At 43.6% G+C, this 72,089-nt stretch overlaps 2 protein-coding genes across 4 annotated transcripts; one reads left to right on the forward strand and one right to left on the reverse strand.

Moving 5' to 3' along the window:
- The first annotated feature begins 3,250 nt into the window (after positions 1 to 3,250).
- Positions 3,251 to 11,168, forward strand: EGY2 (ethylene-dependent gravitropism-deficient and yellow-green-like 2). The gene is made up of 12 exons (XM_087332464.1): positions 3,251 to 3,422; positions 5,338 to 5,443; positions 5,960 to 6,022; positions 6,100 to 6,147; positions 6,242 to 6,346; positions 7,081 to 7,155; positions 7,234 to 7,339; positions 7,445 to 7,538; positions 8,943 to 9,096; positions 9,668 to 9,875; positions 9,970 to 10,130; positions 10,783 to 11,168. Exons 1-12 carry the CDS (start codon positions 3,307 to 3,309, stop codon positions 11,008 to 11,010), a joined length of 1,464 nt encoding a protein of 487 aa, XP_087188590.1. The 5' UTR covers positions 3,251 to 3,306; the 3' UTR covers positions 11,011 to 11,168.
- A 2,566-nt stretch (positions 11,169 to 13,734) lies between these two features.
- On the reverse strand, positions 13,735 to 17,990 carry LOC147853773 (zinc finger CCCH domain-containing protein 53-like). Of its 3 annotated transcripts, none has more exons than XM_087332266.1 (8): positions 16,554 to 17,988; positions 16,168 to 16,344; positions 15,557 to 15,729; positions 15,176 to 15,382; positions 14,881 to 14,983; positions 14,659 to 14,770; positions 14,416 to 14,514; positions 13,735 to 14,180 (listed from the first exon to the last, which is right to left on the reverse strand). In XM_087332266.1, exons 1-7 carry the CDS (start codon positions 17,951 to 17,953, stop codon positions 14,452 to 14,454), a joined length of 2,235 nt encoding a protein of 744 aa, XP_087188392.1. In that variant the 5' UTR covers positions 17,954 to 17,988; the 3' UTR covers positions 13,735 to 14,180; positions 14,416 to 14,451. The 3 variants fall into 3 exon arrangements, with proteins under 3 accessions (XP_087188392.1, XP_087188391.1, XP_087188393.1); XM_087332265.1 differs by having other exon boundaries at positions 14,659 to 14,773; positions 16,554 to 17,987; XM_087332267.1 differs by lacking the exons at positions 13,735 to 14,180; positions 14,416 to 14,514 and having other exon boundaries at positions 14,659 to 14,805; positions 16,554 to 17,990.
- Between the last annotated feature and the right edge of the window lie 54,099 nt (positions 17,991 to 72,089).

Genomic DNA, 72,089 nt, shown 5'->3' on the forward strand with positions numbered 1-72,089 from the left:
ACATTTCAACAAGAAATGAATGACATTTTTCGAGAACAACTTGGAAAATTTGTTCTCGACATGTTCAAGCCCATCTTTCCTCGTTTGATTCTTCCTTGCCTTTAGAGAACCTCACTACAGAACTCACACACATCCTTCACTCAGCCGCCACTAGTAGCTTCCCATACACGAAAGACTCCAATCATAGTAGAATAGGGTCTATGCCACAAAACAAGTGGTATGACGAGGATTGTAGAGAGTTGTATAGACAACTTAAAGTATCGCGACTCAGTGGTACTATCTCCTTAGTACAGGCTCGCAAAGAGATGCGCAAGATGACACGTCGTAAAAGACGAGCTTGGGAAGCATCCCAATATTGGGAACTCTACCATATGCTCATGAGTAGGGATTGTGCCCTTGCATGGAAGAGACTACGGGAACCGAGACCACAAACACCCATCGAGGATCCCAATATTTGGCACACATATACCGAGAGACTCTACCATGTCCCGAACCAACCACCCATTCCAATGCCCTCCACACCTCGACCTACCATGGGGACACTTTTCACGACCTCTAGGGTCACGAAGGTCATAAAAAAATTACAACATAGGAAATCCATGGACCACACAGGATTGCGAGCCGAGCACATCATATATGCTCGAGAGTGCCTAGCTCCCCTTCTCACTCTAATCTTCAACCGCGCCCTCGCCGAGGGTTTTCCACCACAATGGGCCATGAACACTGTGGCCCCTATACATAAAGGAGGGGACCCAATGGACCCAAATACATATAGGACCATTATGATAGGTCATACGCTTGCTAAACTATATGGTGCAGTAATGGAAGCGGAGCTCAGTGATTATATGGAAACATTAAGTCTTCGAGCACCTGAGCAGGCTGGCTTTAGACGAGCCTTCTCCACTATTGACCACATCTTTACACTTAGGTGCTTAATTGACCAAACAAAGGCTCGTAAGAAGAAACTATATTGTTGCTTTGTGGACTTTCGCAAAGCCTTTGATACAGTTCCTAGGGAGAGGTTGTTTGATAGACTTAAGAGCTTGGAGATACCAAATGACATGATTTGGGCCATTTATGCCCTATATGAGCAAGTCTATGGGCGCGTAAGATGCCCAGGTGGCCTATCCGATTGTTTCACTAGCACCATTGGTGTAAAACAGGGTTGCCCCCTATCACCGACTCTTTTTGGGATCTACATTGATGAGATCACTGATTTTATTGCTCGTAAGGGAGGCAAAGGAGTGGCTATTGGGGATACGCAAGTTAGTCTCTTACTCTACGCAGACGACATTGTCTTGCTCTCGGAGTCGGAACACGACCTACAAAAGCATCTTAATGCCCTAGATGACTTTTGTACACAACGAGGACTGGTAGTGAATCTAGCGAAAACTAAAGTCCTTATCTTTCATACATCGTCCAGAGTTAGGAGTAAATGTCACCTCATCCTCTCTCATAAACTAGTTGAGGTGGTGGGATCTTATGTATACTTGGGAGTCACTTTTAGTGCTCGCTCAGGTAAATTCTCGATGACCCAGGCAGCCAAAGATAGGCTAACGAGAGGATATGCATCCCTCTCACTCTTAGAGAGACAATGCCACCAAGCATACTTTCAAGAGCCACGGACTAAGGGATGGCTTTTCGACTCATTAGTGACCCCGTCCCTCATGTATGCATCAGTAGTATGGGCTCCAGGTCTACCATCTTTCATGTGGACGCAATTGGAGAGACCTTTAGTGGTGATGTTATCACGTCAACTCCGAAGCAAATCGACAGTACCACATGACATTATTAGAGCGGAGTTTAGCCTACCCCCGATGTTAGTAGAAGCACTCTTTCAAGTGGTAGCTTTTATTCATCGGATACATAGTCAACCACAAGATAGGATATCCCGTCGAGCCTTTGAGGCATCCCGATCCTTACATGTGTCTGGAGACACCAACTCTTGGTATAGCATTGTGGTGAGTTGGTTATTTGCAAATGGCATAGACATTAATAACCTACCTCCCCTTAAGTACAACCATGGGACTGATCAAACTTTAATCTCTCGTGAAGATCGTAATAAAGTGATACGCCAAGACATATGGCAAATCTACACTCGATACAAATGGATCACCCCACGAGAGCCACTCCCATCTAAAATGGTGTACTATAAGGAACACTTCTTGCACTTCTCTAAGTTAGGGTTTATTACACGACCAAGATACCTAGATACTTTCTTATCAAATGCACTAAGGGTGGCCATTGGACAACTTAGGATATCATCTCACCAACTTGAGATTGAGAATGGTCGAGCTAATAGAGTCCCTAGAGAGGAAAGGCTATGTAGGTTATGCCACATAGAGATAGAGGATGAGTATCACTTCACATGCAAGTGCCCAACTTATGCCGAGATACGGGCGGAATACCAAGACATACTAGGACCCTCTCCCACCCTCTCCAAACTATTAGATACCCCGAGTGTAAAGAGACTAGGTAGGTATATCTTAGAGCTAAAACAACATAGGGAGGATAAATTACAAAGTGTTAATCATAACCCTTTTACTACTCATCAACATGTACCTAGTGTAATTTTTCAGGAACATGGGGAGACGATGAATGTGGATACACTTATGCCGCTCGGCCTCTCCCTTGAGGAAGCAGAAATACAAAGAGCAACCAAACGTCCTCGGATGTTGGGCTTCAACACAAGTCAACGTGGAGTAGAAAAGATTAAGAAGATAAGGGAACGTGAGCTACGCCGACTCGAAGCTATGGTTGGGGTACCTCTTACATGGGGACCACGGGCCACATCCACATCATGGCAACCCTTTGACCCCCCGCTTCTCTTCGAGAGACTTGGATGGAAATGAAATTAGGCCTAGTATAGAATCATTCTCATTGTAGAACATGTTTTTTATATAGAACATGTTTGTTGTTTTCTTAGAACTATTTAGCTTAAACTCTATTTTATCTTATTTTTATTTTTACTTTCGATGAATGGGTAAATATCCCATTTTTGTTGTACACCATTTGTCTCATGGGCCAATTTTGGCCTTAGAAGACGTTAATATATCTCTCTCTCTCTCTCTCTCTCTCTCTCTCTCTCTCTCTCTCTCTCTATATATATATATATATATAAATATATCATATATGTATGTATGTATATCAATATGTATAATGTATGTATGTATATGTATACAGTATATGTATGTATGTATGTATATCTTTGGAGGTGAATGCACTTGGGAGGATAAGTAAAAGCCCATTCTACTCTGATTGGCAGATACACAGACACAGAGACGGTCACAGTTACAGAAGGAAGCTATGGTGATCCTCGTCCACTGCCCTGCATCGCTCGGCCTCTCCTCTCCTCTCAATGTCTACTTCAACCCTCGCCTCCCCGCCCCTCCACGCAACCGCCTTCCATTCACATCCAAAAGGTTGGGCGATTTGTTTTCCTTCATTTCTTTCTTTCTTTTGCTTGCTCCCTTGCATTCATCTCATTGATGTATGCACATATATATGTTGCATTTTATGTGTTTTTATGTTTATGTGTGTGTATATCTGTATATATATATATATATATACATATGCATTGATAGTATATTTATTCATGTGTATGTCTCAAGTTTTGTATGTGGCTGAACCATCGACTTCTGAAGTCAGTAAAAAGTTTATCACACTCATTTAATCGGTGTAACAAATTAATCAATTGTTTACCTCTCAGTTCTCATATTGTACAGTTACTCTTACTGTAAGATCTTAACTTCTATGCACAAAGTAGGAGAAATATAGGAGTTACACCCATGAACACTGAAAAGACATTGATTGCAGGAAACAATGATGCAATATATATATATATATATATATATATAATATTGGTTCTCATAACTTAGTCAATCCAAAAATAATAATTGTGCTTAAATTATGATAACATGCTAACTGTCACAGGGTTAGAACTTATATATGCATTATGAAACCTTGGGATCCCTGGATAAAGTCTCTTAGGGAAAAACTCCCAATACCCCTAAAATTTCCTTTATTTATCCAAATGCCCTAGTTAATTCCCAACAAAGAAAAAAGGGATGAATTGACCATATGATTGCTCTAAATTGCACATATGATCAAGCAAAATGGGATGCATTGACCATAAAATTGCTCAAATAGTGCATATAATTTCTTGACATGGGATTGACAAAGGGTATTTGGGGAATCAGGAAAACTTAGGAGCATTTGAGGAAATAAAGAAAAATCCAGTATATTCAGAGCTTTTCCCTAATTTTTATTCAAACCAATCATTTTCATATGTTCTTCTATGGTTATCATCCTTCATATTTCTATTTTTTCAGTCATCCACTCATGCTAGGTTCTGCATCCTCTTTTTTTCTAAACATCCTACCAACTCAATGTAGTTATTATAAAGGCATATCTGAACATTCATTGCTCTTTTTCTTACCCTTGATGTTTTCATTCAATACTAATAAGGTCTCCACATACCATTAATTTCATAGATTGAATAAGTTATTCATTGGATAGAATTCTAATTTTTCATAGATTGCATCACTCTCATTCCTAAAGTAAAGAGTAATTCTGTGAGAACTGAGAAAACACATCTAGCTAGATATGCCTACCTTGTAGACAGCCATATCCTCTCTGGCTGTCCAATTTCCCATTTCATTCATGATTCCAAAGTGTTTTACTTTTGAGAGGAAAATGTTGAGCACAGCGTCATATATATGTATGTACATACATAATGTGTATATTATATATATATATATATATGTACATACATACATACATACATACATACATACATACATATATATACACACACACACACACACATATATGGCGCCATGCTCAGCACTCTGCCTTTGTGCGGAGCGGTAGCACTGTTGCAGTCCACCAAGCATGTAGGGCCATTATTGTACCCACAAGGGTTTACAATGACAGTGGTGAAACCGCCTAGCATGATGGTTATGCTAAAAAGTTATTGGAATGATTAGAATGTAATTAGCTAACAGTGTTGCTGTGTTAACAGTTCAGCAATTGTATGGAATTAACTACCTCGAGTGTGATTTTGAGGGTATTAGCTAGTTTGGAGGGTGATAAGGTAATAATGTAATGTGACTAATAGATAATCCATTCTTGCAATTGCCAACTTCACTTCGGTTATGAACAATATTGTCAGAGAATTGTGTGTAAGAATGGAGACAATATATATCCTTTATTTGTACTCTTTATGAAGTTTTATCTAAAACATCACATCAAATTTGGGGTATTGTAATATCTCTCTGAAGTTATTGCCAAAGTATTTGGTCATGGATTTATTTATTTCTTAACATCTTTACCCAGGTGGAACTTGGAAAATGCAGTGGCAAACAGCAAAAGGACTTTCCATTTGAAAGCATCACCAGAAGATACCGAAGGCAGGTCTGAGGATGATATACCAGCGGACCAGGTTATAACTTGCATTTTAATTTAAAGATTCTATTTTTGTTTCTAGAATTACGATTTCAGATCTCAGAAAAACAAGTTTCATTTCTGATGTATCAAATAAAGGTGAACTTCAATTGCAGCAATCTAGGATAATTGTTTACTAATACCTTTGCTAGTGCGTTGGGTGTTCCTCTAGTGGCTAGTGTCATAAGTTGGTGTTATTAGAAACATAAGTGGAGAAACTTGTGGCTTATTATCAGATTAGGGGTACATGGTAGTCTATACATGAGTGCAAGCATTGTGTAGTTTCATGTCATCTTGTCTAGAATTAATTCAACTTCGAACTTGGTCTTCTTATGACTATGCCTTATTTCAACTTCTCTCTCATACATCTTAGGTTTCACATATATAGATTAGTATAGGCATAGTTTTGGAAGTTATATTTATGCTGGATGGGGTGCGTTATGGTAGAAAACATATTGCCCTTTGTTCTTGTACAGGAACTATCAAGTGATTGTAAACATTGCACTGCCAACAGGGTGATGCAGAGGTTAAGGCTGAGGTAGATGAAGGAAATGGAACGGACGCCGTATCTGAGAAGGTGCTATTCCCATCTCTTCATTTTCATTCTCTTACTCTACAGATGTCTTATGTGAAGCCATTTTTGGAGTACTACAGAATATGGAAGAGCCATTGCGAAGTGGCTCACTTCTTCCTGGTGTGAAGGTGAGAATGAAACGTTTATTTGTGGTTTCTTTTGAAATGTTCATGCTTTATTTTTTTCATGAGTTTTCCTTTCGTATTGTGCAATTTGTTGAAGGCTTCTGGAGACATTGGACAGATTCCTAAGAATGTGATTGACATTTTACGAGATCAAGTATTTGGGTTTGACACATTCTTTGTGACAAGTCAGGAACCTTATGAGGCAAGATCATCACGTCAATTGTTGATTCAAAATCTATTGTTATTTGGATTTTGACACTTTGTAAGAGGTTTAAGCGTTCTCTGTTTGTATTGCTTGGCTGTCTTTATTTTAATGTTTTTTCTTCATCTCCTGTGATTCCTATCTAACCTTTTGCAATCCATCTCTTTGACTTTTCTTTGGATCTGATCTTCTGCCTGTCTTCCTGCTTCCAGAAGAAAATATTGTGCTAATTATTCTGTGCTTTGTACCTAGTACATGTCCTTTTGACAATTTCTTTTATTCAGGGTTGGTAGGGACATGTGCTATCTAAGTGAGCTTTACTAGATCCCACATGAAGGGAATTCAAGGCTAGATGGAATATGTGCTATTGAAAGACAGTTTTACTACAAAGTAGCAAGATCAGTAGAATTAAGAGAAATAATCATAGAACCTTGGGTTATCATTATCTTTCTTTTTTCATTGTCCTTTCAGTGCCAAAAGTTACTGAATTCAGAATGATTTGCTTGAAATTAAGTTACGGATGCAATATTTCTCCTAAAGTTAGTGTCCCTAGGGAAGACCAATGGAGTGGGCCAAAGGGCCTTTTAAAGATATACTTTTTCCTGATTATATCACTTATGGGATAGTTTTGCATCATGTAGCTAACCTGAAAGAGGTAACAGAATATATAGCTCCACTTTTCCTAATTATCATATTAATCAGTAAATCTCACATATTATCTACACTTGTGTCAGGGTGGTGTTCTTTTCAAAGGGAATCTACGAGGTGATGCTTCAAAGAGCTACACAAAAATAAAGACACGATTGGAGGTGAATGAGAATGTTACAGTTTTCTAATCAATGAGCATTATATTATTCCAATCTTTAGTCACAGAACTTGTTCACCAGGATAAGTTTGGAGATCAATATATGGTCTTCCTTTTGTATAATCCTGAAGAAAACAAGCCGGTGGCAATTATCACCTTGAAAGAACTGGTGGAGCCAGATCCTCCAAGTAAGAATTTTGGAATCTTCTTAAACAACAACGTTTATCCTTATCTAATTAAAATGAAATATCAATCCTTGTTGAATTCGAACAAATCACTTTGGCCCATCATAGGAATACCCGAGTGGATTCCTGTAGCTGCTTTTGGCTTGGTTTCTATATACACGATTCTTGTGAGGAACTCACCTTCGTTGCAACTGGATTTCTTGTGAGTTTTCCTTCACCACAACTAGATTTCTTTTAAGTTTCTTGTTTGTATGCTGAAACGTAAAAATGATTCTAGTCACTTGGCATAAAGATAAATGCACTACCACCATTCAAAGATTGCTTGGATTGTCCACAGCTGAATATGTACAAAGTAGAAAACAATAGAGTGACCTAAACTGATATCATCAAATAGGATAATGAAAAGCATGGGTTAGCCCCACAATGTTGCTTAAGGCACCCTTTTTACACATGTTTCTAGATGGATTTATCATCAAGCCTTCGTATATGGATATACATCTATCTCATATGCAATGTGATAGGGTTGCTTAGGACCTTGCCACATCAGCTAGTGATTGAGACAGTCAGATGTACAAACAAATCTATGGAAGAACAGATCTGCCAGTTGTCTCATCAGGGTGGAATTGGAAGAATTCTTGTTTGCCATTGTGCTGTTTTTTTATGAGAAAGAGGCCGATAGCACTCCGCTTTAAACAAGGCTTCACCCCATTATGGAAGGTCATGGAATACGACGACCAACAGTGCTTGGGATTGTTCTTGATAGAACTCAAAGAGGCTTTGGGGGAAGTTGTTGAAGGACAACAATGCAGCCACAACAGCTCATTAGGAAAGAAAAATAAAAAATTTCCTTACTCAAATCACTCCTCATGCTACAAGTCAACCAGGACATTTGAAAGAGGTTACAATTGACTAGACAATAGTAATTTGTTGTGCACTTGGGCCCAGCCTTGTTATCCTCTCATGGACAGATAAAGACCATTATCATCGAGCACTGAAGGTGCTTCCTTCATTCCAGAGACCTCTCCATCTTGGATCAGCCCATGCCGGAGATCTTTCAAAGGCAGAAGTTTCAATATATCTTCAGTATGTAGCTAATGAGACTCTTTGGTACCTTATATTTACTTATATTGATTTATTTTGGTTTGTTGCTCTCAAAGATGAAACAAAATTTTAAGTGCACTCTTTCATCAGTCTCGTATGCCAATTTGGCCTTTCAAAGATGACACCATATGTTTCTTTTTTCTAATTTTTCCTTCCCAAGTACAATTTGATTGGTGACCAATTAAGAATTTAACAAGAAGCTAGTTTATATAATGCTAGAAAAACTGCAGTACATTATTCTCACCTTCCAAAGATTTCCATCATCTAGAAAAAATAATATGGTCTCAGGAAAAGCTGATCAGTGCTTGCTATAGTATCAGCATGGCCATATTGGTTGGGCTACTCTAATTACAGCTATACAAGTCCCTTCTTTGAAGTGGTTTGAGTCTGGCAAGCTGTGCTGCTCCAAGATACTGACATAGAGGAAGATTAACTTATGTCTCTAGTTAGTGATGGGCATTGGGCTCTCTGAAATAATAAACGTTGCTGTATTTGCATTTTTCAGGGCAAGTTTGACCAATTCTCAGGCTCTTTTGGAGGGTATTCCAGGAGCATTAGTGACCTGTGTGATATTAGCAGCACATGAAGCAGGTCACATCTATGCTGCAAAAGAAGTTGGTGCTAAGCTTGGTTTTCCATATTTTGTGCCCAGTCTGCAGGTAAAATTACTGAAATCTGCATGTTTTGTAGGTGAATATTATTAATCGAGAGGATTGGGTAGCTAAACCAACATCTTGTTTTGTTTTTGCATTTTGACAGTATAAATTTGCAAGAGCTGAGATGTTACAAACCTAATTGCATTCTCTTAATTTTAGCATTACAGTCTAGAAAAATCTGTCTAAAAAATGAAGTAAATAGCATATTAGTAGCTTGACTCTAAAATAATTGGAACACAAGCTCTAGTTGTGGTAGACGTACATATTGAACTAATGATTTCATGTGATATATCAGTAGATTGAATTAATGCTTTCATAGTCCTCAGAAGTTCAAAGAATCAATGTACAATCTCCATGATGTGTTCATAATGTTATGTGTTTTCCTTATTGTTGCAACCGTTGTGCTAATGCATCTTGATATATGGGGTTTGCATGTTTATCTTTATTCTTTGTTGGTTCTCACCTCACATTGAGGTTTCTCACTAGTAATATAAGTATCACGAAAAAAAGGAACTATATTCTCCATGGCTCTTCTTATCTTAGGAATGACTTTAAAACTTGTTTTCCTTCACAGCTTGGCTCATTTGGAGGCATAACGAGAGTGATGAACACATTAACTACGCGACAGGATCTATTGAAAATTGCTGCAGCAGGACCTTTGGCTGGAACTTTTATGGCGTTGTCCCTGATAGTGATTGGATTTCTCCTTCCACCAAATGAAGGGCAAGGAATACTTGTGAATGGAACTGCATTCCATGACTCCTTTCTCGTTGGTTCTCTTGGTAAAAGCTTATTCCTTTCTCAGATAGGCAAAAAATGAGGATGGAAACTATTATGTTGTTAATCAGAAAACAAATTGCCTTTATATTGTATCAGCGAAACTTTTCTTGGGGAATGCTCTCAAAGAAGGTGAGAATATTAGTATGAACCCTCTAGTGCTATGGGCATGGGCAGGGCTCCTCATCAATGGGATCAATAGTATACCAGTGGGTGAGCTTGATGGAGGCCGAATCTCGCAGGCTTTGTGGGGACGAAAGGTATGTATATTTCAGTCATGTGTTAAGAGAAAGTGCCCTGTGTATATACTTACTATTTACAAATTAAAATTGAACTTGAAAAAAGATAATGAAAACAAAAATAACAAGCATAAAGCTGAAACGAAAAAGGAAAAGAAAATATCAACAGCATAAGATGGCTAGTTCATATATAATATCATTTTTGTATGATACTTTAAGGCATTGAAAAAGGGGGCATGGGTGGCTCCAACCCCCAATGGTGCGGCGTAACCAAGGAGAGCAAGGAAGAAGAGAGATGAAGATAACACACATTTTGATTTAGCAAAAGACTCTCAGATTACAAAACGTTAGCATTTTACAAGCTTTTGTCATATAATTGTCGTGAGTCTACAGTCCATAATTCATGTAGATGAAAGGATTAACAGAGGTACATACATTACAAAATCCTTCCTTTAACGTGTGGGATATTTAGAGAGTAGCGTGCTATGGATTTCCAATTATCTAAGTAACTAAGGATGAATCTGATATACTTACAAAACCCTCCCAACTCCGCTGGCTGACTTGGTCGGAAAAGGGGGAAAGGAAAACAAAGGAAAAAATGTTTTCTTTCCTATACTATTTTGTTTTGTTTTGTTTTTGGAAGTTATAATCTCTTTGTTGTTTGCTGAACCAGGTATGGAGTCGGCTGAATGGAGTTTCAATTGCCTTGCTAGGGTTTAGTGCACTCTTTAGTGACGTTTCCTTATATTGGGTAGTTTTGGTAATTTTCCTTCAAAGAGGTCCCATGACACCACAGGCAGAGGAAATATCGAATCCAGACGCTGCACATGTAGCTGCTGGGATTGCTGTTCTTGTTCTCTCTTTGATCATCTGTCTCCCCTTCCCCTTCCCATTATCATGAAAATAGAGGGACACCAAAATTTGGCTTTTCTTTTCTTTTCTTTTCTTTTCTTTTCGACCTTTGTATATTTTTGTTCAGATCATCTACTTTGTATATTGTATAACTAACCTCAATTCTGCACCACATGTCTTATGTTCATATCTTTCTCTTTGTATTCATGAATCATGATATCCGCACTTTTAAAGGAGTGGTTCCTTGGGCAAAAAGGTAGTTATTATCAATCATCCTGTCTTCTTTTTAATAATTCTTATAATAGCATAATTAATTTTTTAACAATCATTTACATATTGTGTCTTTAAGTATCTTTAGATGTTCAGGTTCTTTCTACCAGAAACTTCAATATCCATAAATTATTACACTAATCCCTCAATATAATTCATGGATAATTTAGTGCAAGTGGCCAATCCCTGAATATAATTTATAGCACAGAATTGTACCACAAAGACCACCATACAACCCAAACAAAACCCTTCTAGATGTAAACAATTCTAGTAAGACGATAAGTTTTACTTTTTGCTATGCATGTGCACGCCTTGTTCAGGATCTAAAATTGTGTGGTCTGAACCACACTTTTGAACATTATTTCATGCATTCAAAAATATATGCTTGGTAAAAACCAGAATGCAAGACTTGCAAAATTTGTTACAATGTTAAGGAAGTGTTGATTCTAGAAGCTAGTAAATTGTGCATTGACTTCAGATAGAATCTTTATGATCTCCTTGTATAAAACTTGGTAAAGCAATTTGTTATCTGAGGTTAATCAATTCCCATATGTTCATGGTGATCCCACTTAAATCTCCACACTCAGGTCTTATATTGTCAATTATTGATACTTTACAAATAAAGAGAGACATTCTAGTTGAGCTATCACAATTGTGACAAAACAAATATGCAAAATAATACATGAGCGTTTCGTATAGAAAGAGAATTTCTACATCAACTAGCATCTCCTCTATAACCCATTATTTGCAATCTTGCGTATGAAATTGTATGTGTCAAGTTCACCAACTCACTAACCATGACTGTTGGCAGTAATGACCTGTGTAAGTTTACCATCTCACTAAATATCACTATTGGTCCACATAGGCCTAGTACAAAAAGAAAGAAATTGTACATGATTACAATCTTAATTAGGTTTTCCAAAGAGTTGTAGGCGTCAACATACAACATTTCCACCAACAAAGACAAAAGGTTAAACTCATGCTAGATACGCTACCTTGACACCGAAAAACAGTTATGGGGGTTTTTAGGGTTACGCGAGATATTAATGAATGTTCATTAAGATGTTTGCCAAGACAGAGAGACTCCTATATAGGCAACTTATACAGGTTTAATGGACAGTGAAATGTACAAGGTCCTTTGAATTACAATGACTTGACATACTAACAAAGACTAGCACAAAGATTTTTGCCAATGTTCCATTGGTCATGGAAATTAGAGGTCACATCATATTTTTCTAATCTGAAAATGTGAACCGAGCATTAATAAAATCGTTGTTTATCTCTAAACTGTAAAAAACTTAATAAATTTCTCTGCATAATCGTTGATTTGTATATTCATAAAATCACTTCATACTCAAATAAAGAACACAGATGCTGACTCCTAGATATTTTTTTAAATTTGGTTTAATAAAGGTTTTTTCATAAGCCTTGATGAGGAATGAGTAAAGAGAAGATTGTGCATCATGGAATATTGTCGGATATTGACAAGATGGAATTAAATGTGTCATTTATGAATTTGTTCAACCAAGGATATATAATCAAATATTAGACCAAAAAAATGAGAGATGCAAATGCTTTCAACCATAAAATCCTAATTATTCAGCCTCACTTGTATCCATCCACGTAAGAAAATCTGTTAGACTTTGACTTAATTGAGTGGGTGCAAAGACTTCAATACCAAAACAAATAATGTGCTATAGATTCCAAAAGTAGGTAGAAGAAAGTATATTATAGAGAATACATGCATAAGTAAACCACACATGCTTTGACATTACCACCTTCATAGTCAAAAGGCCATAATCATATATATGTTGTGAACTTGTCAGCAAATTTTCTTGATTTAGAGGTGAAGGATCTCCCCTCATGGTTTAATGTAGGTGAGATGTGTTGTAATTTGTAACAGATTTTCCTAGAAAGCCATGTCTCATTGATCTTTTGTTCCATGGACAAGCAAAAGGGCCATGTAAGTCTTATGTACATATGTGATGACTGTTTTTGATCGGTTGCATATGAGAGTCATCATGTGTTGCAATACATGTGTGAGAATCATGGGGAATGTCCATGTGTGCCTCTTATGCATATGTAGACTTTTGCCAATGAAGCAATTATGAATTTTGAAGGGGGGAGTGCAAAGTCTGATAACTCTGAATACAGGGAAAAAAGAAAACTGAAACTTATTTAAAAGAATTCTCTTCTCCTTCTCATAGAGTTTTGTTCATTCACACCACGGAAGGATTGTCAAACTACCAAGATAAGTTTTGCAATACATCATCGATAAACAGTAACACTGGTGAATATGGAGAATCATTCTCCTGGTGATTTTTACTCAAAGAATAAATTACCATCTCTACGAAGAAGTTGCATCGAAACAAGTATGACCCCCCCAGTGACCCTCGAAAAAATCAAACATTTCTGATATTTCCATTATCCTATCTACAATCCAATGACTATGCCCCTCCATCTCTCAAGCATATCATCATTCCATTGCCAAAACCACTGATAGAATCCAAAGAATTGGTTGCAAAACGATAAGAGGCCAATTAAAAGACCTTATAATAGTTGAATTACAAAAAAACACTCATGATCCATGAGCAGAAGTATGACAGTCAAGCCACAAAAAAGAGCGTAGATTTAGATACAAAAGATTATACAATAATGCATTAGTTTGTAGTATATTCTCGAGGTTTTTCGATTCCTTTGTTTTGTTCTTTGTTCTGGAGTAATCTCGATTGTTTCATTTCTTTCTAATTTTTCTCGAGCTGTTGTGAAGACTTTTGAATTTGGGAGGTCGAATCTCGACCAAGTGCGCACGTTTGTATATAACATTTGTGAAATAAAAATAAAAATAATAAGTAAACTAATAATAACAGCAATATTCCTGTTCCTCCTTCTCCAAGCAAAATAAGCACAAAATATTTTACTCTGTTTTGTTTTCCTTTTGATTCTGACCTGCAAAACAACCAAGATTTCATCTACAATTTCTTTGTGAAAAGCCTGATATTTGATGGGTCTATGATCAGAAACATAAGCATTTTTCATATTTTCAGGCACAATTGATAAATATTTATTCACATAAATTTGACAGATCTATGCAGTTAGTTTTATTCCTATTTTATCATCATGTTTACTTCATATGCAATTTGTTTGATGTTATCCATTGATTTGTGTGTGAAGAGTCATTTACCAGTATAGTTATAAAATATATGTATTGGAGAGCCAATCAGAACACATCACGAGCAAACAGCGTCGTTGCTCCCCAGCCATACTGGCCAGCATGTGTGTTCTGTATGCATACAAAGAATTAGGAAAATATGCATGCATGTATGTCATTGCTATGAATGTATTATGCATGTATGTGTATGCATGCATACGGATGTAAATCATATATGGATGCATGCATATATGTAATATGTATGTATATATATACCTGAGTGCTCCAAAGGTTACTCCTAACTTTTTGTAATGAAGTAGCTGTAACTGTATCTGTAGTATTATTATCTGTACCTCCAAGCTTTAAATTTAGGGCCTTGGAATTGGTCCTGCTATTTCCAATCAAACTCTAATCATATTCAGCCTCTTATTACCTTAGGTGCATCATACTTATGATGCCTTATTATACTCCACTCAAAAAGAAATAATAGAAACTCACCCAGAAACTGCAACCATAGTGGAATCACTAATCTCTACATCTTTGCTTTCACCTTCAAGAAGATCGAGGACAAACTTAAAATTGCTCGAGAGTAAGGACCCATCTGAATAACAAGAAAAAGGCAACTGAGCTTCTTCACATTATAGCATAGACCAATGTAAGAACTTCAAAACAAGACTATACAAACATATGTATACATACATACATACATACATACATACACGCATAACATAGCTATATATATAAACAAACACACAAACACAAAACACACACATGAACATATATTTGTTGTTACCATGGCCAATATCACCAGCAAGATCAAAATCGGAAGTATCTAACTTGGTCCCAATAGGGTTCAAAACAGCCTCCCCCATAGGTTCATTTCCAGTCATCTCAAGCTGGCCGAGCTTTTGCTCTACCACAGGAAGTTCAATGTTAAGCCTCTCCTCTTGCAAAATGAGATGGATATCTTGCCTTTCTTTATGAACTAGCCCTGATGATGCTGATTCAAAATAAATCAGAAAAGTCAAAAAATAAAATAAAGAGTCTCAATTTGGTTTTCAATAATAAAAAGATGGGGGGGGGGGGGATGACTACTAACCAATGTGAAATGAAGAGAGGAATCACAAAAATTAAAAACTGAAACTTTGAAAAAAGAAGGGAAGTAAATTTATACATTTTTTGCCTTTCTCCTTATATGGCTTCACAAGGACTCTTGCACCACATATATAGTGTGGGTTTCCTTCAGTAAGGATAGTCCTGACTGTGTCTGGATATATAAAGGTTACGAACCCAAACATCCTCTTCTGCTGGTGGGGTATCCTAACATCTTGGACAGGTCCATAAGCCCTGGTTCACACTCACAAAAAACATTCAAACTTACACATACATACACAAAAACTAAGTATGTCCACACAAAATCTAAAGTTTTCGAGTCAATGGATCAAAAAACAAAAATTAATACACCTAAACATATAGTATACAATTCACAAAAATTGAAAAAAAGTTAGTTAGCCCTTTATAGCCATGATGCGTTACATAGCTCCACAACATCTTTTCGAGTTTTTATTAAAAGCATCAAAGGTCTCTTCTCCCCCCTAAAAGTAAAATTACCTTTTACTTAAAAAGCTTTAGAAAAGGACTCTTTATGACCACATATATAGATATATACACATTTAACCGTACATTTAATGTGAATGAAATTCATTCATTGATAGGTTTTCCTAGTAAACTATTACTTAGGCATGTGGGTGTACATATGTGGAAGAAGAGATTGACATAACTCACCTGAAATGGATCGTGACATCCTCCTCACTAAAACTACTTTCAGCTGGAAATGTTAAGTAGATTTGCCGAGAGCTAGCGTTCATCGAATCAATGAGATCCTCAGGCCCCCGGCGTCCACCTTCATTTGATAAATGAAGGCCCTCCTCCAACAACATCACAGCATGCTGTCCATGAGGCCTACGCACAAAATGAAGAAGGAAAAACGAGAAAATATGAAACCCAGAAAGCATGTAAAATATCGGTTATATTGTCAGCAAAATCTCTCAAGATTAAGCAAATGATCCAAATGGAAACAAAAACCCAATGCAAATGCTAAACTTGCAGACAAATGGATGTGATTTTCAGACATTACACAACAAAATGGAGGGTGAGATCAATTTAAGCACCTTTCGATCAATCGGACAGTCCCTTTGAGCCTCATGAGTAGCCGGGTGAGGCTAAATCCAGCTTTCCCATGGCGTTGGCTCTCAGTCAAGTATCCTTCGGCTTGTAAGGATTTGCCAAACCTTTCATAATACATTTGTGGCAGCGATGCGATGGAGACGGGCACTTTCTTCCCTTTCAGAAGCTCCCTCAACTCCATCTCAAAGCTTTCAAACCCTAATTGTTGAGCAAAGCTATAGCCATCATCAGATCCAGATGAGTCAACTTCTACATCTCCATGGAGCGAGGTCATATTCGCATTATATCGGTCAGGCCCATCGACATGATGCGAGAAACGACAAGTATTCCCATGTTTGCAATAACCCCGAGAGAAGAAGAGGCAGGATCTAGTTATAGAGCTCATGTTCATGTTCATGTTGCTGCTGTTGTTATTGTTATTGTTATTGTTGTTGTTGCTGTTGTGAGAAGAAGAAGAAGAAGAAGAAGAAGAAGAGTGATGGAGTTTAAAGAAGTTACTACTATGTTGATGAAGAAGATGATGTTCTTCTGAAGCCATGTTGTAGTTGAAGGTGGGGGTCTTGTCATTAAACAAGCTCAATACCGAAGAAGGCGGAAGAGTCGGAGTCGGAGTCGGAGGAGCTAGGGCATTATTACTACTACACCATTGTTGGATGGTGTGAGGGTAAGGGATGATGGGTCTAGTACTGATGGAGCCATTCAGCTTCGGCGCGATCGTGGTGTTATAATTAGATCCCAAATTAGGATTACTGGTGTAGAAGCTTACCATGGAATCAGAAGCAGTCGAGGAGGCCATCGGCATCATCATCATCATCGGGGGGGAGTTCAAATTGGATGAAAGCCCAAATTGTCCGCTACCTCCCATCGTGGACATGGCGCCAGATGTAGCCGGAGAATTCAACTGCCCTCCTGTAGAAGAAGAAGAAGAAGAAGAAGAAGTTGCAGCCATAGGGCTCAACTGCCCAACTGCAACCGGTGACCCCCCGCCGCCGGCCTCGAAGCTCAACTGCCTTGGACCAACTGTCGCCTCAAAGGTCAACAACTGCCGCGGGGCCGGGCCTGCCCCACCCCCCTCTAAGGTGTTCAACAACTGGCCTGAGCTTCCTGTCCCAAAGCTCCCTTGGCCATGTCCACCACTCCCGGGCTGGACAGCCCTGCTCCACCCTGCACTCCCTGGCTTATTGTGGTTCATATGTAACCCTAGCTCCGCTCTGGCCTTGCTTACCATGGCATGTAAGACCTCATCAGAGCCCAAGGCCAGCATGAATAGCTCTTGCTCTGCCCAATCTTGGAGGAGCAAATACCCCATTATCTTGAATGCATTCTCCGCATCACTGCTTTGAACTCTGCTAAACAATATCCTTCTCACTTCCTCCACATCCATCCTTCTTATATAATATATATGTATATAACCGATATGTCCTTCAATCCCTGTATCTCTCTCTCTCTGTCTTTCTCTTTCTCTTTCTTTCTCTCTCTCTCTTTCTATATATATATATCATATATGTATATATATGTATGTATGTGTGTGTGTGTATTATATGTTTACCTATCTATCTATCTATATCTATATATGGATTCCATAAACAGGCCAAAGAAGAAACTACAAGAAACAGGGGAGAGCAGAAACAGAGAGTGTGTGTTCCTCCTCTGTTTCAGCTCCAGCCCCACTATACTATATACCACTGTATGTAACAATCTTTTTAAACCCCAGGAGATTCAATCCAAACCTTTTCTTTCTTTATTACAACTGATCCAAACCATACATACACATATATGTATATGTATATATATATATATATATAAATTTATAATGTATACACAAACATACATATATAATATTATAGGAGACAGACAGAGAGAGAGACAGAGAGATGAGATAAGATCATAGATGGTGTGTGTGTGTGTGTGTGTGTAGGTATATTCTCTTTGATGGTTTGTTGTTTACCTGAGTGAGAGATGTTATATGGTTTTGATGGATGGATGGATGGATGAATAATATTGGTCAGTCAATATTTGATCTTTTGATGTGAATATTAATTACTCCTACCACTACTACTCCTACTCTACTCTTATTATTATTATTATTATTATTATTATTATTATTATTATTATTATTATTAGCTGAAGTAAAGGCCACCACACCAGTTTGTATATATATGTATGTACATAAGTAGCTCTCTCTCCCTCTCTTGTGGAAAGGGTGGGTGAGAAAAAGGGTAAGTATGATTGAGTTAGTTGAAGTTACAGAGACAGACAGACAGACAGACAGAGAAGGGCTCTCTTCTTTATGTATTTATCTACACGGAAACAGAGTTTGATTGTTTTGTTCATTTCTTTTAATTTTATTCTCAATGGTCTGGTTTTTTTTTGGGGGTTAGGGTTAGGGTTAGGGTTAGGGTTTTACTCAAAAAGGCCATGGATGGATTGTGAAGCAGAGGAAGAAGAAGTTAAGCAGGCGCAGCAGACGTAGCTTTCAGAACAATTTTTAGATTTTATTTTTATTTTTATTTTTTAAATTTTTTAAAAATTCAATGAAAAACAAAATATTGATTCATAATAACAAAGAGAGGAGCATTGATTGATTGCTGAAGGGGAGGGAGGGGTTTTTTTTCCCTTAATTAATAAAGTAATCAATTTCTCTTATCTATACATATATATATATATATAATTTATTTTTTGTATTAATAACTTTTCAATAAATAAAAAACGTCCCTTTTCTTTTTCTGTTTGTTCTGTGGAGGGCCAACATATAAATTGTTTCTCCGTCTTTCTCCTTTTTGCTTTTTTTTTTACTTTTTGTCTTTCTTTTTCAGGGAAGTCTTATTGAGAACCAGTCAAAAATAATAATAATAATAATAATAATAATAGTAATAACAAAACATGCTGCACACTATCACATAAACATAAATTTCAAATATATATGTATATATTATTATATATATATATATATATATATATATATGCAGAGAGAGAGAGAGTCTAGACACAAAACACTGTGAATAATAATACCCATTATACAAATGACAACAATTGTATTTTGCTTGTTTCAATGGGTATTTATGTATTTTTGGGAAAAAAATGGGGTATTTATGTATATGGTCCATGTATGGGCTATATGCATGCAGCATATGATATGATACATATACATATGGGGTGTATGCTATGTGCTATGGGGCATGGGGCATGGGACATATATGTATGTGTATGTGCTCAAAATTATGGAAGAAGAGAGAGGTTTACCCACCTTCTAAACGAATCGGGTAACAGAACTGTCTTATCTTAGGTCGATATGGATATGTCGAAACCACCTTTTCTCATAACTTTTTATATTCCAAGCGATAAGAACGAGTTCTCTAACTAATTGAATGGGCGAACGACGGGGATTGAACCCGCGCATGATGGAGAAGAACATAGTCTAAAGATTGATAAGTTGAAACGTGATGTAGATACTACTATGCTAGGTATTGGAGATCGAAAACTTCGAATAACTCTAAATAAGAAAATTCAACCAGTTATCGAAATTAATGAGTCACGAATCAGTGACAAACCCAATAACATGCACAATTTTCTTGTTATTCCTTCGGGAATACGAAGAAAAGGCATGGGCATATATGTATGTGTATGTGCTATGTATGGGGCATGGGCATATATGTATGTGTATGTGCGATGGGGCATGGGCATATATGTATGTGTATGTGCGATGGGGCATGGGCATATATGTATGTGTATGTGCTATGGGGCATGGGCATATATGTATGTGTATGTGCTATGTATGGGGCATGGGTATATGTATATGTATGTGTATGTGATATGGGGCATGGGGCATATATGTATGTGTATGTGTGGGGTGCCCACGTGGGACGGGTTGTGTGTATTTTTTGTTTACTTTTTTTTATATTGTTTTGTTTAGGTGAGTGTCAGAAGAGAGAGAGAGAGTAGAGAGAGACTGAGAGAGTAGAGAGAGAGAGTAGAGAGAGAGACTGAGAGAGTTATGCATGCGGACAGAAATGGGAATACAACAAAATAGGGCCCCCCCCCCGGTCCAGCCAGCGTGGCACTGCTGACGTGGCACCCCTTTTCTTTTCTTTTTCTTTTACCTTTGTTATTTTTCCAAAACAAACTTTTGCCTTTTTCTATGACGTCGCTTTCTTCAGCGAGTTTTTTTTTTTTCCTTTTTTTTTTCTTTTTTGATTAACCACAAAAAAAAAGAAAAAAAAAAAAAGAACACTGGTTTGGGTTGCTATGTTTTTCTTTTGCTTAAATTTAATTAACCAATATTTTATTTTTTTTCTGTTTTCTGTTTTTTGCGTTTTGCGTTTTGCGTTTTGCTTTTTGCTTTTTTCTTTTTAAAGAGATTGGGTCACCCACACAACTACCCAACTTCCCACCCCTCTTTCCTCTGTGTTTTTTTTTTTCTTGCTCTTGTTTTTTAGGGTTTTCTTTTTGTCTTTTGTTTTCTAGTATGCAATGGTGGGTGACCCCTGAGTGGTCAGGCCAAACCTTCCATGAACTACTATGATGTCTCGGACCACGCCACCATCTTCTGGATCTCAACCATCACCGAGACCCCATCTACCTTCGTAAGTCAGCCTATGTTGTAGGTTGGTGGTTTTCGGGTCCGAGAATCTCGGATGCTAAGGAAGGAAGAAAATGAAGGAGGAGTTGAGCTTTTTTGCCATCCCAGGTGTTCAATGTTGGCCATATGTATCAATTTTACATCACCTGTTTGGCTCGCTAATGACTGATTTATTGAAATATACATCAATTCAAACTCATTACCCAACTATTTCATGAATTAGGTTTCAAACAACCTACGTTGTATTACCTAATCATTGTTTTTGTGCCCGATCATAAATACATCGTTGTGACTCGCAAAGTAATCCTTCTTTAGAAATGCCCGGAAAGTTTCTCGTGTGCATTGTAGTTTGTGACACGCTTGACCTGACCATATTTATACATACCATAATGTTGGTGAACAATATTTGGGGTACGTAACCCTACCCAATAACCTTGCAAGCATGTTTATCATTGGGGAAATATCACTTCGTTTTTCCACCTTACCATACCATATGCAATTCTCCATGTGTATATGATGTTTTAGGTGTGCTTTACTTTAGCTTCATCAAGTACACTTAACATACGTACATAATGCACATCTTATCTCAGGACAACCTTACATAACTTCCAAGGTTTTATACAATCTACATTGATTCTTGTGCACACTCAATTAGCATACATCATTATATGCTAGCCATTTCCCACTAAACCTTATGTGGTTGTGCACATTCTAATTGCTATTTATCTTTCGGAGTCACACCTTCAATGCTGCCCCAAGAGCTAATAATAGATCGTAAGAATGATCATTCCACCATGTGAACATAATCGCCTTTTGTTGTGTTAATAGTTGTATTTATGAAATTCTCAGTCTGCAAGATGTGATAATGTAACATGACGACGCAAATAATTGACACATTGGCAAGACCAATAATGCCATTAAAAAAATTATGAGTAACCATGCATCCACTTGTCCAATGATGCATCGGATGGACCCATTCCCCATATTATTTCCACTCAATCACTTTCAAGGGAGAGGTGGGACACCTCCCAAAAAGACAATGTGAATATGCAACCATATACCCTACATTACAACATGTAGATATAATAAGATGCATGGATGTGAATGAACTTGAACTATACTTTTGTGTCCTTGAAACAAGTGGAACAAACCTCTCAAAAGCTAAAATGTGCTTTGTCAGAGCCTTTGAAAAGGAAAAGACGTGAATATGCAATGAATGGTATCTATGTTCGCAAAAACCATGGGATCGACATTCAAACAATGTTCGCCCCAAAAGGTATTTACTTACTTTTCAGGAAAAGGAGGGAGAGCAAGGACTTTAGTATTTTTCCAAAAAAACATTTCTACTTCCATTAGTTAAGAAAAAGTACATAGGGTAATATACAACTCATATGTTACAAAGCCACTTTGCATGGCTACAAGAAAACACCATGTATAAATGAAGCAACAAAGCCTCAACACAGAATTCCCCACAACATGAGCCTCACACAACCCACATTCAGCAAAGACACCCTCCAATCTCTTCACAATTCAGCAAGGACTTTAGTATTATGAGTATCATGGTTCCCATAAAATAAGACAAGTTTAAGTATAACCTCAAGCAAAAGTACAATGCCATGACCTTACACACAAGGATAAGTTCGAGGAAGTTTTATCATTTCCTACACAATCTCAAGCATGTACATGCTAGTGGATGTTTGTTTTTAACTTCAAAATATTATGGATGTAAACCTAGCTTTAACCTCAAATGAGCCTACATGTCCTTGTTTAATGTTCAATGTCGTCGTGATATATATATGTATGTATGTATGTTTGTATGCATGGAAGACAAGGTCCCTTTGATGTTAGATATAAATCCTTCAATTAATTTAGCATTTGTTGAGGCGATTTGACCTATGGTGTGTGTATGTGTACACACATAATATATGTGTGAATGTGTGTTAATGGAAACATGTCAATTGCGTGGACCTTATGATCTTTTTCTATGTTTCTTTCTCATTATTCCCAAACCAAACGCCTTACATCCCTCAAAAAGAAAAAACTTTTAGTGAGTAATGGTGAGCAACTAGCAACAATTCTTGAATGTCTCAATATAGCATTTGTTGTGTTTTCGTTAAATTGATCCATTGATGACAGTTGCAAACTATTGTTGCCTTTAAGGCTAATAAATTGAAACCATTGATGGCATTTGCCCTTGATCCAAATAGTCAATACGTAAGACTCCATGTTAGGCTTGTGTTGCATATTTTTAATTCCTAGTTTTTAAGGTAGCAAATTACTACTCATACTCATTCAAGTATCTGCAACACATGTGGTCTCTTTAGGTTATTATGGTGTTATTATCCTACATGGATTGTTATGACAAGTTGTTAGTATTATTTTATGTCTATTTCAAATGATAAAACTTGAACGCGGCTTTTGCACAAGGCAAAGCCCCATTTACAATGCTGAAAAATGATACTTAAAAAAGAATGTGGATGCAATATCTCAATCGTTCACTAGCACACGACCATCGTGTTGATCATGGACCATGGTCCTACCTCCTTTCAGCCCTTGTCAAGCCATGTAAGAAGCTAATGCTTGGATAAGGAAATCAACCAACCAAAATAATTGTGCCCCCCCAATTAGCCATAAAATAGGACAAACCATATTATTACTTTTTGTGGGGTTGGGGAAAACACTGGTTTCAGCCTCAAAAAAAAAGAAAAGAATTACATTACACAATAAATGTATCAAAATAGAGTAAATCGATCTACTTTCGAATGATAATCAACGTGAAATGCAAATGGGTTAATCATCATGTATACATATCCACCACTGTTAATATGAAATGGGATCTCCATGAAACTACAAAAACTTGTGAAGGAATGTTTATTTACAATCACCATTCATATGGAACAACTTCGTCATTCAATTGACAAGGACGTTCAGTTGCTCTTTTGTTTTAGTTTGTTTTTAATGTTATTATTTATCTATATGGAATTATGGCAATGTCTGTGACCCCAACATTGGCCAATGTTGTCGATTGTGCCACGTTTGGTTGACTGGTGAATTACCAACATTCCATTATTTCTTTTTACTGGTGAACAAATATCTCATAAACTCTATTGGTATTTATGGTTGGAAAGACCCCACGGGGGTCCATCTTGTCAAGGGCCAAAATGACTAGAGGCTAGAGCCCCTCTTTTTTGGGTCACTTCAACCACAAAAGGGTGTAAGTGAACATGTTGTTTGTTTTTTTCTCTTTCTATGAACTAGCAAAAACAATTAGGGGCCCCTCTTATTTGAAGACATTTCTATATTTAACTATATGCTTTTAAAACTACTACCTCTGGTCAAACTTCAACTATACAAACTCTAGTTGAGCACATCAATCACTCTAGAATCTAGATTCCTTCTAGATGTATATCCTCAATTTTGCTTTTACAAGGCAACACCATCCCTAAGCTCCAATTGATATTCAAAATTGAAATTTGAGGAACGACTCAATGATGCAATCTTCTCAATCCATTGTTTGGAATGTGTTGGTGTTGTTTGTCTACTCAACAATGTCAACAACCCATGTGCACTAGCATAGAAGGTCTTCCTAGGGATTTGTTGTTGTCAAGCACGTTGGTAGATTGCATATTTGGTGGAACTTTGTGGCCACTGCTTCCCAATGTTTGATGATTGGGGCCATTGATATTTGATAGATCACCACTATTACAACAATTAAGATTTACTTATTACTCAATAGAGATAGGCGGTGTCCAGGAAAGTAGTATGAAGGAGTATTCCACAATGTCATACATGAGAGTTTGCATTATGTTATTCCTCTTACCCTCATCAAGACTGACTAATGACATTCTTCTTTGTTTAGTACACAAAGTATAGTATATAGAAACCAATTTCACCATGTGATTCCCAATAGGTTGATCATCGTTTTGTTGATCTAACGTGTTGTTGGGAGTTATTGTTACGTAATCTTCCCTCCTCATGCATTTATCCACATTATTCATCTCAACATCTGTGCATGTATCTGGACAAGTGGACAAGAATGTTGTGTAATTTTGATTAATACAATGTCGACAATTTCACGGATTCATATTGTCATGTGATTAATCCCATTAAGTGAATTGTATATAAGAACATATTATGTTAAAGGAATAAAAGAACATTTGCCTAGGTATAACTTATGAACATACCATATGATTAGAAGTCAATGATGGTTAGAATAGTTGCTTTAGTGACTGGACAATATTTGATTGATTGTATTCCTATAAGGCCATTTGACATAGACAATGGAATTTGCAAATATATATACTCCTACTACACTTGTGCATTTGCTCCTTTTAAGGCATCAAACTTCAACCTATTTAATCCTAAATCTCCTCCATGGTCATCATTAACCTGATCCATGCCTTGTACAACCCCAAACTCAAGGTATATGTTGGATGTCCATGAATGTAGTGTGGATTCATCCATCCAAGCTAGCTAGTTTATGTCCCTTCACGCAAGGGATTACATCTGGGTGGTCAATTGAAATATAGCGCTCCATGTCATGCTCATTACTTTAATTAAGATATTAGGATACTACGGTGACAATCAATCTATTCATTATATATAATATGAAATCTAATACTTGCTCTCTACATTTCAAAATGCCTTGGAGTGAACTTTTTGTGATGCCTATAAATGTGAGGAAAAAAACATGTTTCTCTTTTTTCATGATGGAGAAGATGTTACAATTCTAGGCTATGCTTTTGCTAAGTAAGACTTGGCATCCTACCAATATTCATATAATTGGTTGGCAAGGCCATTTGTAGAGCCCAATCGTACTTTCACTCTTTCTTAATTATCACCTCATTGTCGAATGTCTAGGCAAGGACCCACCAAACCAGGCCCAACTCAAACGACATAAAAATATTAAAGAATTTACCAATGATTTAGGGGCATAATAGAGGGAAACAAACATGATACATTAGACTTTTATGTCAATAAGATACCTTATACTATGATACTAGGGAAGTTAAGGAGGATTGCCAAGATGATGACGAAATGAAGTGGAGGTTTTGATACTTGTGCAAAAACTAATAATTTAGTATATAAATTAATATCTTAAATGGAGAGAATGTTTGGAATGGATAGTTTCGTATATCGTTTGAATGAGCTAATGGTTAGAATTTGGGGTCCGGGGACAAAGTTTGCCCCTTAATCTTAAGACGAAATAATATAAAGATGGTGATAAATGGTCTGTCCTTTGGCACTAAGATTGGAGTGCATGTATCTAATTTGAAACTTGTCAAATGATTTTAAGTTGCATTTTAGATACATTTATGTCAACACTTTGGCCCAAATTGAAGTGCACGTATCCAATTCACAACTTATTGAATATGTTTAAATTGCATTTCAAATAAAATGAAGTATCTACCTCACAATTTAGTAGATGATTTAAAGTTGTATCTAAGGTAAATGTTGCACTCACAACTACTATGGTTCTTACAATTTATTACTTTGTACTAGCACTCTTACTTTGGTCAAAGAGCTTCACACGCGTTAAATAAAGTAGTGGTTCCTACCCACTTACATACTTTGATAGAATACCATGTCAGTTCGTTGGTGAGTTGTCTACTCCTCTCAAGGATGCCAATGGAACTAGCTCACCATGTGAATAATCTTATTCTCATTCTCATATTTGATTAAAAAATAAAAATATAGTGAGAGAGGGTTTAGGGTTTAGGCCCCAAGAGCCGACTCGTACTAGGCAACATTGAAGGGCATCGCCTTAGATATAGGTAGCTTCTTACATTAAGTTAGGTCGCAAGGCATTGTAAGTAGGCTCATCTTCTTTTACTTGATCGGAGGAAGACTCCCCGATGTGTGTATAAGTCTCCTTGTAGACTCTCTATGTAATAATCCTTCCTAACTAATGGGAAAGTAGCTTCATTTTGGAATATATATATATATATATATATATAGTGAGAGAGACTTCACTTATGGTCCTAGTGTAATAATCCTTCCTAACTAATGGGAAAGTAGCTTCATTTTGGAATATATATATATATATATATATAGTGAGAGAGACTTCACTTATGGTCCTAGTGTTACTCAATAACTTATTTAATTAACATGAAATCACTCATCAACAACACATTCTTATATATCGACTAACCAACCATGTTGACATACAAGATATAACTTAAACACTTACAATAAAAGTCGAAGGTTCCAACTCAAGGCTAGAGGATCAATCTTTTTTATCTTCGGTACTGGCAGAGTAGGGACTAAAGCTCTAGATCAAAAGTGAAAAAGGAGACTTAGTAAAAAGCCCGTACTTTTGCCTTTTAGTTGTTTTACATTTTTGTCGTAAACCGTTTCCTTGAGGTTTATGGGTCTCTTCTATCGAACATTTGGTGGGAGTGTACAAACCCAAAAGGTCATAATGTATGTATTATGTGGAGAGGATAAAGTATATAGTAGAAAATAAAGCCCCCTTAAATAGGAAGGGTATCCATTTAAGACTAAACGTGATTGTTGGTTAGTCACACAAATATAAATATAACAACTAAAATTATCGGTCAATGTAACACAAATAGTAGGGGCGTTTTGGTACACGTGAGATTGAGCGCAATCTATTTTGTATAAATCTATTTGTTGTAATAAGCAAGGGTGTAATTTAGTTTGTATAAATGCATTTGCTGTAATAAACATGGGCGTGATCTAATTTGTATAAATATCTATTAGTTGAGTATTAAAATAAACAATCAACAAAAGAATAGTTGATTCCATATTGCATAGAACACAATATAATGCAAGTTGGAATAATTCAATCACAAATATGAATATAACAGCAATAAGTTATAACTATCAGTCAATGTAAGACAAATAGTAGGGGTGTTTTTGTACACATGAGATTGAGCATAACCTATTCTTACAAGTCCATTTATTGTAATATTAACAAGGATGTAAATTATTTTGTATAAATCTATTTGTTGAGTGTTAAAGTAGACCATCAACAAACGAGTAGTTGACTTTGTATGCATAGAACCCAATATAATCCAACTTGGGATAATTTGGTTAATTGAAAGTATGATTGTAACAGGTAAAGGTAAGAGGCTCATGTCTATTGTCAGGTGAGATGTCACTCAGGAGGCCCTTACAATCCTTCGCAACAGATCATACATAAGGTGTTCCTTTGAGTGGTCTAATAAGTGAGCTTATAAATAGTATTTGTGTAGGTACAAAGTTTGGAAGAGTCGTAAGTAGAAGGTCAGAATACACTAGTCGAAGCTCATGGCAACAACCCATAATGGTTCTCTTGGTTCAACATTGGTATTGCTACAGAAGGCACTTAACATCAAGTGGTTGGTTGATAATTAGTAGTATGACCAATTAGATACATGCATTGGAAGAAGAATGATTGACAAATTATCACATGGTAGCATGGGAACATATGTATAGTTCTAAAGAATGGAACCATTGTATTGTAGAATGACCTAGGGAAGAAACTCATGCACCACAAATTAGTAATGTGCTCCTTGTGACCCATAGGATGCTTAGTGATATCCACTTGTTTAATATCAATGATAAGGAAACTAAGGATTGCTTCACATAAGTTAGCTATAGAAACCACTCCATTGTCAATTGTGTCATTGAGTGTGGATCAAAAGGCCATTACATTGTCTAATTACTTACCTTCATGTAAGATAACATGCATATTTCACTATCTCTTGAAGGTGGGTTTAGGATATTGATAAAAGATATTTAGATCTAATCAATATCCAATCTTGGTAAGCAAGCAAGCTAACACGGTGCTAACATGCATGTCCCTCTTTTACTTCCAATGACACAAAATAGAGCTTCATTAGATTAGGATGCCTCCATGAATTATGCTCATCTCTCTCACTCTTACATAAATGACGGATTGACAAAGCATTAATCCTCATTCCACTAGAGAGTCCTTAGGTTACATGTGACAACATGCTCCCTCAATGGCAATCATTGGTTTAACCATGTCAAATGACCAAAGGTGTCATGGGCCATTCTAAGATGTCAATAGGTATGGTTGTGGATATTTGACATCAAATTTGTGTGGGCGAGCTAGGGTATACATACACAATAGCCCTTGTGCATGGGTGCTACTATATAAAGACATTTCGGAATCCTATGGTTACAAGGATAAGTCTTAAGACACAACACAAATTTCCATTGTTAACAGTAATCTTCTTCCCCATGCCACATCTCATTTGTTCAAAGAGAATGCACATGACACTGCTATTAGAATGCTTGTTATCAACCCTTTGTCATTGTTTCCCATCTTTGCCATCGTATCTATGAGATTCCTCATTGTTCTCATTTCTTTTTTACCTCTTTTAAGTCGATTGATTGAAATGAACCTTGGAGGACTTCATAAGTATATCATGTAAACACATGTAAGTTTGTTTGCACATATAAATAGTAAACTCTTGATTACTAGTACTTATTCAATTCTTTTCATCAAAAGCCCCTACAAGCACATACGCCATAAGGTCTTATTCACTATTTTCATTAAACTGTAGAGAATTTAGAAGAATATAGAGGCATATGTGAAATATAAATAACATTTTGTATCCATTTTCGTGTGCATATGCGTGTCCTTTGGTAGACAAGCATAATGAAGGATTAAGGTGACCTTGCCCTCCAAATCAGACATGGATTTAGGTACATGTATATATACATATGTAGGTGTGTATGTGCGTGTGATTTGTGTTTATCACCATATATTAAGTGGTAGATCATCTAATGGTTATGTGTGTAAACTTATTTCCAACTTTTGTGTCTCCACTTATATTTTTCATTTGTCTCCTAGATAAGGCGTAGATAGATGCACAACATCGAAATACCCTAATCATTAGGAATACACATCTAAACTTGGTTAATAACCTATGAATGACATACACAACTTGAATACTTGATCTCTCATTAATTGTCTTAGAATTTATCCAATAAATTATCGTATGAGAATTCTACAAGAAATTATCATAATATTCATTATAAAAGCATATGATGATCTATTTTGTAACATCAATATAAGTTTCATGTGTCTTTAAATGCATGATCTAAAGGAACTAGATAGATTGTCAAAACCCTAAAATAAATTACGATCTCAACGTTTTCTGTGAGACAAATTAGATTTCTATCCAATTTAGACTTGTAGACATATGACGGGTGTTGGTATGATGTTGTAGTTGGCACATAGATGTGAGGTTCATCATTAATTGAAATGATGTCCATGTAATAGATCAAGTAACATGAACCAATCCACTTCAATGATAGATATAATTCACAAATATTGTTCTTTTTAGCATTTGCATGTCTTTCAATTCTATATATCCTTTCAAAGGCATTTATCGTGACCACATATATATGGCTTAACTCTAAGGGTGTAAACTAAATGTCATCAACGTTAGATTCCCAAATTGACTAAGATAATTTCATACTGTGGAGATAGAGTCCTTTGAAATAATGAGTTAATAGCCATGATATGTAATATCTTAACCGTTTTGGAGATACATTAAATGAATAACCAAGATTGAAATAAGAGCTTGTTTATGGTTACAAAATGATGGTCTTAGGAAACATGTTTGACATACATAATTTGTTCTTTGGTTTGTTGCAAGATGAAGCAAATGGAAGTTGTTCATGTTGAATAACATCCAAAGTTAAGATACTACGGCTCATTTGTTGTATCATTCAATGATGAACTCCTAGAAGCTTAGTCTCAGAAACATAGAGTTCTCATTGTACATTAGACTAGGATTTCAACCATGAGTGTTGGGAAGGTATGGATGGAGCCTATGTGGACGTTCATAATCTCGATTCTATTTCTTAGGAGTGGTCGAAAGAGACTTGCAATTCCAAAGCCTTCGATTCAAGAATTATTTTATAGCTTGAATGACACAATGAAGGAGTTCTCTATTCTTCTACTAAATGATCTATGGGCAAGGTTCCACTCCCCCCACGGTTGGGAATGTTTTGTTACTTGGGCCTTTCCACACTATAGTGGCCAATCTAGGTCTTAGTCTCTCTTCCATTTTGTCTCTTGCCCTTTGACCTCCAAGGAACATAATAAAATCTCTCTCTCTCTCTCTCTCTCTCTCTCTCTCACGTTCTCAAGCTCTCTCAAGGCTTTTCCTTCATTGTTAGCAATAATTGAAAATTGTAAGCTTCTATATTAAGTGTTTGAGCTCAACTTCTTTTACAGAAGCATGGTTGGTCTCTTTATTGGAATAACAAGAGTTCTTGTCATTTCTATTTTATTTCTTGTGCTAAGATAGGTTAAGTCTCTTTTAATAACCCATTGTGCTTCATAGTCCAATAATATTATCATCATTGGTACCAATGGTGCAAGAGAAGAAGGTAAAATTTGTGTCTTTTTAGTCTTTTTCTTGTTTGAAAACTTAAGCTAGAGCTTTTGTCTCATACATTAAGACCATGGGCCACATTCACATAGAAACCCTTCATGAGAGACTTGGATGAAAATGAAACTAGTCTTAGCACATAAAGAATTTCTACTTTCTCCATTAAAGAAAATTGCCACATTAGTACTCCTTTCAACTTTGTAGATATGCTTTGATTCCATGGCTACCATCAAATACATAAGCATTGTCCATCTCTCTATTATAATGCAATCCCCAATATATCAGAAAAAAGAAATAAATCTCCATCTCTAATTTTTAGTCGATTGGTGTGAATTGTGAAAACACCAATTATTGTCTTGGTGTCAAATAACAATGTGCCAAAACTTGCCAAATTTGAGAAATGTAGCTCCAAATCTTACTAACAATCGGACATTGTATGAAAATAAGAGACAATTTAGAATGTCAACTACATTTCAAGATCTACCAACATTCGTAATCAGAGTTATGTACCTTCCGCCTTAGATGAAATTGTCAAAGAGACTCGATGGAGAAATGCTATTGTTAAGAGACAATTACTAATAAATAGATCAAATTAAAGTAAAAGAAAGGTAAATAGATTGGATAGAACAAGTCGTTCCTCCCGACCAACCTCGAGCTATGATCAAAACATAACCAACCTATCATTGATGTCATTAGGATAATTAGTACCTTGGAATAAGTAACACGATCATTCGACAGAAGCATAGCCTGCATCACTAGTGTCTAAAGATGTTAGTCTTTCGACATAATGTGACTTTAGGGTAGTTGGGCCTCATATTTATACTTATTCCTAGGCCCCTTGAATATATGTGCATCTCTAACTCCATTCATGATTGGTTTTTAAGACCATAATAGTGTGTGCATGTTACGAGCATGACGATATAATATCCCACAGTGAGAAATTACCATAGTATTCTATGCACGTGGATAAGTGTGAGGGTTAAACGAACGTGTAAAGAAGGGGGGGATTACTTTTAATCCTCGGGATTGAGACAACCCATTAGGCCAAGTGTGAACTTGCCTGGGGGTCTTGGGTCTCGCTATAAATATGAGGCCCAACTACCCTCATTTGATCATCTCTTGACTACATCGAGACTCTGTTTCGTGGTGGGTCAACTCTTGTAGCGAGCGCGTCAGCACCAGGTACAACTCGACGCCACGATGGTGGTATGGGATGCCGATCGAGGCTCGAGTCCGTCTCGATCCCTTCGCTCGGGGGTGGTCGGGTGGATCGACACCCTTCTTTCTCTCTCTCCTTTCTTATTTCTTATATCTTTTATCCTTATCATATGCTTACATTAGATCATAACTCTAACAATTGGTATCAGAGCTCATGTTTCTAATGTTTCTTTTGTTGGTTTTTGTTTTCTTCTTGATTGATGGTGATTGATCGATGTACGATCAACCTTGATCCAGATAACAATCAACAAAGGAACTTCAGTAACTTTTCCTTCTTTTTTCTCTTATTCGTTCTTCTCCCAATCTAATAGTCAGTATGTGTTGTTTTTCATTGATTCAATGATGTTGTAGTGGTAATTAATTGGTTGTATAAAACGTTTGCATATGTGTATGAGGTCAATACCTCATTTGACATATATTTGATATGTGATTTGTGTCGTATGCGTACGAGGTCAATACCTCAATTGCGTATTAGGTTCACATATATATGTTACGTTTGTGTATGAGGTCAATACCTCGATTTCTATGTAAATGATATGTGATTTGTGTTGTATGCGTAAGAGGTCAATACCTCAATTGCGTATTACGATTAACCCTTATTATTGGATGTTTTGTGTGCGTAGAGGCTATATGCCTCGATTACGTATCTCGATTACATCATTGTTGGCTATTTGATATTACAATTATTTTTTATATGCATATGTGGTCACGTGTATAAATATTTGATCGTATATATATGATAAATATACATATGTGTATATTAGTTATTACGTGATTTCTATATCCTATATCGTATGTGTATATTCGGGGAAAGGATCTTGGTGGCCGTCCTCACATTTTTGTGAGAATGGCGTAGTCACCATCCTTTTTTCAACAATCCTTTTTATTGACATCCCCGTTGGTCACTTCGATTTGGTTATGTAATGAAACGATCATAGCCACAATGGTGGTGAGAATGTAGGGCTTGACCCACTTCATGTGAGGTCGCTCCTATGACACACATATCCCTCCCTCATTAGATGGATACGATGCCACCATGAGACCATTCTTATGAAAGGCATTCGTAATGACGTAACCATGTGATGGGCCACGTGGGCCTACTACGAAAAGAGGGCTCATTTGGCTTGACCATTAGGTTGCACTTTGGCGTATGCCATCGTAATTATGAGACTTGAGGTTAGGTAACGTACCAACATAGTTTGTGGTAAACGAGAGGGAAATAAGGACTCTTGACATATATGTTTCTTTTAAAAAAACATATATGGGCAAAGGCCTCACATATCTCTTATACACATAAAATATTAAACAATCAACATGAGCAACCTATTTGGTTAGCTCAAGTGTTTAATGCATTTGTTCTTGAGGTCTCAAGTTTAAATATGACCAAGACCATACAACATTGTTGATACATATGACTATAATACATGTTTAGACTTTAGGTCTAAGTGCACTTCGGGGTCCTCGTAATCTAGGACTTAAAGAGCCAAATCACATACGTGGGCAGAGAAACATAGTTTATTATTAACAATTTTTTTCATGTATAAACTTTTCATGATGTGAACATAAATGGTTGAGCCCCGGGGAGCCGCCATGAAAAAATCGATATAGATATCAGGGAAAGACATTCATTTGTCACCCCCATGGTTTTTAAAACACCTTTGTGTTCCCATAGTAACCTGATCTTGAACCTCATCTCATAGGTCTAGAGGGGTATTGATGTGAGATCATGATATCGATTAATGTTGGCCCATGATATGTTTACATCATGACTTGATGTTATGACTATTTGTCTGACCTTATCCTATTTCTTTGCCAAAAATAATCATTCAATGGCTCAAAAAAACGACCTGATGTCATCCTCTCAAGCGGAAGGAACTCAAGGAAATCCTCTTGGACCAATGTCCATTGAGTCGTATTTCTTACAAATACAACATTTGCTTAGTTCAATCGCACATCAAATGTCCGAACTTCGGCAATCTCAAAGTGCTCTCGAGGCACGTATCATTAGTTTACAACATGACACTAATAGACCCGATGAGTGTCAGGGTGAACCTTTATTTGTCGTAAAGCCATTTACAGGAGAAAAAAGGAAAGAATCGAAGAAGCAATCTGCACATGGCTGGGCTGATGGGAGTCTCATTTTGAGCTCTATCCCACGCCAAATAGTACGAAGATTGCATATGTCGGTCGAGAACTAGGGGGTAAGGCAGCCGCTTGGTGGTGTAGGCTCCGAACTTTGGGGAAATTTCCCGATACCTGGACAGATTTTGTCAAAGTTTTCAAGGGCCAATTTCTACAACCTCCCTCTCGAACCGAAGCAGCACGAGCTTTAAAGAAAGTTCTCTCTAGCAGGAAGTTTTCCTCATTAGAAGACTATGTTCACCATGCTAGAACCCAAATCCAAAAATTGGGTCTAGAAGGGGACAATTAGTTGATGGCTTGTTTTGTCAATGACATCCCCAATTCGGACTATCAATGGATAGTGCACGATAAGGATCCAAAATCCTTCGAAGAGGCCGTTGAAATAGTTCTTCGCTATCAACGCACTTCGAAGAAGAACCATAACAAACCCAATGAAGCGCCTGGGACTAAGCAGTCACAATTCGCTGGGAAACGCATGACACCCAACAAATTCATGGATTGTGATTGTAAGCGACAACATCCTTTTTGTGTATTTTGCAAAAAGAAGGGTCATACAAAATAACAACGTCGAAAGCTCCAACGGAAAGAGCACGACAACAAAGCAAAAGTTGCAGACCATAAAGGTCATATTGCTAATGTCCTTGAGGTCTATACACATCATTTAAGTAATTGTCAATGTTCTTTCCCTCACTATGTATTGGGACCCAATGATTTACTATGTGCAAATGGGTATATCAATGTATCTCCCGTACAATTTTTATTTGATTAGGGAAGCTCACACAATTTTGTGAATGATCGTTTGGTTCAGATATGGGGAATCCAACCCCCCATAAGTGATCACACCTATAGGGTGAACTTGGCTGATGGAAGAGTACAATACATCAACGGGGTGATTCATTCATTAGGAATTTCTATTGATACTTATATAGAAGAAGTAGACTTCCATGTAATGAATCTTTGTACCACTGATGTAATACTGGGTTATACCTGGTTTTTTAATAAAAACTCTTCTTTATCTATTGATTAGGTTCATCATTCAATTACGTTTGTACTGAACGATTGTACTCATTTTATTCAATGTGTTAAAAAACAATCTCTTTCGATTGTTTCCTCTCCATCAATATCCGAGTTGTCTTGTTCTACTTTATTTTATTGTGTACTTGATTCGGACATTCACGGTTCAATTATCATATTTTGAACAACAACAACTTGATGAAATCTTAAATGATTTTCGTGATGTTTTCACGAGTGAACTACCACATGGGTTACCTCCTAAATGTAATATAGACCATCATATCGATATTGTACTCCTTTTCGAGTGCACCAATAAGTATACCTCCTTATCGCTTAAGTCGATCCGAAGAGGATGAGGTATCTAAGCAACTCAAGAACTATTTATGAATGGGTTATATACGTTATAGTAAATCTCCATGGGGTGCACATGTTCTCTTGGTAAAAAAGAAAGAGGGCACATGGCGTATGTGTATTAATTACCGACGCTTGAATAAAGTGACAATCAAGAATTCATATCCATTGCCCTGGGCTAACGATCTAATTGACTGTCTCCAGGGAGCTCGGTATTTTACGAAACTTGATCTCCGTACGAGCTACCATCAAATTCGTATAAGTGAGGACGATGTTCCTAAAATGGCATTTCGTACGCGCTATGGTCATGCCTTTTGGTTTGACCAATGCTTCGGCCACATTTCAACAAGAAATGAATGACATTTTCCGAGAACAACTTGGAAAATTTGCCATTATTTTCTTGGATGATATTCTAGTTTATAGTCGTACATTAGAAGAACATGCTAAACATGTCTGCTTTGTTTTACAAACATGCTAGTTCTTCAAGAAATCAATTATTTATCTTGGACATCTCATAACTGAACGAGGAGTTGAAATTGATCCTTCTCGCATCGAGAAAATCAAACTTTGGCCCACTCTTCGGAATATTCGAGAAGTTCGATCATTCCTTGGTTTTGTCGGGTTTTTGCGAAAATCCCTTCGTAATTACTCCCAATTGACAACGCCGTTTACTAATATTCTAAAAGGTCAAATGCGTAAGTCAACAAAACCTATTGTGTGGAATGCTACACTAGACCTCACCTTTAAGGAACTCAAGGATCTGGTGTGCAAGGCTCCTTCACTTCTTTTACCCGATCCTTCAAAACCTTTTGAAGTTGAAACCGATGCAAGCGATTATGCTATAAGTGTTGTCTTATATCAAGATGGTAAACCAATAGCATTTGAGAGTAAGAAACTTGATTCTGCTCAATGTTGGTATACGGTGTCGCGTTGCTACGCACGTGCGTGGAGAAGGGCGGGACCACGGGGGTCTTGGACTAAGGAGTAGAGGAGAAGGAATCAGACATGGAATGGAAGCTTTGCTCAAGAAGAAGAAGAATGAACAAGAGATTAGATCGAACAAGAGGAAGATGGAGACAAGATGATCAACAAGATGTATTAAAACGAAATGAACGATTACAAAATGGTGGCTGCATAGGCCGCACCAAACGACTACTCGAAACCCTAACCGACGAAGATGACGATAAAGATAAAGAAAACCTAATCCTAACCCTAACGCTCGACCTATGTGGTATACCTCGCACACTCAAAATAGGCAACCCCCACAATGGTGCCTTCCCTCTCCTTTTATAGCACAAGGAAGGAAGACCGTTTACAAAAGTGAGACTAAAATATCCCCTTTCATTCAAAGGGGATATTTGCCTTGATTTGGGGAGGGTGAGATTGATGGCCCCTTAACTCCCACCTCCACACAAACAACTAGGTACCTATGTACCGCATAGTACCTCTCTCTCTCTCTCGCGTGGATGTGCGCACAAGACCACATCACCTTTATACCTTAGGGATCCTATGGGGCATTTCTAGCACCATACACTTTACCCTTATTACTATTACAAATACATTATGTACGTGTGCAACGTTGCACATCGCTCTTTGGCTCTTGTTGCTCGGGTTTCCGCTTGTGGACGAAAATCTTCACGACAACGGTTCAAGAAAAGGAATTATTTGCAGTTATACATGCGCTCAAAACATAGCGCCATTATCTTTATGGAAATCGTTTTGTGGTAACTACGGACCACGAGTCCTTGAAATATTTTTGTGACCAACAAGACTTGAAAGGTCATAAGGCACGATGTGCTGATCTCATCCAAGACTTTGATTTTTCCATACGATATTGTAAAGGTTCCATGAACATTGTCATTGATGCACTAAGTCGCATCCGTGAAGTTAACATGCTTAGCTTCACTAAAATAACATCAGATCTTTATGATCACCTTTGAGGAAAGTATCCTAATGACAGTTATTTTTTGAAATATTGGGCAAGAGTTGAGTATGGAACAGACACCACCACATCCTCGAAGGAATACTTCCACATTGCTAATGGTCCGCTCTACCGTAATAGGAAAGTCTGTGTTCCAGATTTGCCTGAGGTCAAAAAGAGAATTCTTTTTGAATGCCATGATGCACCCTCAGCAAGGCACCCTAGAACATATTGTACACTCTTTCTCATCTCCACTCAATTCTTTTCGCCTAAGATGTGCCATGACATACATAGTTATGTGACTAAATGTTACCAATGTCAGGTTAACAAAGCCGAGCGACTTAAAGCCGCGGGACTTTTACATCCCTTGGACATTCCCAATAATATGTGGGAAAGTATATCCATGGATTTTATTGTTAGCCTTCCTTGCACCCAAAAAGGTCATGATGCCATCTGGGTTGTGGTTGATAGACTAACGAAAACGACCAGATTTATTGCTACTAAAACCACGGTAACGGCTCCTGAATTGGCTTACCAATTCGTTGACGAGTTATTTCGTTTTTATGGGTTACCAATGGATATCGTGAGTGATCGAGATCCAAAGTTTACTAGTGACTTCTTGACGCAAGTCTTTAAGAAGTTAGAAATTGTTAGGAAACAGGTCCCTCCGGATGGGAAGTGAGAAGAACAGTGTTGATGAGCAAACTCAGCCGAGGCCGAAACCGGATGTGGAGTACCCGGCAACGGAAGACCCGGTGAGAACTGGATGTGGAGTACCCGGCTACGGAAGACCTAGTGAGAACCGGATGACGAGTACCCGGCAAGAGCCGGATGGTGAAAGCCCGGTGAGAAGTACTCACCGGATGAAGGGACATATTCGTAAATATGTTTTCTGAGAGTCCATCGGGGCTATATTTGTAAATAGCCAAAAAGTCATATTAGTATAAATATGACTTAGGGCAAACTTAGTGGTATTGTAGTTGTCATTCTTGTTAGTGCAAGATTTGAGTGCGTAACTGTGTACAGAGAGAGAGAGAGAGAGAGAGAGAGAGAGAGAGAGAGAGAGAGAGAGAGAGAGAGAGAGAGGAAGAGGTCGTTGCCTCTGTTGTAACCGCCGCCTGTGGTGAAGGTAGCAAGCTTGAGGTCATTGCCTCGGTGCTTTACTATTGTACATTGTGATATATTGATAGTTTGTAGTCTGTGGGCTACCGTGGTTTTTCCCTAGTTTGGGTTTTCCACGTTAACATCCTGTGTACTCTTCTCTTCACTGTGTCGTGTGTTCATTACCCGTTTTCTGTGTTTGATTCTAGCCTCGGTTGTGGCCTCGGTTGTTCATCGGGAGCGTGTATTCTTGTCAGAAACTACGTTGAGCATGAGCTCCAAGGATCATCCTCAATCCGATGGACAGACAGAACAAGTAAATCAAATTATTGAGGACATGCTTCGAGCATATGTTGGTGCAAAACCAACAAAATGGGAACATTATCTCCCAATTTTGGAGTTTGCTTATAACAACTCCAAGCATACGTCGACGGGATATAGTCCTTTTATGTTGATGTATGGTTTTCAGCCACGAGCCCCGATTGATGTTAATATACATCATGATGAGTTGCAAAGTACGCAAAACTTTCTTTGGGATATGCAAGATATGTTGCATATTGCACGAGATAATATAAAACCAGCTCAAGATAGACCGTGTTTTTGCGCCGATCATAATTGGCAACCTCATGTATTCAACCCTGGATAGAAGGTATTTACGTGTACCTCACAATTCTAAGAGATTGTCTAGGGGTAAGTGTGCTAAGTTAGCCCCACGGTTTTGTGGACCTTTCCAAGTCCTCAAACGCATTGGTTCATCAGCCTATCGTTTCGCTCTTCCCGATGGCGTTGAAATTCATCCAGTTTTTCATGTAAGTCGTCTAAAAGAACTTCTAGGTTCTTGCGACAATAAAGTTACAACTGAAACTCTGGTTACTTCTGAAGAATTATCTTCTAAACCACATGTACCAGAAAGAATTCTAGATGTTAAAACAAAAAACATGCGTACTAAAATAATTCGAGAATTTAAAATTAAATGGATGGATAAATCTATCAAAGATGCCACATGGGAACGCGAAAATACTTTTAGAACTAACTTCCCTAACTTTCCGTTGCAAGAGTGTAATGTTTTAAAGAGGGGGATTATGTTACGGGCATGACATATAATATCCTGTGGTGAGAATTTACCGTAGTATTCTATACACGTGGATAAGTGTGAGGGTTAAACAAGAGTGTAAAGAAGGGAGGATTACTTTTAATCCTCGGGATTGAGACAACGCATTAGGCCAAGTGTGAACTTGCATGGGGACCTTGGGTCTCGCTATAAATATGAGGCCTACCTACCCTCGTTTGATCATCTCTTGACTACGTCGAGACTCTGTTTTGTGGTGGGTCAACTCTTGTTGCGAGTGCACTAGCACCAGGTATGACTCGACACCACAACGGTGGTATGGGACGCCGATCGAGGCTCGAGTCCGTCTCGATCCCTTCGCTCGGGGGTGGTCGGGTGGATCAACACCCTTCTTTCTCTCTCTCCTTCTTATTTCTTATATCGTTTATCCTTACATTAGATCATAACTCTAACAATGCATCTATAATTGCTTCTAACATTAGGGAACATACACTATACTTAATAAGTACAATGTATAGTGTTATGTAAATATTGGCAACCTATCCTCACATGTGTGCACATTATGTCAAAAGACGTCAAGACTAACGTCTCTCTTCACAATATGTCGAAATAAGTATAATGTTCTGTAAATATTGAGGACCTATCCTCACATATGTTATGTGTGCATAACAAATACAAGAGATTATAATCATTGGTAAAACGACATATAACCTCGTAAACGTCAATCAACCCATGGATGTTTTTCAGTTTGTAGAGGTAAAGGACCTTGCATCAGTGTTACATTTTGTAGTTCTTGCCAAATAAACCCATAGTTGGGCGTGATACGTATTAATTGTCACGTTGTCGTGAAGAAAACCGTCCATAGGCGGAATCGGCGCACCAAGGCGTGGGAACCGGTTCTTCACGCGCGCACGCTCCATGTTGTACATAGAAGCGAATTAGGGGAAATCGGCAGGAACGGGCCCTAACTCAAGTGGAGACAAAGACCGCGCGAACAGTCTTTTCGGTTGCGCGCGCGAACTGTACGAGTCGGCGGCGTAACTACGCGGATGCGTGAAGAACGGAGCGGATCCCTGTCCAAAGGGACAGGGAATAAAGCTGACATGACGGCCTGCTCGTCGGCATATATAAGGAGCAGGAAAGAGCTGTTGCAAATATCTCGCGCAGAGAGGACGAAGTGCTGTCGGACCGTTTCTGGACGCTTCTCTCTCTGTTTCCTTCCTTCTTGAGCTCCATAGCTTCTGTGCAGGGTTCCGAGGAGGCTCGCGCTGTTTCGAGGAACGCCCGAGTGCTTCCGGCAGCACCTCCGAGCTGCTACCCCGTTTGTGCGTCGAAGCGAACAGGCATCGGCATCTGTTCGCCGGCCTGTTCGGTTGTAACCAACCTGTGCCCCATCGAGGGTTGTAGTCGTGTTAGCCATTTTTGTTAATATACATATTTAGTCGTTCGTGTCTGTCTGTGTCGGTGTCTGTTCGCGTTCTCCGTGCTGAAGGGCCGTGTCCCTGTGTATCCCCGGTCCTGCGTAGCCGGTTCTCCCTCTTTCTCCTCCCTCGCTTGCTCTTTGGTTCGAGACCCCCGCGGTCCCGCCTCATCTCCACACGCACTTGCAAAATATCTCGACATCTTTGGTGAACCCGACGTGAAAGAGGCGGCAGAAGAGCAGAAGATGAGGGGGTCGGATCTCGCAGAGGCCATGGCTTCGGCCGTGGATCGGATTGTAAACGCGCGCGAGATCACCGGTGCCCTCGACAGAGCTATTGAGGCGGTCGTCGGCACGATCGGCCGGTTCGACGGGAAGGATGCCACGAAGTATTTGGCGTCCTACGGTGCAGAGATGCTGATGCGGGACATTCCGGAAGAAAGGCGTCTTGCCGGATTTCCCCGAGTGGCGATGCCGAGCATCCATGCGGAGGTGCTCGAGGTGCGGACAGAGAGCCGTACCTGGGAGGAGTTCGAAGGTCGGCTCCTAGAGAAATCTGGGCTGGACGACGCGCTCCGGCTTTCGAAGCGAAGGTTCATGGAATGGGTGGAGTCCCCGGGGAAGGGAAGAAACGCGTCGGCGCTCCTCCGGGAGTTCGAGGAAAACTTTGCGCGCCTTTCGGCGCTCGACCGAACCATCCTGGACACGAGCCGGGTCTTGCTGTTTGTCAAGTCGGTCGACGAGCGGGATCGGGAGCAAGTGGGCCTCTTGCTGGAAACCGAAGACGGGCTCACTACCGACTGGGCGGCTGTCAGGAAGGTCTGTGGCCGTTTCGACAAACGGCGAGAATGGGCGGATAACGGGGCGACCGGGTCGGGCTCGGTCGCAGCAAGGAAGCCTGAACCAGCGCCACAGGTGCGCAAGGAAGAGACCCAGGGGTGGTTGGAAACCGGTTCGGCTTCGACCGGCGTAGTCAGAGGCTCAACCGGAGGAGCGGCGCTGGAGGAATTGACGAAGGCGATAAAGGACCTCCAAATCGCGCAGGCCCGAAGGGAAGGAGGCGAACCGGCTCGTGACCGACGGCCGGCGGCAGGAAACAGGTGCATGTGGTGCGATGAAGTCGGCCACATTCGGAAGGACTGCGGCGACTTCGCGGAGGCGCTGAGGAACAGGGTGGTGTACCTGTGGGAAGGACGGGTGCATGCCAGCGACACCCGAAGGGCCCTGAGCCGAAACGACGGAAAAGGTGGTATGAAAAGGTTGATGGAAGAGGCGGCGGCCCGACACGCGGAAACCGTCCACTACTCGGCGTCGGCCGGCATTCGAGTCGGGGGTTGCGAGGCCCGAAGGGAAAGCAAAGCCGGATTCTGGCCGACGATGCTGGAAGGCCTTGCCGGTGCAAGGCTTAAAGGGGAGGAATCGGACCGTGCGGAGAAACGGGTACGGGAGATGACCGGGTGGAGCGACCCGGTCGAGGAAAGGACGGGCTTCGTGGAAGCCGCTTGCCAAAACTACGAGGCTCTGGTAGAAGAGAAGCGGGTGGGGAGACCCGGGACGACCGGGCCCTCACAACGATACGAGACCCGGTCCGGGCCACGACGGGACGAAGCCGGCGGGGCCGGTACGCAAGATAAACCCCAGAAGGGCGGGTACCGTCTGGGGACGGAGATAGAAAGGACCACGGACTTACGAAAGGTCCTGGAGGAACGGATCCTCGACAGCAAGGTGGAGCTGTCGTTACGAGAGGTGCTGGGAATCGCCAAGAAGGAGTTCCACGACTCCATCGTGGACCTGGTGAAACGGAAGAGGCTGTCGACGGAGACAGAACCGGAAAGACCGGTGGAAGTGCGGACGACGCACCTAGACGACATGGCGCTGGGAGACGAGTGGGCGGAAAGCCACTATTCGAGACCACACTGGGCCCGAGCGACCACGGAAACCCCGGTGAGGATCGGCGATGTCCAGGAACCGGTGATAGCTTTGGTGGACCACGGATCGGAGATCAATTTGATGTCCATGGACTTCTATAAGAAGGGCAAATGGCCGATCAACACCAAGCACGGGTGGAAAATAAGGGCAGCAACGCGCGCCACCGAGGAACTGCACGGGGCCTGTCCGAATGTGCGAGTCAAGATCGGCGACGTCGAGATTGACCAGCACTTCTTCGTGCAGGAGACGTCTTCGCATCCAGTCATTCTGGGAGAGCCGTACATCACGGCGGCGCGAATGGAGACCAAAGTGCTGGACAATGGTTCGGCCTACGCAAGGGTCAAAAGCCAAGACGGGCGCCATTCGGTCCAGTTTCTGACGGTACGGCCGAACCACGAACGTAACCGCGATTCCCTCGGTTCCGAAAACCGAGAGGATTTTTAGAGAGGACTGCCAAGGCGTGGGGCCGCGACAGTCCGGATGCTCCGGGAAAACCCCACATCTGTACGATAAAACCGTGTACAATAGGTAGGAAATTTTGCTTCTCCGACAGCGGAGCATGTACGATGGTCGGCATCACCGGCCGAGAGAAAACAAAGACGGAGGGGAGACTTCGGGCGTGCGGAGTTCTCGGCCCTGACGAAGGAATCAACGGAGCCGTGGAGGCAGTCTCTTTCGACGACACCTTGGGAATGCTGGGGAAGGTAGTCGAAGAAGACCTTAACGAAGACCGGACGATACCGGTATGTTCCGAAGAAATGTACGAAGTCATCGCGGACTTCGGTCGAGGGCTCGAGTCGGAACGGACGGCCCGAGTGAGCACCAAGTACAAGACGGTGGACCGGAAGGTGAGGCCAGTTGCGGCGCCCTTACCGGAGGGCAGTGAATCCCGGATTAAAGGGGTTGCATCGGACCCCAGCTTACGAGATCGGGCCTGCATAGGACACACCTTCACCGACGAGACGCTCCGCGAGCTGAAGATCGGTGGGGGCGGGTTCCTACTGCCGGCGGAGGAAGACCGGTTCCGGAGAATGCTCGGAAGGCACGGGAAAGCCTTCGCATTCTCGCCGAAGGAAATCGGGTGCGTGGACCCGACGATCGTAGAGCCGATGGTGATATTCACGGTACCGTGGAATCTCAAGCCAATTTCGGTTCCGAGAGCTCACATCCCGAAGTTGATGGAGCTGTTGAAACAGAAAGTTGATATGGGCATTCTCGAGCCGTCGAGCGCCCCGTATTCAAACCGCTGGTTTACCGTGCCAAAGAAAAACGGATCATTGCGCTTCATTCAGGACCTGCAGCCGGTCAATAGAGTGACCATTCGGAACGCAGGGATCGGACCGACCATAGACGAGTTCGCGGAGGCCTTCGCCGGAAGGTCGATTTACTCGGTCGGTGATCTATACTCAGGGTACGACCAGTTCCAGCTAGCCGTGGAAAGCAGAGACATTACGACGATGCGAACTCCCCTCGGCCTAGTGCGGATGTGTACGCTGCCGCAAGGAGGGACCAACTCAGTGGCCCACATGGTGAATGCGATGAACAAGGTGCTGAGGGACTGCATCCCGGACATCACCATGCCGTTTCTAGACGACATCCCGATCAAGGGATGCCCGGTAGAAGAGAAGGACGAGACGGTCGGGCCGGACGGATGCCGGCGATTCGTGATGGCGCACATCGACGACTGCGAGAAGGTGCTGCAAAGGCTAGAGGATGCGAGGCTCACCTTCTCGGGGGAGAAATCAGCCTTCGGGCAGTCGGAAATCATGGTGGTCGGACACTTATGTGGGCCATATGGCCGGAAACCGTCTCCGGCAAAGGTAGAAGCCATCTCCGCGATGAAGCCCGACTGCAGCTCGGTCACGGAAGTACGTAGATTCCTGGGGGCATGCGCATTCTACCACATATGGATCCCGCATTACGCCCATGTTGCGGAGCCGCTATACGGATTATTGAGGAAAGGGCGAAGATTCGAATGGCTAGACAAGCACAAGGAGTCGGTCCGGAAGCTGAAGGAGGCTCTCTCGGCAGCACCGGCGCTCCGAAAGGCCGTCTACAGAAAGGGCACCCCAGTGTACATAACGGTTGACACGAGTCCGACCGGAATCGGGTGGGTCGTCAACCAAGAAGACGGAGACGGCAATCGGTTTCCAATCCGATTCGGCGCGAAGGTCCTCAGCGAACGGCAGCGAGGATACGCCCAGGTTAAACGCGAACTCTGGGGTATCGTTTCGGCGGTGAAAGCCGACAAGGACTATCTGATCGGGACAGAGGTAATCATAGAGACGGATTGCATGCCGATTCTCGGCATGGTTTCCGGGTGCGCAACGCCGGACCTGGCAATGCTCAGGTGGATAGCGTACATCAAGTCCCTGGACCCGGGAATACGACACATTTCCGGGAAAGACAACGCCATGGCCGACATGCTTTCGAGGGCGAGATTCGATGACGAGAGCGGCATGATTTCGGAGGACGAAGAGGTCGGCGTGGACTTCTTCGAGACTGCGTATGTAACAACCGACGGGACAAGCACTCCGGCGCTTAACGACTTCGACGCGAGCAAGTACGACGGGGAGTGGCTGCAGATCGGTGGGTTTTTGAAGACAATGACGCCCGATGCGTCATGGACGAAGGACGAGGCCAACCGGATCCGGAAGAAAGCGTACCGGTTCTTTCTCCGGGACGGATACTTGTGGAAGCACCCGAAGAGGAGGAACGGCGTCCCGCTCCGGGTGGTGGCGATGAAGGAAGAACAGGAGGAGCTGCTGACGGCCTACCACGACAGCCCTTGGGCTGGACACCGTGGAACATGGGCTACGTTTGAGAAACTGAAGGGGAAGTATTGGTGGCCGGGGCAGTACCAGGACGTGCATCGGTTCGTGACAACTTGCGAGAGCTGTCAGATGCACTCCATAGTCCGACATCGGGACGAGCTTCACCCCACGTACCCTCCGACCATCCACTTCAAATGGATGGTAGATCTGGTAACGATGCCAATGGGAGTAGGACAGATGCGGTACCTGGTCCTAGCGCGGGAGGATCTGACGAACCAGGTGGAAGGCCGGGCCCTTCCGAACAAAACGACCGCGGCCGTATGCCGGTTCCTAATCGAAGACGTGATATGCCGGTACGGGTGCGTCGGAAAGATCGTGGCTGACCGAGGGGAGTTGGACGCTGAAGAAGCCGCGGAGCTGTTCGACCGGCTGGGAGTCAAGCTCTCGCTCACCACTGCGTACAATCCGGAGGCGAATGGGAAGGTGGAGCGCGGACACGGGCCGATCGTCAAGGCGTTGGTTCGGGCATGCAGAGGCCAAGTCGGTAACTGGCCGCGGCTGCTACCTTATGCCTTGTGGGCAGACCGGACCACGCACAGTTCGGTAACCGGGTACATGCCGACGGAGCTCATGTTCGGCCAGAAGCCGATCATGCCGATGGAACGGACGATCTCCTCGTGGGCAACGGTCGACTGGAGGGACGAGATGAACCGGGAGGAGTTGTTGGCCGCGCGTATACGACAGCTCGAGCGGAGACCGGAGGACGTGGAACTGGCTGCGGAGAGGCTCCGGGTGGCGAGGGCAAAGAACAAAGGCAGGTTCGACCGAACGCACCGGCTCCGACCGAAGAAAATCGAAGAAGGTGACTGGGTGCTCGTCTACGACAGCAGCCTCGACAACCAGCACCGAGCCACACGGAAGTTCGCACGAAGGTGGTTCGGGCCTTACATGGTACGGAGCGCCAATGACAACGGGACATATCACCTGGCGGAACTTGACGGCACGAGAGTGGCGATACCGGTTGCAGGGAAGCGGATCAAAGCGTTCAAGAAGCGTCATGACGACGAGCCGGACCCGGCTCTCCTAGTCGGCAGTGACGAACGATCCGAAAATGAGGAAGGACTGACGGGCGAGGAATGAAGACGGGCCGGTTTTCTCCGTCCCAACTTTCTTGGCGCATACCGGAGGATGCGCGGTTAGGTGGGGGCGGATGTCGTGAAGAAAACCGTCCATAGGCGGAATCGGCGCACCAAGGCGTGGGAACCGGTTCTTCACGCGCGCACGCTCCATGTTGTACATAGAAGCGAATTAGGGGAAATCGGCAGGAACGGGCCCTAACTCAAGTGGAGACAAAGACCGCGCGAACAGTCTTTTCGGTCGCGCGCGCGAACTGTACGAGTCGGCGGCGTAACTACGCGGATGCGTGAAGAACGGAGCGGATCCCTGTCCAAAGGGACAGGGAATAAAGCTGACATGACGGCCTGCTCGTCGGCATATATAAGGAGCAGGAAAGAGCTGTTGCAAATATCTCGCGCAGAGAGGACGAAGTGCTGTCGGACCGTTTCTGGACGCTTCTCTCTCTGTTTCCTTCCTTCTTGAGCTCCATAGCTTCTGTGCAGGGTTCCGAGGAGGCTCGCGCTGTTTCGAGGAACGCCCGAGTGCTTCCGGCAGCACCTCCGAGCTGCTACCCCGTTTGTGCGTCGAAGCGAACAGGCATCGGCATCTGTTCGCCGGCCTGTTCGGTTGTAACCAACCTGTGCCCCATCGAGGGTTGTAGTCGTGTTAGCCATTTTTGTTAATATACATATTTAGTCGTTCGTGTCTGTCTGTGTCGGTGTCTGTTCGCGTTCTCCGTGCTGAAGGGCCGTGTCCCTGTGTATCCCCGGTCCTGCGTAGCCGGTTCTCCCTCTTTCTCCTCCCTCGCTTGCTCTTTGGTTCGAGACCCCCGCGGTCCCGCCTCATCTCCACACGCACTTGCAAAATATCTCGACAACGTTTCAATAGAACTCCTCTTTGAGATCAAGCCTCAACTATATCTCCTACCTCTTTGACCCTCAAAGGAAACAAGCGATTAAACTAAGAGCACAATCTCCACTTTCCTTGATAACATAATAATCAAGGAGAAACAAGTAACTTTTTTTTTCAAAGACTTAGAACTCTCTACTAGATTATCGTTTCCACACAAATAAGTAGAGTGCTTCATGCGATGAGACAAGCAAGTGTTGGACACGTGAAGAACGAGGAATCTTAAGTGAGAAGACTTCCATTTAATAATCACTACCATGATGCCTTGATTGTTTTCCTCACCGGCTCTGAATCGGTCTGGATCCGGATCGGTGCAACCATTCCGGATCCATCTGTTCCTATAGTATTTCTAACTAATTATTAATCTAATAATAATATTCGCTCACGACTCGTCCCTTCCCCGACTTATCATCCGGACCATACTCTAGCCAACACATGGCACGCCCGTGGGACAGTGCATTGCATGTCGCGTTTTTCCGCGTGTGCATGTAGAATAAGGCGGGACCACGGGGGCCTCAGACTAGGGAGTAGATGGGAAGACGGGTATGAGCAAAGTGGAAGAGATTAACACGGTAGAGAAAGTAGAAAGAGACAAGATTTATGAAGTTATGTATATTATGGGCATGAACGCCGCAATGCGATTACAACCACGGTCGCGTGGGCCAGACTCAAAACATAAGTAGAATGTAAACCCTAATCGGATAAGTAAAGAAAGAGATGAAGAAACCCTAGAAGAAACTCTAAACCGAATAGAAACCCTCGACCTAAGTGGTATACCTCTTCTCACTCAAAATAGGCAACCCCTTCAATGGTGCCCCTTCCTCTCCTTTTATAGCATAAGGAGAGAAAGTTGTTACAAAAAGGAGAGACTAAATATCCCCTTTATTCAATGGGGATCTTTGCTTAGATTCTAGGAGGAGGGATTGATGGGGCCTTAGCTCCCACTCCTCACACATACTACTATGCCCATTACTCACCTTGTACTCTACAAAGTGCACGTCACATTTATGCCTCTACGAACTTCGTGGTGCACCTTTAGCACCTTAGATTATTACCCTTCCCATTACATTTTGTTTACTTATTCTTATTACACAAATTTACAAGTGCATGTGCAACGTTGCACATCCCCATTTTATTTGTCCCTCCCGGTTTTCTCACCATAGCCGGAAATCTTCACGACAACGTTGTCGCGTTGTTACGCGCGTGCGTGCAGAAAGAGGTGGGACCACGGGGGCCTTGAACCGAGGAGCGAGCTCGCTTCATTTCCCAGCCGTTGACGCCGGCCATAGTACAACCTTCGTTGTCGGAGAACCAAAATTTCCTACCTATGGTACAATTCTTCTTCCGTACTGTACATTTGTGGGGTTTTTCCCGGGTGTCCGGACTATCGCGGCCCCACGCCTTGATAGCCCTCTCTAAAAATCCCCTCGGGTTTCGCCGCCGAGGGCCTCATGGTTCGGTCGCACCGTCAGGAACTGGACCAAGTGACGCCCATCCTAGCTCTTGACTCTTGCATAGGCCGAACCGTTGTCCAGCACCTTGGTCTCCATCCTTGCCGCCGTGATGTATGGCTCTCCTAGTATAACCGGATGTGAGGACGTCTCCTGCACGAAGAAGTGTTGGTCGATCTCGACATCGCCGATTTTCACCCGTACGTTCGGACAGGCTCCATGTAGTTCTTCCGTGGCGCGCGTCGCTACCCGTATTTTCCAGCCATGCTTGGTGTTGATCGGCCATTTACCCCTCCTGTAGAAATACATGGACATCAAGTTGATTTCGGATCCATGGTCTACCAAGGCCACCACCGGTTCCGGAACGTTGCCGATCCGTACAGGGGTTTTCGTAGTTGCCTTGGCCCAATGCGGCTTCGTGTAGTGGCTTTCCGCCAACTCGTCTTCTAGGGCCGTGTCTTCCAAGTGCGTGGTCCACATTTCCATCGGCTTCTCCGGTTCCGGCTCCGTCGACATCCTTTTCCTCTTCACCAAGTCTACGATGGAGTCATGGAACTCCTTCTTGGCGATCCCAAGCACTTCCCTCAGCGACAACTCAACTTTGCTGTCGAGGATACGTTCCTCCAGGACCTTTCGCAGGTTTGTGGTCCTTTCGATTTCGGTGCTCAACCGAAACCCTGCCTGCTTCTTTCCGTCCGGCGCGCCTAGGTTGCCGGCACCGGTCGGTTTCGGTCCGAACCGGGTCTCATACCTCTGCGGGGGACCGACCCCTCCGGCCTTTCCAGCCCATTTGTCTTCCACCAGAACCTCGTAGTTCTGGCAAGCGGCTTCTACGAAGCCCGTTTTCTCTTCGACCGGATCGTCCCAACCGGTGACCTCCTGGACCCGTTGTTCCGCGTGGTCCGCCTCTTCCTTCTTCAGCCGAACTCCGGAGAGGCCTTCTAGCACTAGCGGCTAGAATCTGGAGTCCTTCACCTTCCGGGTCTCATCACCCCCGACCCGAATTCCCGCCGTCACTGAGTAGTTAACAGCTTCAACGTGTCGTGCCGCGGCCTCTTCCATCAACCTCTTCATTCCGTCGCGCCCCATATTCAATTCTAGGTCTCGCTCGCATGCACCCGCTCGTTCCAAAGGTACACCACGTTGGCCTTGAGCGCGTCGGCGAAATCCGCGCAATCCCTCCGAATGTGACTGATCGTGTCACACCACATGCACCGCTGCCCAGCCAGTGGCCTTCAGTCGCGAGGTTGTTCGACGCTGTCTCTCCGGGCCTATGAGCTCTACAGGTCGCGCACCATCTGTGTCAGCTCCTCCAGAGCCGCTCCTCCGGATGGGCCTCTGACCACGTCATTCGATGCCGACCCCGACTCTGGCCAGATTCGGGTCTCTTCCTTCCTACCGGCCGACACCGATATCGGCTCCTCATGCCTCCTCCCCGGGACCGGCCCTGACCCCGACGAGCTTTCGTCGCTCCAATCGCGCTGTTTGTCGAAACGGCTGCAGACCCGTTTTACCACGACCTAGTCTGCCGTGAGCCCTTCGTCCGTTTCCAATAGGGGACCCACCTTTTCCCTGTCTTGACAAACAGTAGTACCCGACTTGTTTCGAGCAATGTCCGGTCCAGCGTCGACAGCCGCGCGAACCATTTTTCGAACTCCTGGAGGAGCACCGACGTGTTCCTCCCCTTTCCGGGGCTTTCCACCCACGCCATGAAGTCCCACCTCGACATCCGAAACGAGTCGTCAAACCCGTACTTCTCGAGGAGCCGCAACTTGAACTCCTCCCAAGTCTGGCATCCGACCAACACCTCGAGCACCTCCGCGTGGATGCTCGGCGTCACCACCCGAGGGAATCCGGACAGCCGCCTGTCCACCAGGATATCCCTCATGATCATTTCGGCCAGGTAAGCCTCCAAATAACTTGTGGCGTCTTTCCCTCCGAACCGGCCTATAGTGCTGACGATCGATTCAACGGCTCTGTCTAGGGTACCTATCCCCTCACGAGCGCTTACCAACCGGTCGACGGCTACTGCCATTGCCTCTGCTATCTCCGATCCCCTCATCTTTCGACTCCTTTGCCACCTTTTCACGTCGGGTTCACCAATTATGTCGCGTTGTTACGCGCGTTGTCGTGAAGATTTTCGTCCATAGGCGGAAAACCGAGCGAAGTAAGCAAACCCGCGATGTGCAACGTTGCACATCAAGATGTTGTATTTCTATTTGTCGATAGTGATAAGTGTGGTGCTAGAAATGCACCTTAGGATTTGTAAAGTGTAAAGGTGATGTGCTTTTTCGCGCACATCCACGTGAGAGAGAGAGATAGGTACATAGTAGTTCGTGTAGAGGTGGGAGTTAAGACCCATCCTTCCCACCTCCCCTAAAATCAAGGGAAATATCCCCATTGATTGAAAGGGGATATTTTGTAGCACCTTTATGTAACGGTCTTCCCTCCTTGTGCTATAAAGGGAGAGGAAGAGCACCATTGTGGGGGTTGCCTATTTTGAGTGCGGAAGGTATACCACATAGGACGAGCGTTAGGTTTAGGGTTTCTTTTCTTCTTCGTCGGATTAGGGTTTCGGGTTTATCATAGTCGTTTGGTGCGGCCTACGCGGCCGCCATTTTGTAATCGGTTTTCGGTTCTAATATATCTTGTTGAGCATTTGGCCTCCATCTTCCTCTTGTTCATTCTTCCTCTTCTTGTGCTAAGCTCCATTCCGAAGTCCTATTCCTTCTCCCCCTTCTCCTTAGTCCAAGACCCCCGTGGTTCCGCCCTTCTCCACGCACGCGCGTAACAACGCGACATCTTTGGTGAACCCGGCGTGAAGGGCGGCAAGGGAGAAAGAGATGGAAGAAGGCTTCGACTTCGAGGAAATGATGACAAAGATCTTGATGGACGCCGGACGGAAGAGGGCGAGGCGAGAGGCGGCTCAACAAGCGGTCGAAAGGGTGGTCCGTCTAGTCGGCCGGTTCGATGGGAAGGAGGTCCCAAAATTTTTGAGAGCCTACTATGCGGAAATGACGGGGATGGGCGTGGACGAAGCGACGAGGCTAGAGTTCTTTCGTCGAGCGGCGGCCGCATCAAAGTACGAGGAGGTCAAGGAGCTCCAAGAAGCTCACGAATCGTGGGAGTCCTTTGAAGGGGCTCTAATGGAGGCATACGGGTGCGCGGAATCGGAGGTAAGAGGTCGGCGAGAGTTCGATCGGTGGATGGCGTCGGCGAGGCGCCATCGGAGCGCAATAGAGGCATTCCGAGAGTTCGAGCGTCGTTTCTCTCAACTCTCGGAGTGGGAACGAAAATCGGTGGGGGCGGACAAAGTCCTCCTATTTTTGAAGACGGTCCATCATGAGGAGAGGATGGACATCATGTTCGAGCTTCAAGACGATTATGGGGCGCATGGTCTCACCGAGCAGTGGCCTGAAGTAGAACGGGTGTGCCGACAACATGATAAGAGGTGGTCGGCCACAACACGACCCGCGAGCGGCGGAGAAGAGAGGGCGGTGGGCGGCTACACACCACCGCCGGAAGAGAGCTCGATGCACGACCAACCGGAGGAGTACGACTTCGAGGCGTTGGTATGGGAGGCGTGCGAGATCGTGACGGCGAAAATCGAGGCCGGAAGGGCGTACGACGGTGACATGGGAGAGGGTGCGGAGCAAGCGACCCTCTTGCCTTGCGGTGAAGCGACGGCCATGGAGGCCGGTAACTACGGTTTCGGGACACGGTGGCCCGAAACATCGAGTCGGGAGGAGACGAGCGTCGGTGTCGCGACCTTCCACACACCGGCCCTAGAGGCTTCGGCGGTCGGCCCGAGTGCCGGCACGAGACCTAGAGCTACGGACGGTGGCGGCGGCAAGGCGGACAACCGGGATGAGGACGAGACCGGCGAAGAAGAGGCGGCGGCAAGCATACTCGATGCTTGCGAAACCGAAGACGGGGTAGCCACGGACAACGATGTCCGAATGGAGGTGGCTACGGACGAGAGGAGTGGTGGTGTCGCGACCTTCCACACACCGGTCCTAGAGACTCCGGCACCCGGCCCGAGAGCCGGCGAGAGGCCTAGAGTGACGGACGGTGGCGGCGGCAAGGCGGGCAACCGAAACGACGACGACATGGGAGAGGGTGCGGAGCGAGCAACCCTCTCGTCTTGCGGCGAATGGACGGCCAAGGATGAGGCCGGTGCGGAGAGCGCCACTTCGAAAGTGGGCGGAAGATTCGGGGCACGGCGGCCCAAAACATCGAGCGGAGAGGAGGCGAGCGGTGGTGCCGCGACCTTCCACACACCGGCCCTAGAGGCTTCGGCGGTCGGCCCGAGTGCCGGCACGAGACCTAGAACGACGGGCGGTGGCGGCGGCAAGGCGGGCAAACAAAATGATGCGGACAACGGCGAAGAAGAGGTGGTGGCAAGCATACTAGAGGCTTACGGAATCGGAGATGGGGGAGCCGCGGACAACGACGTCCGAACGAAAGCGGCTATGGAGACAACAAGTGGCGGTGCCGGGTCCTTACCCACACCAATCCTAGAGGCTCCAATGGCCGGCCCGAGTGCCGGCATGAGGCTTAGTGCGACGGGAGGTGACGGCGGCAAGGCGGGCAACAGAAACGAGAAGGAAGATTGGAGCGGACGGAGGCAAGACCCCTTGACACCGGGGCCGGAGACTTCGGCGGTTGTGCTCGAATGCCAACGTGAGACCGGAGAGATAGGCGGTGACCGTGAGGAGGTGAGGCCCGGAGAGAGCGCATACGAAGACGAGTATGCGGGGCCCGGAATGGGCGTATACGGTGGGTCTGACGGAGAGGACCGGAGCGGAAACGAGGAGAGAGTCGGGAACCGACCCGACCGGAATACGGCACGGAAGAAGAAGAGAGTAAGGGCCGGCGAACCGGGCCCAAACCGAAGGAAGCCGGCGAGACCGATTGGCCGGTTACGGTTACGGTTACGGTTACGATGGGAGCCGGTAAGCGCGAGATGGAGGCTAACCGGGCACGACGACCATGGTTCGGGGGAAAAACGGAAACAAACGAGACCCTCCATACCCACTCTAGAGACTACGACGGTTGCGGATCAACATAAGACCGGAGAAACGGCGGGTGGCGGCGAGGAGTCGGAGGCCGGAGCGTACGAGGTTACTGGAACGGATATCCGGTACGAGATGGTGGACGGGTGGGTCCAAGACGGCGAGCCCGTGTCGGAACGGGCTACGGCGACAAAGGAGGAGAAGACCGACACGGAGGTCGGGTCTACGGCGGAAGAGCGAGACGAGATGCATGCAATACGGCCGATGGAGGGCCAAGACACAAGCATGCCTACGAAGGAGCCACATCGAGCGACCGAAGATGACGGTCGGATCACGCCTTCGAGAGGCGAATACAAGGAGGAAGGCGGCGACGACAAGACCTGGCACGATGCTAGGGAAGATTGGTGGGAAGAGGTGGCCTACGGAGAGGCTAAGACCGGCGGCCACGAAGATAAGGCCCGAGAGGGATCCTCCACACCGGCTATAGAGACTCCGGCGGTCGGCGCGAGTGCCGACGTGAGACCAAGAGTGGCGGACGGTGGCGGCGAGGGGACGAAGGCCACAACGGATGAAGGCACCGAGAGAGGCATACGGGAGGTCGCGGAGAACGAAGATGTATGCGCCCAAAAGAACGAACACGACATCACGAAGGATGTGTGCGGTCGAGCGGGCCAAGAGGGCCAAGAGGGTGTTCCTCCGAGCGAAACGGAGGTCGGGGAAGAAAGGTACCTTTCCGAAAGGGTACGCGAAGAGGAGCGGAATGCGAAACGTGCAATGCGGCCGCATGAGGGCCAAGCAACGAGCACGGGAACGATGGTATGCTCTACGGCGAGAGAGCACGACAAGCAAAGGGAAGGCGAAAAATGCGTGATGGGGTCATCGAAGGACCGAAGCACGAGCACGCATTCGGAGGACGACACCGACGTACGGGGAAAGCCTACGGAAGGCAAGCGCGGAGCGAGAAGAGTCGGCACGACGAGGTGCGCGGCACGAAAAAGGCGGATCCGGAGGATATGCGAGGCAGACAAAGGGTCGGCAACGGCGTTCGGGAGGACCGATCGGGGAAGAAAGCGCGGGCATCGGAAACGGCGGTCCGGATGTAGACGGTGGTTCGAGGAAACACGGTGGACGTGGCGGATCGGGTGGAGGCAACGACTCGGCGAACGTCGTCAAGTGTGGCGGATCGGACGGAGCCGACGGTTCGAGACCATTCGGCGGAGATGGTGGGCCGGAAGGCGACGGTGGTTCGTGTGGACGGGGTGGACTTGCTCGAAGTGGAAGACAAAGCCGGGCAAGCCCACGAGGTTGTCAAGGGCTCGGTTAGCCGCCTTGGCCGAAAATCTCGCGTTTTGTTCCCCTTTTGGCACATACCGGTGGATGTGCGGTTAGGTGGGGGCGGATGTCGTGAAGATTTTCGTCCATAGGCGGAAAACCGAGCGAAGTAAGCAAACCCGCGATGTGCAACGTTGCACATCAAGATGTTGTATTTCTATTTGTCGATAGTGATAAGTGTGGTGCTAGAAATGCACCTTAGGATTTGTAAAGTGTAAAGGTGATGTGCTTTTTCGCGCACATCCACGTGAGAGAGAGAGATAGGTACATAGTAGTTCGTGTAGAGGTGGGAGTTAAGACCCATCCTTCCCACCTCCCCTAAAATCAAGGGAAATATCCCCATTGATTGAAAGGGGATATTTTGTAGCACCTTTATGTAACGGTCTTCCCTCCTTGTGCTATAAAGGGAGAGGAAGAGCACCATTGTGGGGGTTGCCTATTTTGAGTGCGGAAGGTATACCACATAGGACGAGCGTTAGGTTTAGGGTTTCTTTTCTTCTTCGTCGGATTAGGGTTTCGGGTTTATCATAGTCGTTTGGTGCGGCCTACGCGGCCGCCATTTTGTAATCGGTTTTCGGTTCTAATATATCTTGTTGAGCATTTGGCCTCCATCTTCCTCTTGTTCATTCTTCCTCTTCTTGTGCTAAGCTCCATTCCGAAGTCCTATTCCTTCTCCCCTTCTCCTTAGTCCAAGACCCCCGTGGTTCCGCCCTTCTCCACGCACGCGCGTAACAACGCGACAACGTGCATGCAGAAAGAGGCGGGACCACGGGGGCCTTGAACCGAGGAGCGAGAGAGAGAGAGAGAGAGAGAGAGAGAGAGAGAGAGAGAGAGAGATCTAGCAGATACGCAACAGGGAGAAGGAAAGAGAAACAAACAGCACACTTAATTACAGTAATAGTAGATTACAATATTCAGAGATTGCAAACTCTGACGGTTATAACCGGCAAGGTGGCGATGGACCCGACACGGGGATCCCACTCACACACACCGACAGAACACACCCAACTCAAAGAAACAAAAAGGGGAGAGCCTCTACCGGAAGCGCATGAGTTGTCCACGAAGCAGAGGCAGCGACCTCCCCACCCCATAGAGACCGACGATCGGAGGAGAAGAGAGAGCTCGGCACTCGGTCCTACAACACCCTCTCCTCCCTCACGCGCGATCCCGCTTTCATTCCTCTCCCGCTCTTTTATAGCACAAGGAGGGAGGCCGTTATCACCCGTTACATCATATTAATTCTCTGTCCTTTCGGACAGAGATACAATTCGATTCTCTCCCTATTGAATGCGTGCTACCTAGGATTTCACCTCAGCCGACTTGTACCTACCTACTTACTATACAACGAAAAGTGCACTTGCGTGCAAGGGCCGGTTTACACATGCTAAACTCGGTTTCCACCTAGGGACGGTTTTCTTCACGACAACGTCGAACCCACGATTAGCTTCGTCACTCCTGCTGTTCTTCGGCTCCGATGTTCTCTCCAATTTTGGCTTGCTCTGCTTGTTCCATCCCGGCTTCTTCCGTTCGATCCGTACAGGCTCCATCTGGCTACTTCACTCTGACTGCCTTCGGCTGCTGGTTTGGTAGCTCTTCCGGTTGTTCCTCATCGCTAATATTTATGGCCACCATTCTTTTCTCCGCTTCTAACCGCCGGCGCTCCCGCTCGTATCGTTCGAACTGTAATTGTGTTCCGAGTTGATCATCATCGAGCCTTTCAATCAGCCGTTGGAAAGCTTCGAGGTGAGTGTTAGCCGAATAACAATAGAGAATGAACAAAGGTTTAATGGAAAGCTTGAAAGAATACATAGAGAACGAGGGAGAGACAGACAGATCAGAACAAGAACTCAATTTAAGAAATACTCTGTACTCTGTACATTCGAATGTGCTCTATGAGCACTATTTACACAAATCCATAAAGGACTAACCGAAGTACTGAAAAGTACTTCAATGCTCATAACTGATCTCTGACACTAACTCCTAAAAATATGCCTATCTATTAGGCTAAAATTGTATGCCTCTAACGGCCTACCGGTTCTATACTGATCCGATTCTCTCTGATCCGGCTCTCGGCTTGTTCAGCCGATCCAGCCCACGTTGAGTTGGTTCACTCAACACCTAATGGCATTGGCGATAAATGCCTTGTTCAAATGCATTTAGTAGGTTGCTTGTTGTACTGTCAAACAATAAGGCCTCTATCATGAAGACATACATTTTAGCTTACAAGGATTCTTAATACTAATGAACGAAATCTTTGGGGCAAAAAAATGTCTCTGAGGTGAAAATGGTTGGTAGACTAGAATTGCAAAGTCCTTCGGTGGTTGACTTAAGATGGGGTCTTATCATCAACAAATAAGAGAAGAAATTGAGCAAGCATACTTCTTGTCAATTTTTGGATGCATGGAAATCTCATCCTTTCTCCAATCCTACTTCTTGGGAATTTGAGAGTAAGTTTCCAAATGTATTTCAAAACTTCATTTAGGGCAAATGTTCTCTCATCACTAAAAGTGTCATGGGGATTGCAAAAGAAAGGCATGTCCTATGATTGGGAAGATATTCCTTAGTGTGTACACACCCACATCATGTCTTTGCCAATCAACGTCATATTCCTTCTCTTCATGACACATCTCATATATTTTGATAAAGAAAACATACAACTAGGTCATGAGACCATAGGATCTAAACAAATATGATTATGTATCGTCTCAACCTTAACTGTTAGATCAAGAACTTGCGTACTAGACCCAAGACGAAATTTCATCCTTTTGGCAACACCTTAATCTTGGTACTGGTATCTTAGATCTTGCAAAAGTAGGTAGGTTCATGTAGTTTTTCATTTTATTATGTTGATTGTTCTCATATATGATATAACACATTTAATTGTAGCTTATTGTACACTTACAAAGAGTGTAAATCCAAGCAAAGGAAGAGGCCAGCACTTGAAGTAAAATTGTTGTCGTAACATCTGATTTTGATTTGATGAGACAATGTAATGATCCACATAAAACCCTTAGGTTTACCTTAATGCTTGGAAACCCAAAGAACACATAAGCATTTCTCCTTGCTATGCGTATTTTTGTCCCTTTTTTGTCGATCATCTTACGTGTTGTTTTATTGTTTTTAACTGTTGAGAGATCAAGCTCAACTTAGTTTAGTTATTTAGTCAACCATGTAACTTCGTAATTACTTATATAGAATCTAGTTAGAAGTGTTGACTATAACGCCTTAAATAGGACCTTGTACTTAAGTGGGATATTCTAGATCCTCCACTCCCAAGTACATTTAATATAGGACTTACACTTTTATACTTATATTATCCTCACACATGTGCACCCTTGCACATGAGATCTATATATACCTCATTGTAGGTATTTTTGTATTTGATAATGATGTTGCTAATTTAATATAGAGTTAATCATCCCCCATCTTGTGTTGTTCATAAGTGTAACTTCCTCTCTCTCTTCCTCTCACATACATACATACACACACATATCACTTAATCTTCCACTTATCAACTAATCACATAATTAGGTACTAGTTAATCATTGCTTAATTACTTACCTAATTATTAACATGGTATCAAAGCGTGTGGTTTAGAAAATCCACTAAGCCCACCCAACTCCGTGATTGTGTGTTCGAGACGCCAACGACAAAATCCGACTATCGGCTACCGTAGTGCCGCTACATAGCATGTGTACATGATCGAAGGAAGAAAAGCAAAAGAAGAGAAGACACTACAATTAACATGAAGACACAAATGGGTAGCTCGCTCCCTAATGAAAAGCTAGACCGGAGCAGTTATTCATCTTGGGAGTACAAGATGACCCAATACCTCGTCGGCCAAGGGTATTGGAACTACATCAACGGCGCACCAGAAAATCGACCCGACTCAAAGAATGCTGACTACGCAACATGGGAGCAAGCGGCGAGTCGAGTCATGTATTGCTTGGCAACATGTGTCCACGACCACATGCTTAGCCACATATGAGACGCCAAGACGCCTAAAGAAGCGTGGGCGAATTTAAAGAAAATTTTCGCCGCCAACACGACCACCTGAAAGCTTCAACTCTGACAAGAGTTGAACAACATTCGGCAAGAAGATATGTCCATGTCAAATTACACTGCCAAGATCAAGAGCATTTGCGACTCGCTTGGCTCCATCAACATAAATGTTGATGAAGACAAGATAGTTCAGGTATGCTTGGGCGGCCTCGCACAACGATTTGATCCATTACGGACGGCAATCTGGGCGAGAGAAAACCCTCCTTCGTTCTTCGACCTCCAATCAATGTTATTGGTCGAAGAGAACCACATCCGAACCAAGACGAAGAAGTCAGAAGGACAAATGTTCTTCTCAAGCTCGGACGGTGGCCGAGGACGAGGTCACGACAGTAAAAGAGGCCAATTCGGCCCATCACACGAAGGGAACTCAAACCTTCACAGAAGCCATCAAGGAACCTTCGGAAGAAGGGGGAGCTTCCATGCCGAACAAGGTCGGCAAACGAGGCATGCAACTTGCAACTATTGCGGCAAAATCGGTCACCGCGAGGAGGAGTGCTGAAAAAGAAGAAACGAGTCGGCTTCAACAAGTCGACAACTCACGAATTACGTCGTCAACTCCGAATACGATGATTACGGTGGACTATTCGTAATGAGGCATAGAGCAAACTCTATGTCGGCCTCCAACTCCGCAAGCGCCTCCAACTCAGAAGTCGTGTGGTTCGTCGATTCCGGCGCCTCACATCACATGACATCTCACGAAGAGTGGTTTCGTGATTTACGAACGCCGGATCAACCCGACTTCATAGAGACGGGAGACGACACCACACATCCCATTCGGCACATCGGCAATGCCCCATTCAGGAAAGACCAAAGTACTGACACCTAACAAGCTGGATGCATGTCGAAAGCGGGTCGGACTAGTAAGACACCCCATGTCGGAGTGAAGGGGGAGTTTGTTAGGAAACAGGTCCCTTCGGATGAGGAATACCCGGCTACGGAAGACCCGATGAGAACCGGATGATGAAGACCCGGTGAGAACCGGATGAGGAGTACCCGGATGAGGAGTACCCGGCTACGGATGACCCGGTAAGAACCGGATGATGAGTGCCCGGCAAGCGCCGGATGATGCAGGCCCGGTGAAGAATGATCACCGGATGAAGGGACATATTCGTAAATATGTTTCTGAGAGTCCATCGGGGCTATATTTGTAAATAGTTGAAAAGTCATTTTAGTATAAATATGACTTAGGGCAAACTATTGCATGCGTGTGGGTGTTGTCATTCTTGTTGGCGCAAGATTAGAGCGCAACAGTGTACAGAGAGAGAGAGAGAGAAAGAAACGAAGAGGTCATTGCCTCCGTTGTAACCGCCGCGTGTGGCGAAGATCGTGAGCACGAGGTCGTTGCCTCCGTTAGCTCACTGTTGTAATCTTTGTGATATAGTGATAGTTCGTAGTCTGTGGGCTGCCATGGTTTTTCCCTAGTTTGGGTTTTCCACGTAAACATCCTGTGTACTCTTTCTCTCCTCTGTGTCGTGCATTCATGACGGGAACTGGTCGTTCCTTATGCACAACGCTCGGCCACAACCGAGCTTAGAATGGTACACAGAAAACGGGAAATAAAACACGACAAAAAGAAGAGGAAGATACACAGGAGGTTTACGTGGAAAACCCCAAGCTAGGGGAAAAACCACGGCGGCCCACAGGCTACAAACTGTCACTATGTAGGAATATACAACAGTGAGTTCACTGAGGCACCGACCTCGTGCTCACAAATCTTCGCCACAGGCGGCAATTACAACAGAGGCAACGACCTCTTTCTCTCTCTCTCTCTCTCTCTGTACAGTTATGCACACTGATCTTGTGCAAAACAGAAAATGACAACAACTACTAAAAGTTTGCCCTAAGTCATATTTATACTAATATGACTTTTCGGCTATTTACAAATATAGCCTCGATGGACTCTCAGAAACATATTTACGAATATGTCTCTTCATCCGGTTCATACCGGGTCTGCACCATCCGGCTCTCCGTAGCCGGGTACTCCTCATCTGGTTCATACCGGGTCTGCACCATCCGGTTGTTCTTCTCCCTTCCCATCCGGAGGGACCTGTTGTCAAGACTGAGAGAGAGAAAGAGAGAGAAAAAGAGATAGAGAGATAATTGAAGTGTCATGATAACAGTCACATTATGCATCGAAAGGATCATGACACTCACATTATGACTCGAAAGGATTTGAACCCACGACCCTGTTGTACACATGTCAAATCCTTAACCATTGTATTAATATTCTTATATGTATAGTCTCTAGAATATGAAATCTAATATCATAGGAATATTCTATATTACTCTACATTCTAGAATGACCTAGAATATTCTAGAGTGTTCTATACCACTAGAACCTTCTAGAATACTCTAGAGATCTGCTAGATTACTCTACATTCTAGGATAACCTAGAATATTCTAGAGAGTTCTCTATTACTTATAAATAGGGATCTACCACCCAACCCAAACCTAAATTGGTTCAACGCCATTTTGTAGCCTACTCTTTGTAATCCATTTTACGCTTCAATATAATAATTCTCTTTCAATTATCTCTCTATCTCTTTTTCTCTCTCTTTCTCTCTCTCAGTCTTGACAGTTTGAACCAATTTTTTTCCTTTCATCTCTTCGTCTTCCACAAACCCTAACAAGTTCTCTTCTTCCTTCTCCTCTCCCCTCATAAGCTATGGAGTCCGTGAGCAAACAAGAATACATGCGTGTTCTTTCTGAGCTCGACATGCTCACGAATAAATTTGTGGCATTAGAGCATGAGAATCAAAGGCTACTTGGAGATCTACAACACGTGAGCGCCGAAAAAGCTCAACAATATGAAGAGTTATCACAGCGGGTTCATCAACTTGAGGCGACTATATTGTCATTACGAGAGCAAGCGTCGGGGGCTCAGAACTCCCCTAGAGAGCCAAAGATCAGCCTCCCTGCCAAGTTTGATGGTACGAGGTCTTTATTTCGAGGCTTTTTGAATCAAGTTCGTTTAGTTATTCAGCTACATCCCAATCGGTATCCAACTGATGCTGCTCGTGTGGGATTAGTGGGAACTTTGCTATGCGGTACGGCATTAGCATGGTTCGCACCACTTCTCGAGAAGAAATCACCATTGCTGGAGGATTTCGAGGCCTTTGTTAAAGAGTTTCAAGCTAGTTTCGGAGACACCGACAGCACTAGGACAGCGATAAACAAGATTCGAAGGCTCCGATAACACTGTCAAGACTGAGAGAGAGAAAGAGAGAGAAAAAGAGATAGAGAGATAATTGAAAGAGAATTATTATATTGAAGCGTAAAATGGATTACAAAGAGTAGGCTACAAAATGGCGTTGAACCAATTTAGGTTTGGGATGGGTGGTAGATCCCTATTTATAAGTAATAGAGAACTCTCTAGAATATTCTAGGTTATCCTAGAATGTAGAGTAATCTAGAAGATCTCTAGAGTATTCTAGAAGGTTCTAGTGGTATAGAACACTCTAGAATATTCTAGGTCATTCTAGAATGTAGAGTAATATAGAATATTCCTATGATATTAGATTTCATATTCTAGAGACTATACATATAAGAATATTAATACAATGGTTAAGGATTTGACATGTGTACAACAAGGTCGTGGGTTCAAATCCTTTCGAGTCATAATGTGAGTGTCATGATCCTTTCGATGCATGATGTGACTGTTATCATGACACTATCCCCCTTCTTCGACGACACGTCTCACGGGTCGTAGGGTTTGTATTAGGACCTGGTTTACAAGGATATTGGCGATGAAATGCATTGACGAGTTCTGCAGCATTGGAAAGATTTGTGGCAGGTTCCCAAGTTCGATCATTGGGGGTATAGCCTAGCCAATCGACCAAGTAATACAACTTGTTGCGCACGATTTTAGAATCGAGAACGGCAGCAACTTCAAATTCAGGCCCGTCCAAGAACTCGACAGGTGGTGGGGGTGTCGTAAGACGGCCCGGAATTGAACTTGTAGTATAAGGTTCCAAAAGGGATACATGAAACACCGGATGAAGATGCATGTGCGGAGGGAGGTCAGTAATGAAGTCCAAGGATATAGACTTCCAAGGTGTTTCCGGAATGGGAAGTGGTTGTAGTAAGCCATAGGGTCGGTGACGAGGATTCTTTGATCGACAACATATATCACAACTCCGAACATACTCCTCAACAAAATGACGAAGGCGAGGCCACCAATAGCGTCGAGAAATTAATTCTAGAGTCTTGTGAACTCCAAAATGACCAGCCATTGGTGAGTCATGGCAATGTTGCAAAACTTGTAGCCGTGGGGGACCATCAGGAACATACAATAAATTTTGTCGAAATAGAAAACCATCATGCCAATAGAACTGACAATAGTCATTACGAGGATTTTTCGACTGTGAGCAAGAAGCACGATCCGGGACGATATGATCCAAAACATCCTTGACGAAATCATCAGTGGCCATATGATCTCGAATGGAATCAAGAAGAGTGGAATTTTCAAGAGCTGTTGTGGCGTTAACTACCATTAATCGTAATCGATTAGGACCCAAAAGGATTTGTTTTTGATGCTCAAAAGCAGGTTCCCCTGGACGAAGTTCCATATAAGAGCGCCGAGAAAGAGCATCTGCTTTGCCTTGCTGCATCCCAGGGCGATATATGATGATAAAGTCGAAGTGAGTCAAAAATTGCGCCCACCGGGCTTGTCGCCGACTCAAGACTCGAGCATTTTGGAAATAAGTCAGGTTCTTATGATCATTGTAGACAATGATCTGCTGAGAAGAACCTTCTAGGAAATGTCGCCATTGTTGAAACGAATCCACGATTGCAAGAAGCTCTTTGTCATGGATCTCGTAGTTGATCTCTGCAGCTTCAAACTTTCGTGAATGAAAGGCGACAGGGTGCAGTTGTCCATCATCTCCAGTCTGCGAGAGGACACTCCCTAGTGCAAAATCGGATGCATCGGCTTCGAGGATGAAGCGTTTTGTTGGGTCGACATGTGCTAAGATAGGTGCCGTTGTAAATGCTCGTTTTAAGCTTTCGAATGCCTCGGATGCATCTGAACTCCATATAAATGGTTGATCTTTATGTGTGAGCTGAGTAAGCGGAAGCACAACCTTGGAATAATCTTTAATAAATTTTCGATAAAAATTTGCAAACCCGAGAAAACATTGCACATCACGCACTGAAAGGGGCGTTTGCCACTCTAAAATTGCCTGCACCTTCATGGGGTCCATAGCAATACCATTTGACGATACAACATACCCCAAAAATTCCACTTGATTCTGGCCGAAACTACACTTTTCTAATTTTGCGTAGAGACCATATTCTCGGAGTCGGCACAGTACTTGACGAACATGTGCATCATGCTCCTCTTGGGTCTTTGAGTAGATTAAAATATCATCTAGGTAAACTATAGTGAAGATATCAAGAAAATCTCGAAAAATATCGTTCGCCATATGTTGGAAAACAGCAGGTGCATTCGTGAGACCAAATGGCATCACTATATACTCAAAATGTCCATAGCGAGTGCGGAAAGCTGTCTTCCATTCATCCCCCGGGCGAATCCGAACTAGATTATATGCTCCGCGAAGGTCCAACTTCGTGAAATATTTTGCACCACTGAGACGTTCCAAAAGATTCGGGATTAATGGTAGAGCATATCTATTTCGGATAGTCACTTTGTTTAGCCCTCGATAATCCACGACCAACTGAAGAGTTCCATTCTTCTTCTTAACGAAGAAGATAGGTGCACCAGCAGGGGATCTAGAATGCCGAATGAATCCGTTTGCCAGATTCTCATCAATATATTCCCGCAAAGTCTCTAGCTCTACAGGGGAGAGATTATAAATTGGGCCCCATGGAGGTTCTTTCCCTGGTTGTAAGTCAATAGGGCAGTCGTATGGCCGATGCTCCGGCAATGTATTGGCCTTCACCTTATCAAAGACATCTGAAAACTCCTTGTATTTCTCTGGTAGTTTAATATCCGCGTCACGTGAAGTGGATGATGGAGTTGCTACTATTGCGAAGACGAACATGGCCTCGTTCCCCCCTTCCTCCCGCAACTGTCGTAAAGAGATGGGCGATAACTCCGGGGATCTATTAGCACATGTAGGAGAAAGGGATGCGGGATTTGTGCTTTTTTCCCGAGTCTCCTCAATTGTTCTTTTCATCCAATCAATCTTCGGGTTATGGAGTTCAAACCAGGGGAGACCTAGAACTATTGGGTGGTCCGGACTACGAATAATATTGAAAGAGATTAGGCTTGCCAAATTGCCAAGAACTATCCTAATTGGCTCGGACTCCTCGACTATATCTCCTGATGCTATGGGACGTCCATCGATGACTCCTACGGCTACTGGGTTGGGAAGCTTATTCAAGATACGAAGAGACAAAGTGGAAGAGACGAAGAGATAATTGAAAGAGAATTATTATATTGAAGCGTAAAATGGATTACAAAGAGTAGGCTACAAAATGGCGTTGAACCAATTTAGGTTTGGGTTGGGTGGTAGATTCCTATTTATAAGTAATAGAGAACTCTCTAGAATATTCTAGGTTATCCTAGAATGTAGAGTAATCTAGCAGATCTCTAGAGTATTCTAGAAGGTTCTAGTGGTATAGAACACTCTAGAATATTCTAGGTCATTCTAGAATGTAGAGTAATATAGAATATTCCTATGATATTAGATTTCATATTCTAGAGACTATACATATAAGAATATTAATACAATGGTTAAGGATTTGACATGTGTACAACAGGGTCGTGGGTTCAAATCCTTTCGAGTCATAATGTGAGTGTCATGATCCTTTCGATGCATAATGTGACTGTTATCATGACACCTGTCTCCCAACAAACTCCCCCTTCACTCCGGCATGGGGTGTCTTATCAGTCCGATCCGCTTTCGGCATGCATCCAGCTTGTCGGGTATCAGAACTTTGGTCAACATATCTGACCCGTTCTCAGTCGTGTGGATCTTCGTCAGCGCGAACTCCTGGTCATCTACTCTTTCCCGGATCCAGTGATATCTTCGTTGGATATGCTTCGTCCGAGAATGGTAGGCCGCATTCTTAGCAAGGTGGATGGCACTTTGACTGTCGCAATAGAGTCGGTATTCCTCTTGCCAGATACCGAGCTCTCCGATGAAGTCCTTCATCCATAATATTTCCTTACCAGCTTCCACAGTTGCCATGTACTCTGCCTCAGTGGTTGACAATGCAACCGTCTTCTGCATCCTCGACTGCCACGAAACAGCTCCCCCTGCATATGTCATTACATACCCGGATGTAGACCGGCTGGTATCCACATCAGCCGACATGTCCGAATCGGTGAAACCGTCCAGTTGAGGTTTTCCTGAGCCGAATCGGAGACACATATTTGAAGTGCCCTTCAAATACCGGAGTATCCATTTGACCGCGTTCTAGTGCTCCGTGCCAGGATTGCTCATAAACCGGCTCACCACTCCGACTGCGTATCCTATATCCGGTCGGGTACACACCATAGCGTACATCAAGCTCCCGACGACAGAGGCATATGGAATCTTCATCATATCCGCCTTCTCTGCTTTCATCTTCGGGCTTTGCTTACCGGATAGCTTGCAGTTTGTCGGAAGTGTCGATCCGACCGGTTTCGCTTCTGACATGTTGAACCGGTGAAGCACCTTTGTCACGTACTTCTCCTATGACAGCCATAATTGCTTCTTTGGCCGGTTCCGGATGATGTGCATCCCCAGCATCTGTCTTGCCGGACCCAAGTCTTTCATTGAGAAGGTCCGGTTGAGAGCCTTCTTCAGCATCCGTATTTTGACTTGGTCCCGTCTGACAATCAACATGTCATCCACGTACAGAAGGAGTATCAGGAAGTCGCCTCCTTCGAACTTCTTCACAAACACACAGTGATCGGCCTGCGTCTTGTGGTACCCTTGATCGATCATGAAGGAGTCGAACTTCCGGTACCATTGTCGGGGAGCCTGCTTCAGTCCGTACAAGCTCTTCTTCAACCGGCATACCAGGTGCTCCTTCCCTTTCTCCACGAATCCTTCTGGTTGCTGCATGTAGATCTCCTCTTCGAGATCGTCGTGAAGGAATGTCGTCTTCACGTCCAGCTGCTCTACCTCGAGGTCCATGCTTGCTGCTATACTCAGCACCGTCCGGATGGAGGTCATCTTTACTACCGGGGCAAATATCTCGTCGAAGTCCACGCCCTTCTTCTGCTGGAACCCCTTCACCACGATCCTGGCTTTGTATCTCGGGGGTTTGCCAGCATCTCCCGGTTTCAACTTGTACACCCACTTGTTTCAGAGTGCCCGCTTTCCTTTCGGCAACTCCACCAATTCGTACGTATGGTTCTCATGCAAGGAATCCATCTCGTCCTGCATGGCACTTAACCATTTTCGGTTGTGGGTGTCATCCTTCGCTTCTTCGAAGCTTTCCGGCTCCCCCTCATCGGTCAGCAGAACATGCTCTGCATCCGGAAATCTCCGGGGGGCCCTTCTTTCTCTGAGAGGATATCTTCGTCTTCGGGCTTCGGTAACCGGCTCCTCCACTTGCTCTTCATCCGAATCCGATTCGGGGTCTTGGCCGGTTCCGGTTTCGGCTTCCTCTACTTCTTCTTCTGCCTGTTCGGTATCCTCACCGTAACCGGCTGGTCCCCCGAGTGCTAACCGGTCTCTTGCCGGTTGGGTCTGCTCATCGTAGAGTCGATCCTTACTAGTCGACTCGGAGTTCATTATCTTCTTCTCCGACTCCCAGTCGGCGAGCGTCTTGTCCTCCATCAAGATAATATCTCGACTCCGGAATACCTTCTTGTCGACCGGGTCCCACACTCGGTAGCCGAACTCATCGTCACCGTAACCGAGGAATATGCATGGCCGGGTCTTTGGATCTAACTTTCCTCTCCGGTCCTTAGCTACATACACGTACGCGAGACACCCCAACACCTTCAGATGCCGGTAGGACACTTCCTTACCGATCCATACTCTTTGTGGCGTGTCTCCGTCCAAGGGTACTGAGGGTGATCTGTTTATCACATATGTCGCCGTCGACAGTGCCTCAGCCCAAAACTTCTTGGGTAGTTTTGCATGCGCTAGCATACTCCGGACCCTCTCCATTATGGTCCGGTTCATCCTCTCGGCCAGTCCGTTTAGTTCCGGTGTCTTCGGAACGGTAAATTTGAGCTGGATTCCCTTTGAGTGGCAGTACTCCTCGAACTGCCCCCGGTACTCTCCTCCGTTATCTGCTCGGACCGCCTTCAGCTTCCAGCCGGTTTCTCTTTCCACTCTCGCGTGGAGCTCTTTGAAGACGGATAGCACCTGATCCTTCGTCTTCAACGGTGTGGCCCATAGCTTCCGGTTGTGGTCATCTATGAAGGTCACGAAGTACTGCGCTCTGGCATGTGACTTCGTGTCTACTTGACACACATCCGTATGCACCAACTCCAGTGGTGCATTACGTCTCATCGGTGGCCTTGGTCGGAAGGAGGTCCGGTTCTGCTTACCGGCCAGACAATCAGTGCACTTCTCTAAGTGCACGTTCTTCACTGGAATGAGGTTGTCGTCTACAAGCCTGTTCATCCCCTTCTCGCTCATATGACACAGCCTCTTGTGCCACAGCTCACCGGCAGTGTCGGATGCCACGTTCACTTCTTCCGGACATAACCGGGCATTCATCAGGTACAGTGTGTTTACCTTCCGGGCCTGAGCCACAATCAGGCTCCCTTTGTTGAACTTCATGACACCGTTCCGGATGCTACCCATGTAGCCTTCATCATCTAGCCGACCGGCTGATATCAGGTTCAGACGAGCTTCCGGAACGTGTCGGACATCCTTCAGCAGCAACTTGCATTCGGTTGGTGTTGTCAGCCACACGTCTCCTATGCCGACAATTCGGCATGTTCCTTCATTCCTCATCCGGACACAGTCATGATCACCGGCTGAATAGGATGAGAAGCATTTCCAGTCCGATGTAAGGTGGAACGACGCTCCGGAGTCTACCACCCAGGTCATCTCGTCGCCGGCAAGGTTTATCTCACTCTCCTCGGTGATGAGCATCAACTCCTCTTCACTTGCCGCGATTGTCATCGTTCCCTTCCGGTCCGGCCCCCTCCGGTCTTTCCCGTTCCGGTCCGGGGTCCGCTTCGAATCGGTACCGTCGGTTTCCTTGTCTTTACGGAAATGCCGACAGTTCTTTTGGAAGTGTCTCGGCTTGCCGCAATAGAAGCAAGTAGGCCTCCCCCTTGACTTTGACCGTGTCCCCGACTTCTCCCGGTTCTAGGGACTACGGTTTCTCTGTCCTCCGCGTTCCGATTCGGTAAGGAGTGCTTTGGAGTCGGAGCTCGTATCCTTATCTTTCCGACGCGCCTCCTCATCTAGCAGGCTCGACTTCACTCTTGCTAGGGATAACCATTTTCCTTCCGGCCCGGCGTTGCCCAAAGTGACAACCTACGTCTCCCAGCTATCCGGGAGGGAACCGAGCAGGAGTAGCACAAGTACCTCATCGGCGAGAGGTACTTCTAATGAAGTTGCCTGGTGGATCAGCCCCTAGAAGGCATTCATGTGCTCCGCCATGCTGGAGCCATCTTGGTACCAGAGTCTTACTAGCTTCCGGAATACCGAAACCTGGTTAACAGCATTTTTGTTTTGAAACATTATGTCGATCTTCTCCCAGAACTCATGAGCCTTGCTCTCTTCATTGAAGTTGTTGTATAGGCTCATGTCGATGAAGCACCGTATGTACGCCGTTGTCTTCATGTGCATCACCTCCCATATTGCGGCGTCAATTTTGTCCAGTCTCTTGTCCCCGAACTGAACCGGCAGCCAGAGGTCTTTAACCACGAGCATGTCCCTCATCTTCGACTTCCACCTTGAATAGTTGGAGCCGGTGAGCTTGAACATGCCGCCAAACGATTCGTCCATTTTCTGTGTCGTTTTGCTCTGATACCAAATTGACGGGAACTGGTCGTTCCTTATGCACAATGCTCGGCCATAACCGAGCTTAGAATGGTACACAGAAAACGGGAAATAAAACACGACAAGAAGAAGAGGAAGATATACAGGAGGTTTATGTGGAAAACCCCAAGCTAGGGGAAAAACCACGGCAGCCCACAGGCTGCAAACTATCACTATGTAGGAATATACAACAGTGAGTTCACTGAGGCACCGACCTCGTGCTCACAAATCTTCGCCACATGCGGCAGTTACAACAGAGGCAACGACCTCTTTCTCTCTCTCTCTCTCTCTCTGTACAGTTACGCACACTGGTCTCGTGCAAAACAGAAAATGACAACAACTACTAAAAGTTTGCCCTAAGTCATATTTATACTAATATGACTTTTCGGCTATTTACAAATATAGCCTCGATGGACTCTCAGAAACATATTTACGAATATGTCTCTTTATCTGGTTCATACCGGGTCTGCACCATCCGGCTCTCCGAAGCCGGGTACTCCTCATCCGGTTCATACCGGGTCTGCACCATCCGGCTCTCCGTAACCGGGTACTCCTCATCCGGTTCATACCGGGTCTGCACCATCCGGCTCTCCGTAGCCGGGTACTCCTCATCCGGTTCTCACCGGGCCTGCACCATCCGACTCTCCGTAGCCAGGTACTCCTCATCAGGTTCATATCGGGTCTGCACCATCTGGCTGTTCTTCTCCCTTCCCATCTGGAAGGACTTGTCTCCCAACAATTCATTATCCGTTTTTTTCTGTGTTTCGATTTTAGACTCGGTTGTGGCCGAGTGTGGCGGAAGGGAGCGTGCATTCCTATCAAAGTGGTATC

Source organism: Azolla caroliniana, unplaced genomic scaffold (genome assembly GCF_043228905.1).
Source record: "Azolla caroliniana isolate FFs.n. ecotype wild unplaced genomic scaffold, voAzoCaro1.0.p SCAF_16, whole genome shotgun sequence".
Lineage (NCBI taxonomy): Eukaryota > Viridiplantae > Streptophyta > Polypodiopsida > Salviniales > Salviniaceae > Azolla > Azolla caroliniana.

What these genes read in the sequence shown, in the direction of transcription:
- EGY2 (XM_087332464.1), top strand. Translation starts at nt 3,307, where the DNA reads ATGGTGATCCTCGTCCACTGCCCTGCATCGCTCGGCCTCTCCTCTCCT. An exon ending in CAAGTCAGGAACCTTATGAG is followed by an intron (nt 6,347 to 7,080) that starts GCAAGATCATCA and finishes CACTTGTGTCAG; the next exon opens with GGTGGTGTTCTTTTCAAAGG. An exon ending in GGTGGAGCCAGATCCTCCAA is followed by an intron (nt 7,340 to 7,444) that starts GTAAGAATTTTG and finishes GGCCCATCATAG; the next exon opens with GAATACCCGAGTGGATTCCT.
- LOC147853773 (XM_087332265.1), bottom strand. Translation starts at nt 17,953, where the DNA reads ATGGATGTGGAGGAAGTGAGAAGGATATTGTTTAGCAGAGTTCAAAGC. An exon ending in TAAGGAGAAAGGCAAAAAAT is followed by an intron (nt 15,383 to 15,556) that starts GTATAAATTTAC and finishes ATTTTGAATCAG; the next exon opens with CATCATCAGGGCTAGTTCAT. An exon ending in GTAACCTTTGGAGCACTCAG is followed by an intron (nt 14,515 to 14,658) that starts GTATATATATAC and finishes GTATGCATACAG; the next exon opens with AACACACATGCTGGCCAGTA.